At 39.3% G+C, this 71,772-nt stretch overlaps 5 protein-coding genes across 5 annotated transcripts; 4 read left to right on the plus strand and 1 right to left on the minus strand.

Moving 5' to 3' along the window:
• Window positions 1–1,663: 1,663 nt before the first annotated feature.
• zcchc10 (zinc finger, CCHC domain containing 10) lies at window positions 1,664–9,155 on the minus strand. Its single transcript, XM_083926391.1, has 4 exons — window positions 9,103–9,155; window positions 7,504–7,665; window positions 5,670–5,711; window positions 1,664–2,391 (listed from the first exon to the last, which is right to left on the minus strand). Exons 1-4 carry the CDS (start codon window positions 9,141–9,143, stop codon window positions 2,151–2,153), a joined length of 486 nt encoding a protein of 161 aa, XP_083782517.1. The 5' UTR covers window positions 9,144–9,155; the 3' UTR covers window positions 1,664–2,150.
• Window positions 9,156–11,899: 2,744 nt separating this feature from the next.
• hspa4a (heat shock protein 4a) lies at window positions 11,900–26,956 on the plus strand. The gene is made up of 19 exons (XM_083927406.1): window positions 11,900–12,145; window positions 14,068–14,125; window positions 14,258–14,398; window positions 15,178–15,300; window positions 16,226–16,325; window positions 16,666–16,799; window positions 17,247–17,491; window positions 17,827–17,903; window positions 18,149–18,300; window positions 18,584–18,690; window positions 19,303–19,436; window positions 20,115–20,296; window positions 21,153–21,236; window positions 22,263–22,415; window positions 23,170–23,295; window positions 23,445–23,552; window positions 24,005–24,124; window positions 24,280–24,441; window positions 26,006–26,956. The coding sequence occupies exons 1-19, from the start codon at window positions 12,039–12,041 to the stop codon at window positions 26,204–26,206; spliced, it is 2,514 nt and encodes an 837-aa protein (XP_083783532.1). The 5' UTR covers window positions 11,900–12,038; the 3' UTR covers window positions 26,207–26,956.
• Window positions 26,957–27,602: 646 nt separating this feature from the next.
• Window positions 27,603–35,053, plus strand: rnf14 (ring finger protein 14). Its single transcript, XM_083927100.1, has 9 exons — window positions 27,603–27,673; window positions 29,194–29,352; window positions 29,537–29,667; window positions 29,827–30,016; window positions 30,479–30,864; window positions 31,038–31,266; window positions 31,884–32,056; window positions 32,788–32,918; window positions 33,032–35,053. Exons 2-9 carry the CDS (start codon window positions 29,202–29,204, stop codon window positions 33,090–33,092), a joined length of 1,452 nt encoding a protein of 483 aa, XP_083783226.1. The 5' UTR covers window positions 27,603–27,673; window positions 29,194–29,201; the 3' UTR covers window positions 33,093–35,053.
• A 2,275-nt stretch (window positions 35,054–37,328) lies between these two features.
• Window positions 37,329–41,374, plus strand: endou2 (endonuclease, polyU-specific 2; the record flags this gene model as incomplete). The annotated part of the gene is made up of 6 exons (XM_083927228.1): window positions 37,329–37,430; window positions 38,094–38,199; window positions 38,874–38,995; window positions 39,802–39,914; window positions 40,183–40,336; window positions 41,117–41,374. 6 exons carry the CDS (start codon window positions 37,329–37,331, stop codon window positions 41,372–41,374), a joined length of 855 nt encoding a protein of 284 aa, XP_083783354.1.
• A 1,238-nt stretch (window positions 41,375–42,612) lies between these two features.
• LOC310957025 (NEDD4 family-interacting protein 1-like) lies at window positions 42,613–49,628 on the plus strand. Its single transcript, XM_083927435.1, has 7 exons — window positions 42,613–42,785; window positions 44,608–44,695; window positions 45,360–45,490; window positions 47,272–47,359; window positions 47,507–47,631; window positions 47,984–48,050; window positions 48,345–49,628. The coding sequence occupies exons 1-7, from the start codon at window positions 42,756–42,758 to the stop codon at window positions 48,446–48,448; spliced, it is 633 nt and encodes a 210-aa protein (XP_083783561.1). The 5' UTR covers window positions 42,613–42,755; the 3' UTR covers window positions 48,449–49,628.
• The last annotated feature ends 22,144 nt before the right edge of the window (window positions 49,629–71,772 follow it).

The raw sequence follows: 71,772 nt of genomic DNA on the forward strand, positions 1-71,772 counted from the left end.
TATATTATGTATGACCGTTTAGGGCTTCCGTAGTTAGTTAATGACCTTGTGGCAGTTTTCCAAGCCTTCAACATGGGACAGACAGGAAATGGGGTGAGAGAGGGGGGGAGACATGCCGCAAAGGGCCGCAGCTCGGAACCGAACCCGCAGTCGCTGCCCCGAGGACCCCCAGCCTTCCCACACGGGGTGACCTCTCTATAACCACTGTGCCACCGGCCATCCCTGAGACAAATCGTTTTTTGAGCCAGTTTTAATCATGCCATGAATTACGCCTAAAAGTCACACAGGCTAAATGACATCTGTGTGTTTTATACCAAGTTATAACGTTCACTGAATTAAACACATCAGGTAAGATAAAGTTACATGTTCGCATGCAAAACAGAGTAATACATAGTTAGTTACCTAGCTAGCTAGCTAGCAAGCAAGGTGATGTATATTGTGCGAGATGATATTTCACAGAGTAGTTTCACTCAAGCTAAATTATATTACGACAAACCTACAACAAACTGCAACTTTCTAGACTTGCAAAATTATCTTTTAAAGTGAAAGACATATGTGTAATTCATGGAACAATTCAAACAGTATTTCAAAAAATATTTCTCTCGCCATTGACCATTGTACATTTTTTCCTAAATGAGGTCACATTGGGGACACCGGAAAGGAAGAGACTATACTTGTTTATATGACATTAAATCTTATTTTTACAATTTAAGGGCCGTCCTCTTGGGTACTTCATCCCTTTTTCTCTACTGGAAGAGCATCTTAGAGGGCACTTTATCATATTTTATCTACTACAGTGGCATCCAAAGGGCAATTCTGTGCATTTTAACAGTAACATCCCCACTATTATTGATGTTGGTAATTCCCACATGCTGTGAATGCAACATTTGTGTGACGCACAGGTTGCACGGACTTGACGGTCAGGACGGAAATCATGGAGAGCGTTTCATTGTTCCCCATCTAATAGCTTACAACTCGACTACTAAATTCAGTTGTCAGGCCGCTCTTTTTGTTGATAAACAAATGCAGTAAACTCATTTACACACACGAAAGTTCATAATCTACCCCATCTATGTAATGGTAACTTTGTGGTGTTTCATTTTAGTCCTTTTTTGTGCTGTAATGTGCAACAACTCATAACTTGACTGATTAGATTGTGATTAATGTTGGATGCTAATTGCTTTAGAAGAATTCAATCAACTATTATCCCCAAAATTAAAAGTGTTTAATCAAGCATATTCAGAAATATATATTTATAATATTTTAGCCTGTTTCAAAAGCTTTCTCCACACACATGAATGACATTTTGATAGACTGTGGCACTATGGAGTTTTGTGGTCTGCCACACCCAAATAGTCTTAATCATCTTCATCCAGGGTGTGATATTTAAAGAGGCAACATATTAAACTAAAAGATTGAAGAAAACATTTGAAAATACGTTTCGTGTTATCCTATAATAACAACAATTTCTAAGAACATTGCCAGGCTCTGAGATGCTAGTTTTGAAAATATCTAATTTGTGAATTAGTTATTAAAAAAAGACACTTTACCATTTTATTCTCAATGCATCATAACATATTTCTCTTTAGCAAAAACAAACTTTACAATAGCAAATATGCAGGAGCCTTAAAAACAAAAAAAAGCAGTTTATTTTACACTGGAATTCGCAGCTGCATTTTCAAAGCAACATGACATTCACCTATTGTGTTGTTTAAAAAGGTTACACGTCAATGTGTTTGATGCTAGATATGGCGTTGCTTTATTGAGGTTGTGATCTGTACAGATTAAGTTTGACTAAAAATATACTTTAGTACAAAATCACAAATTCAACATGGATAAGCACATTTGTTTCCTCAGACATCTGAAATTCACATCCCTAGTAGACCTACAAACTTGAGAAAATACCAAATGAAATAAAACAGAGAAAATGTGTTTTAAAAACAGAACATGACAGTGGCCAACACAAAATGATCTCTTCTCTCTAATTTCCATTTTTGCTAAAACAGTACGAGCAGTATTACAGCCCTAAACATGTCCTAGTTGATCAGATCCGACAAACAAGGACAAATTAGAGGAGAGAAAAAAATGTGAACAGCTAAAATGTACTTAGAGAAAGAAAAAACAAAAAAAGCCCACTTATTCCCATGTATTTATTTCTTCTTTTTCTTCTTCTTTGGGGGTCCTTGATCTGAATCGCTGCTACTTCCTGAGTCTGAGCTGTCTGAGGACGAAGAGGAGGAGGAAGAGGAGGAGGAAGAAGAGCTGTCATCGTCGCTGTCACTGCTGCTGTCGCTGTCATCTGAAGAGGAGCTGGAGGAGTCACTGCTGTCTGACGATGAATCACTCGAGGAGCCGTCTGAATCACTACTGCTGTTGCTACCCTCTTTAGCCCTGAGAGCACAAAGGAAAGACATTAATACAGACAACAGAACGGTTATTGTAGTTTTAAAAAAAAAAGTCTCATGCTGTACCTGTTACAATCAGGCTGTTGTAGCATCACTTCATAAAGAAGATGAGAACTCAAAAATTCTCCGTTTATGTACTTGGAAAGTGAAACGACATGATGTCTTATGTTACCAGTGCCAATCTGCAAGGTTGTTGTTTTACATCAACTGAGAAAATAGGGACAAACTGAGAACATTACCTGCATGAACTCTTTGTTTTTTGCCTCTTTTCTCTCTAGCGATGCCTGAAAGATTATCCCAGTAACTTATAAGGAACTATGTACACTCACCGGCCACTTTATTAGGTGCACCTATCCAACTGCTACTTAACAAAATTTCTAATCAGCTAACCACATGGCAGCAACTCAATGCATTTAGCCATGTAGACATGGTCGAGACGATCTGCTTGCAGTTCAAACCGAGCATCAGAACGGGGAAGAAAGGTGGTTTTAGTGACTTTGAACTTGGCATGGTTGTTTGTGCCAGACGGGCTGGTCTGGGTATTTCAGAAAATGCTGATCTACAGGGATTTTCACTCGCAACCATCTCTAGGGTTTACAGAGAATGGTCAGAAAAAGAGAAAATATCCAGTGAGCGGCAGTTTTGTGGGCGCAAATACCTTGTTGATGCCAGAGGTCAGAGGAGAATGGCCAGACTGGTTCGATGGCTGATAGAAAAGCAACGGTAACTCAAATAACCACTGGTTACAACAGAGGAATGCAGGAGAGCATCTCTGAACGCACAACACCACCTACTTTCTAGCAGATAGGCAACAGCAGCAGAAGACCACACTGACACTTTATTAAGCACCAGGTGCGCCTAATAAAGTGGCCGGTGAGTGTATGTGTGAAAGAGGCTTTCACACTGTAGTCACGCAGAAGGAAAAGCAATCAGATTAGTCTTGCCCATCAGGTCTTCATCAGTGTCTTTTGTCTTTCATGAGGGTGGAGCAACACCTCTACTGCCAAACAGACATCTTCAGTCACCAGCTATCTCTTGACTGATGGCATATCCCCTCCCACCAGCAAAAAAGAATGGCCTGGCACTCAAACAACAACAAATAAAGCAACTTAACATGACACAACACCAGAATTTATGGTGGAGCCAAACTGTCTATAGAGATGCTGAAGTTAACACTGCTGACTTATACACTGTAGCACCGTAGTCAGTTAATTTTCAACCTGGTGTCCTGGAAAGGAGGGGGCACACATGTCCAGGGGGAAAATACAGACATCAAATCCAGCCCCTACACACTCTCTACCTACCCACTTCCACTCGGTTTGCACGTTCCCATGGAGGGCAGTGTCATTCCTAACCAGTTAGCGGGGAGTGGAAGTGGGTTATAAAAGCCCTCCAACAGCGAGGCTGCATCAATGCATATTTACAAACCACACTCCTCCCATGTGCAGCGCTTCTTGTGTCCGGAGGAAACGCCGCATACACAACAGTTACAAATGTGAGTTATGTGCGGTTATTTAACGTATTTAATACGTTGCTTTACTTCAAACAGATATTTGATAAGATTATTTTCATGCAGACATGACAGAATTAGAGAAGTTTACATTGCATTTAGGATCTAAGAAAGTATTGTTTAGTCTAGAAAATGGTTATTATATTGTGACTTTTGCAAGATTGTCCCGAAGCTTATCACTGTATTTACACCCTACACCATCACGGAGGCTGCTTTATTCTGCTGCAGTCGCACATGTCACGGAGTGGAAGGGGGGTAGGGGCCAGACCGGATTTAGGCCTTGGAGTGAAACTGAAGTTGGAACAGTCCCTTTGTCACAGCATAGTTTTGACTTGGCAAACACAGATGCAGCTAATAACATTACTAATTGCTGCATAAAATAACTGCTGGAATCAAGCCATCGTTAAGGTTATTTGTTCCACCTGTGCTTTTCTTGCTACTACAAGTCACAGTGTCTAATGTGAAAAGTGGTCTACAAAACTGATCAATATGAGAATGAAATAAGAGCACTCAGATGTGTAGCAGCAAGGCAATCAAAAGAGCTGTGGAGAGGGGGTTAAGTTCAGCACAGGCCTTTCTCCGGAAGACATTATACACTGCATTAAAGGTCGCAGTAGGAAATAAATAAAAAAAGCAGAGGTGTAAATAATTAAATCATGGTTGAATTCCATTGAGCTGCCTGGGCTGTTTTATTGGGACACTTGAATAGAACAAAGCTTTTGCTTATGTTGTTAATGTTATTAGTCACACCTGTGCTACAGGATTTGATGCAAGTCAAATGTGAAAAAGATCAATCAACAGTAAGACCATGCAAGTTTTAAACGTGTAATAAATTCAAATACACGTGACCTGTTTGAGTCTTTGTACAAACACAGTCATTGAAAGTACTGGATAAGGAATCGACACCATTGTAACGATTCAACAGTAGAATCGTGTTACTGCTGGTCTATAAGATCTAACACCAGTGGGTCATAGTTATCAACAGCCTCCACTAGAGGGAGCCGTTATGTCACACTTCTGTCAACAATGTTCAGATCGGTCTCTACAGTCTTGGGCTTTAAATCTCTTCACACAAATTCAATCGTAAATCACGACTCTAACGCTTACACTCCATAATAAAATTGATAACTCATTGCACAGCATTGTACAATGAAATTAGGTAGCAATCCTACATATCACACAGTAATTAAAAATAGATACAAATGAAATATATTAGAAATAAAAACAAAAAACATGCATTTGCTGTGACCTATAAAAACAGTAAAGAAGCTGAGCTATGTCACTTATGGATATTGTACATTGGCTCAGTTGTAGTGGCCCTATATACAAGTAATATGGATGGGAATAAATACGTACAAAGGATTGTACAAAGGGTTTTTTTCTGAAATAGCTACCTGGCCTTGGTAATAAGAAAATCAGTGTAAAAGCCTTAATGTATTTGTTTAGTTTTTCCCTTTTATACCACTCTGTATGACTGCAACAACTTACTTGCTAATACACACGTGTAAATAAATGTTTTACTTATATTAAAATGTCATGGTTTATTACAATGTAAAATTGTTCATACTTACAGAAACATTTTTATACAACCTTAAATACAAAGTCACCAAAAATGTAACTTGGTATACTTGGTATGTATGCTGTGTATAAAGTGTGCCCCTCTGGTGCTTGTTTTACATGAAAATATATATTGTCTGGAGCCAAAACATCCAACACTGTAACGATATGGTTTAATAAGTTATAATCTTACTTACTTCTTTTTAATTTTCTTCTCACTGGAGCCTTCATTTCCTGGTCTGTAAAAAGAAAATAACAGCAACAGACTTAGTGACATATAATTATTAGGAATATGTGTCGTAGTGTTTTTTGCTATTTTAACACAAATGGATAATTCTATTTCATGAATATAAAGCACTGTTTTTTTATTTTAAAAAAGATTAAGTTTTTCAAACCTTTATTATATAGGAAAGACAGGAAATGGGGTAAGAGAGAGAGGGGGAGACGGGGGGTGGGGTGAGGGTGCAGCAAAGGGCCGTATGTCGACTCCGACCTACACCACAGAAAGCACTGTTTACTATAAACTGTGTTGAGTGTCTAGTGATCAATTGTGACCAAGCTGCCATATTTGATAACTAAATGATGTTCAATATTCCCGAGGCTGTAGTTATAGTTATGTCCTCTAGATGGCGATAAAAGCAATAGTATTCTCCTCTGCTGATGGAGCTTTAGTACAGTGACAGTAGTTTACAATAAATCTGGGCAAATTATAGGGAAGATGGTTTCACTCCTGTGATGCGCAGTGTTTCAATACCGTGCGTCGGAGCTTGTGTGAAATGAGGAATACAACATGACTGATGGATGTCCAAAGCTTCAAACATCAATGGGGCTTCAGATAGTGCGTCATTCAGTTTTGAAAGTTTGGGCTAAACTTTCTGATACAACACACTAGTAGGATATGATGAGAAGAGAATAACTGAGAAATAAGGCGATGTATATTAGAAAGACACAAGTATGATAGCATTTCCACATGGTACCCAGTAATAATGTGATCAAATGAATATGCTTGTTTAATGAACATCACTCTGCAATCACAATTCATATAAAAATATATCAATCATGAAGCTGAAACACTAATAAAGCCAATATAGGAACATAAAGGTTTGGTGTCAGCGACAACATTTTGTATGTAGTACTTTTGGATAAGTCATTGAGCTTATTAATTATGTTTACTATAACATATTGTAGACCATCTAAATTTAATGAACAGTACAGATTTAATAAAAACACGCAGACTGGTTGAACTTTAACTGCACACATATGTACATTAATGTAATATTATTGATAACAGAGAGGTGTCGTAGTGCTTCTGCTATACACTTTGCAAGCCACTAGGTGTCACCGTATTTGAAGCCCCAAAGCTTTGTAAAGCTTAATTTTTCCATCACGACAGTATAGGCTGGTTTATTCTTGGTGTGTGCCTTTCTACAAGAGAGGCTCCTTTAGTCTGTAGAATAAATTGTTTGGTGTGGGTCAGAAACTGCTGAGTGTCGTTCTTGCTTCATGGTACAGTGTCTTATAACAATTCATCTCATATTGCGGACTTCATCAAGACCGTTTAGCAGAGCAGAGAACTGTAAAGCCATAAGGTGTGAAGACCAGCTTCTGACCCCATTCCTAAGCCAAAGGAGGTGGATTAAAAAAAACAGTTGGCCCTTGAAGTGAACAAGTGAGACTCTCAGCCTCCTAAAAGAACAACCTGTACAACCTAAAAGTAAACTCCATTCACTGTCTGTACACCACCATGCAAGTTATCCAAATCTGCTGCCAAATGGCCGTGCTGCGAGCTGAAAAACAACTCACTATATTCTACAGCTTTCACAGCTCTTTTTCATCTAAACACTGTTGGGTACACATGCAACCACAGCATTGCCAGTGAGAAAAAAAATGGTTGCCAGATTACTTTCATACGTCTGATATACTCGCAGTTCCTAAATGAGCTCCACTGGAACTGGATAGGGTTCTGAGAATCGTTCATGTGTTTTATAAGCGTAAAATGGAAACAGTGGCGCACTGATGGAGATGCCTTACCCAGTGATGCTGAGTGGTTTGTTTTCATTCTCCTTGAGTTTCTTTTTCATCTCAACGGTTCTTGACGGTCTGTGCACATACTTCCGCTTTCCTGAGCATTCATAGGTCCAGTGTCCCATCTCCAAACATTTCTGGCAACGCACATGTTGTTTGTTTGCCTCTCTGTATGTAATGAAAAAATACCAATGTAAATGAGGATAGACAATAAAAATCACTACAAACGCAAATAAAAAAACAAAGTGTGTTGATCAATACGTTTCTGTGAAGTACAGCTTTTTACCTGGTAAAACTGTTGGAAAGTTTAAGATTTTCAAAGATGCCTGTTAATGTTTTAAACAAAAGATATTCATTCTACGGTCTGTATTTCCATATCTCCTGGAATATGTGTATTTCTGCGACTAAACAATGGAGAATATAGTCAAAAAATCCCTAAAACATGTCTATGAATGCTGTCTAATCTCTTGGCCCTATGGGTAATATTTGGAAACTAAAATTACTCTGCAAAAGTTAGCATTAAATATGGTTATGGTTAAGGCTCTGTCCACATTATGGTAAAAACAAAAGCAGAATGCAAGGAATGCAAACTAAAATGTTTTGTACATACATCTTACCGCTCCAACACCCATAAACGTCATAATTATCCATCTGCTGGGAAGGATGAACTTAAACATAATTTAAGAGATGTCTGTGATTTTTCTGATGCTGTGTGTGACAGGCTCTGTTTTGTATTTCATACATATAATAACAAGTTAGGACAGCTCTGTAGTTCTAATAGTTTCCTAAGTTAAGAGAGTTGAATTCATTTTCCTCTTTGAATGTACACATGCATAATTGTGACTTAGAAAATAAACAAACAAATGAAGTTGTACTGTGAAAATGGCCAAATCAAATGACAAATCAGTTGTCATCAGCAAGATTCAGCAGGAAATCAATATGAAAATGAAGGCAATGTTAGGTTTATTTCTTCAAAAATCATATTCACATGTTTCCCCCAGGTGCACAGACTATTCCTCAATGACAGCAGAGCTATATCAAATACAAACATTATTTCATAGTAGTAATCATTTTTCGAAAACCCACCAGAATTATCCTGATCCTGCCCAACAACATTATACAAGTCCAGCTTGTGTGAATGTTATTAACATCGTACATGTGATTTATCCTACCTTAACTATTATCATGACAGGCTATATGTCAGACTATCGTGATGCTATTTTCCACATGACTCAATCTTAAAGCGATGCATTTCAGACGACTTAATGTCATTTTAACAGGACAAAACACGTCATTATTGTTACTTGGACAAATCAATTGTACACTATAATGTTAATCTGTTTATTTAAACATGTCAGTCACGAATTCGAAGACTTAATAAATGTGTAGGGACAGAAAACAGTCCGATAGTTCAATAATAATCCTGTGTTAGAGAGAAAGACCGCGGCGCATTTGAGCTCCATACAGACTTAGAGGCTTCGTCATTTACAGTCTGTATCTAACAAAGAGCTCGACCAACTCCAATTTAATTGTGTTTAAAAGACCACTATATTCGCAAAACGACGAAAAAAATGAGTTACATCTAATTGTTTGAATTATACTCACGCTTGTCTCCTGGCTATTATTCTGTGCATGGGAGTCGCCATGTTACAGTTTACTTTTTCTTCTTCTTTGGTGTCGTACCATTACGTATTTCCGGCGACCTTAATGCAAGCAGCGCTCCCTGTCGGCAACGACGGTCTACTGCTGCATTATTTAAGGGCCAAACAAAATGTTATAATATATATTTTTACATTTATTTAATATTGACAGTTTTATTGTACTGCGACAGGCGACCCATCAATGCGTCTTGGTCCAGTTTAACAGTCAAAAAAAAGATTATTAACGATTTTTCAAATGTACATTCACTTGTCAAATATATTCAATTTGTCAAAATATTGTCACAAGAAACAACATCATTCACAAACAACAAAACAACAGGACATCAGCACAATAATACAAAATCATAAAATGAGATAAATACACAAATGATCACAAAAATAGAAACACCAAATGTAACTGAATGGCCATACTTTCACATCTTCAGTTTTCGATGAGGCACACTTACTGTTTTTGTCCCTGTTTGATTGTTTTTCATTGTGTCATTACAATGCAGATACTACAAACTTAACAAGGAATTCAGAAGACTTCAGCTATGCAATTATAGCTGTAACGTCTGTAGCCTAAAATATATGTTTTTATAGTATTTTACATTGCATTACAAATAAAATGATCTACCTTCTACCCTTAAAAAAAACTTGTGTTTTCAAATAATCTCAGCAGCCTCATTTATGAGCATAAGGATTATACGGTACATAGCCTACTGGTCTTTGATTTTGTTCCCAGTTCTTCAACGACTTTGCATGCAGTTGCTGAGGTCGAGGATTTGGTTATCTCTGTCACCAACGCAATGCTCCCACCCACCATTCAACTGTCATTACACCCACCTATTTCGTTTTTGTCAGAGCAGTACATATCATTGTCTCTCATTTCTTTTAAGCAGGTTTTTAAAAAGTATTTTAATCCCACCAGCAAAACATTTTATACTTTATATATATCTTTTAAATAAATGCATAAATAAATACTGGAATAAATAGATACATGCATAAATAAATGGACGAATAAATAAATAAATGCATAGAATGTATAAATAAACAAATAAAATAATGCATGTACATTTATTTCTACATTTTTGTTTACTTACATTTCTTTATTTCTGTGTCCATATGTTAATGAGGTTCAGTGGAAGGCTGCTCCTTCCCAATGTAGGACCAACAGACTCAAAAACTCATTTGTCCTTCATGCCATCATACTCCTCACTGGGGGAGGAGGAAATAAAGCAGACAAAAGGGAAGGAGTGGCAGCCGTTCACTGTGTAATAATCTACTCATACATACCTGGACACTTTACTTCTTTTTTGTGCAATAACTTAACTTTTTGTGTCCACCAGTTAAGTGCAGTAATTTAATCCTACTGGTAATTTCTGCCATATACATTCATATATATTGTATTTTATTATTTTATTTTCCTTGTATTCTTATCTCAAATTTATATATATTTAACTAAGAGTTTATTGTTTACTGTCTGTTGTTAACCTTCTATATTTAACTAAGAGTTTATTGTTTACCTTCTATATTTAACTAAGGGTTTATTGTTTTACATTCTATATTTATTTACTAAGAGTGTATTGTTTATCTTCTATATTTAACTAAGGGTTTATTGTTTTACTTTCTATATTTATTTACTAAGAGTGTATTGTTTACCTTCTATATTTCACTAAGGGTTTATTGTTTTACTTTCTATATTTATTTACTAAGAGTTTATTGTTTACCTTCTATATTTAACTAAGAGTTTATTGTTTTACTTTCTATATTTATACACTAAGAGTTTATTGTTTTACTTTCTATATTTATATACTAAGAGTTTATTGTTTACCTTCTATATTTCACTAAGGGTTTATTGTTTTACTTTCTATATTTATATACTAAGAGTTTATTGTTTACCTTCTATATTTATATACTAAGAGTTTATTGTTTACCTTCTATATTTATTTACTAAGAGTTTATTGTTTACCTTCTATATTTATTTACTAAGAGTTTATTGTTTACCTTCTATATTTCACTAAGGGTTTATTGTTTTATTTTGTATATTTATTTATTAAGAGTTTATTGTTTACCTTCTATATTTAACTAAGGGTTTATTGTTTACCTTTTATATTTATTTACAAAGAGTTTGTTGTCTACCTTCTATATTTCACTAAGGGTTTATTGATTTACTTCCTATATTTATTTATCCAAGAGTTTATTGTTTATCTTATACTGTATTTATTATACCTCCTTATTTTCTGTGTTTTGTAAGCTGCTGGAAATTCATTTTCCTTGCGGGAGCTAACCCAAAGTGATCGATAAGTCTAAGGTAGACAATGTAATTTATTCATTCATTTATTTATTTTTGTGTTTACGTATACATTTATTATTTTTTTCTAGTGATTTTTTGCAGACCTTAACAGATAAACGGGTAAAACACATGTACAGTACTGTGCTTTAAGGTGGGAAAAAAAAGAAAACCACAGACAAAAACAGAAAAACCCCAACATGATTTATATACATTTATTAATGCATTTCTCTATTTATTGAGATACAGGTCCTGTTTTGTCACACATACTCAGGATGTTTCCTCCCTAAATCTCAATTGTTGGAGAATAGTCATCCAAGTTCTAGAAAGGTCCAGAAATAGCTCCAACTATACAAATCTCGCGATGACTACCGGCGAGAAGTGAGTTAGACCACCTTGCTGCTGCAGCGGCACAGATCAGATCAGAGACACCGGTATTAACTTAGCGGTCTGGATTATGACTAGAAGAAGCCCTACTTAACACGGTGCAACACATCTACTACACTTGGCTTTCTACATTATTTAAACCTGTTACTGTACATTTGTCTTTATTTTTGTGAGGCCGAACTGTAGCTAACTGTAGTTAGAAGAGGACAGTCGTATCGAAGATGTCAGTGGTGGGATTTGACTTGGGCTTTCAAAGCTGCTATGTAGCGGTAGCCCGAGCCGGAGGGATAGAGACAGTCGCTAACGAGTACAGCGACAGATGCACACCGTAAGTACCTTTTAAAAATACAAATATTATTTATTGGACTTCTGAGTGGGTAGTTGGATATCGTGGAACAATCTAGAATGACTCCATAGCGTTAACGTTACACAGCTCATTCTGCTACCATGGTGAATGGAGCCCCCGAGAGCTAGCTAGCTAGCTAGCGTAAGAACGTTACTTAGCTACGCGTACAGTTTTTTTAAATAGCCGTTACGGTGTAGTTTGAAAATGTGCTTTATTTGTCCGGTGAATACGAGCGGGCGGTGTCTCACCCCCACCACGTTTTTATCACGGTTATTCGAAGGGGAAAGCCCCGACCTACCGGTGCACCCGAGGGTGGTAAAACCGTGCGCCTTGCGTTGTGTTCTCTACGATGACGACAGCAGCAGCCAACCCCTTGTAAGAATATTCTAGAAAGTATTTTTTTTTTAAACTAAACCTATGGCTATTTATGTATTACTCTATCTTTAAAAACTATAACATAAAAAATGAATTAAGCGATTAGTTTTTATATCGTGTTAACTTACATGTTCGAAATCAAATATAGCTCAGCAGCTCATTCGGCTGACACACGGCACACTTTGTACCCACAGCTGCGGTCCTTTCACCACATCTAATGAAAAATAATAAATAAATAAACAAAGGGGCATCATTTGTAAGGCGTTGTATTGTCTGCATTAAAGAGACTTTGTCAATATGACTACTTAACAAATCACTACACTGGAGCCTGTATTTAAATATCCCTTAAGGGTGTTCTTGTATCTCACTACATATGATGTTGGTTTTTAAAGTCTTGGCGGTTTTGATGGGGAATATAAAAATCCACGTTCATTATGTCAGAAAGTATCTTTAGGCTTGATTATGAACATGCCATTTTTTGACTTGTTGACATTATTATTGGTGACTCTACAAACCAACATGCATGTAACAAACTAGTTACTGCTGAAACAATTAGTTGATTTTTTTTCAAGGCGTCAACGGTCAGACCAAGAATGGATTCTAACTTTGGAAATTAAATAATAAAACTGTAAGCGGCTGGTCTGTAATAGCATGCAGTTAATTCATTTTGTGGGTTAAAGAAAACAAACCAAACAGCTGCTTAATAGAAAAGAAAGATAGTGAAGTGGTTGACTTCTTACTGTTTCTTAATATTATATCTGAATACTTTGAGGTTTTGGCTGTTGGACGAACAAAATATGCAATTTCAAGACATTAGTTTGGCATTAATGTTTAGGCTAATCAAAAGAATAGTCTTTATCCAACCATGATGAAAACTGCCTTTTAGAAGTGTAGTTTCCTCATAGATGTGTTGCGTTGACCCTTCCTTGACATCACCAACTGCACTTGTGTGTTGACGGCAACCGTAGCTCTGACATCTGTGTTTGATAGGGATGACGATGACAGGCATGTTTAGACCAGAACCCATGGGGACATAACTGGACTGAACACACCACATCAGACTTGGTGAACCGTGAGACATAGACTGCAACAAGCCAACATGCAGCCACAATCCTTATTTAAATAAATCTTTATATGAAAATGTTTTGATCTATCTTAGGTTTTTAAAACATATACTTTTGTACACTGGAAATTTTCCCTTTCACGTTAGCTATTGTTTGTAAGCAAATATCTTAAGAAAGTTCATATTAGGCTACACATTGAATTTTACTTTAAAAAAGAAACCAACTGCTTGTGTTGCTACTGTGGACATTGGAAATGGTTTGTCCAGTTTTATGTGCAATGGGCTCTGAAATGTTGTGTCATGTGCAGGCATGAGATTATGTAATACCTTAACTGGCAAGTACCTCTGTCTTGATTATGGGGTGTATATTCACAAATAGGTGGATGACATAATGAAAATACTGTATGCTGCTGGTCGGTGATAGCATGCATGTTGTAGCTTAACATTTTTGTTTTATATCTTCCAGGTCCTTTGTATCATTTGGACCACGAAATCGTTCAATAGGAGCAGCTGCAAAGAGCCAGGTAAGAGCCGTTCGTTTGGTCTATTACCAATCCGTAAATTTCCTTGTAATTACACACAACAATAGTAAATTGGAAACTTGAAACTTTATTTTACATAATTTTCTCTGCTTTTACCTCCAACCTCATGTCCAGGTGGTGACCAACTGTCAGAACACAGTGCAGGGCTTCAAGCGATTCCATGGCAGGGCATTTTCAGACGCCAGTGTCCTATCAGCCAAGTCTAACTTGGTGTACAGCCTGGCCCAGATGCCTTCTGGGTCCACTGGTATAAAAGTAAGATCAAGAATACTACAGTGCCTCCATCTGCTTATTAGATATTAGATAGTTAACCAAAGAAACTATCTTTTATGACAAAATGTCAAAGTAAGGTTCGGATTTTCTCTTACCTGCTGTGCTCCAAGAAGTGCAGTGTAATGCTCTTTCCTCTGAATCATAGCTCCTCCATGTTATCGTCCCCTGTCTATCTAGTCCTCTGTGCTTTGTATCCTAAAAACAGTCCCACTTACCTGCCATAAGCCATTATATTTATTTTCTTGGCATTTTGTCACGTTATTCTGTGGTAAGAAATTATCATTGTGCTGTGTCTCTGAACCTTGCAACCAGGTCAGTGCCTGAATATGAATTAAAATACACACTTTTGGTGCCTGCAGATAGTGTAAGACTCAAAGCATACCCAAAGGTTTTGCAAGTGCCTGGCTTGAGCACTGCAAACACGCAGCCCGGCATGTTTTAGTGTCCCTGTGGAGATAATATATTTGAGTCCTCCGAATAAATGGCAAATCAGAGACGATTGCATGGTGTTGTTGCCAGCAAAATCACTCTTTGTATTAAAGGTTTTGAGATTTCATAATTACATATTATATACACGTAAGTTCTTAGGGTCTTGTGGAGCTTGTTTTTTCACCCTTCAATCTGTTAAAATGTTAAATCTTCCCTGAAACTTTGGTGGCCTTTTTTCATTATTATTTACTGTATAGCTATTAAGAGTTATTTATAAGCAATTGAAATGATTTGCCTCAACAGTAATCATGTTCCTGATTCTCTCTTACTAGGTGATGTACATGGAGGAAGAGAAAGTGTTCAGCATCGAGCAGGTCACTGGCATGCTGCTGACAAAACTGAAGGAGACTGCTGAAAGTGCACTGAAGAAACCAGTGGCAGACTGTGTCATCTCGGTAAGCGTCTCTCGAGACATCCGCAGTGGTTTCAAAGCTTCAGCAGGGAGTCTAAAAATCTATAAAGCAGCTTAATAGGAGAGAGTGCAGTGCGTTCATTTTCCTGTAAAAAATTGCATATCTAGGTCCATAATTGACTTTTTGTTGCAACATATCTTATCTAATTGACTTAATATCTAAAGGTGCGTTAATTTACTATTTGGATCACTGCACATAGGTTATTTAAAGATGTGGCATTGGACTGATAAGGCTTCAAGAGACATGCTTCTCACTTTTCTTATTGTACCCTGTCATTCTCTGTACTGTAAGTGGAATAGTGCGTTGCATTTACATCTCACTATTTGAGTGGCAGTTATTAATGCCAAACTCTTGCATTTTAAAGTAGTTTGAGTTATAAAATACCCAATGAAAGATGCTTCCAGGGTATATAAATGTATCACCACCTGCATTTTGAGCTTGAATCACTTCACCAGATGTCTTGTCTTAAAGTATTATTTCCTCTCTTGCACCTTGTTGGTGAAGAGTGGGATGTGAATGTTTCTTGATGTGCTCAGTATATGTATTCAATGGCAGCAGCATCTGTTATGTAATGTTACATACTTCACACAGAGAAGCTGTTACTTTCACTGGTCCTTAATCTTCACTTTCCAACAGCTCTAGAGATGGATAACATGTTATTATTATTGTGGCCAGTAGCTTAATTTAGCCCTTTTCCATAGGGACATGTATTGTTTACACACCCACAGTAACCTACACGGCAATGTTATCCAGACATCTTATGATGCAGATGATTCATGTGTCAAAAGGTGGTCATCAGTGTGGAATATTATCTATGCCATAAGATAATATCATGTGTACACAGTTTTTATTATTATTGGGGATTCCACTCAAATACCTCGCCTGCATTGTTTTTTCCCCCTCTCAGGTCCCGAGCTACTTCACTGACGCAGATAGAAGGTCTGTCATGGATGCAGCTCAGATCGCAGGCCTCAACTGTCTCCGACTAATGAATGAGACCACTGCAGGTACATTGAACAGAACACAGTGCACAGTACTCTCTATGCAGGACAAGCAACATCTGAATCATTGCAATAAGGCATTGGTATTTTAGATGATTATAAAGCGGTGCCGTGAAATTACATCTACTGTAGATCCTATTTTGAGTGAGATATGCTTTTTTTTCCCCTTCTGGAGCGGTTGTCCTTTATTAAGTAAGCTATGACAAAGTGTTGAGTTGTCATTAAGCCAAGGCTGCATTTTATATGTATGTATTTACAGTCTGGTAGTTACACTTTATATAGGTCAGATGTAGTTCAGCATAGTTGTTGGCACATACTAACACCAGATCATGCCTGTTTGTTGCAGTGACTCTGGCATATGGCATCTACAAGCAGGACCTGCCAGCTCCAGAAGAAAAACCCAGGACAGTGGTGTTTGTGGACGTGGGCCACTCGGGTTACCAGGTGTCAGTTTGTGCTTTCAACAAGGGAAAGCTCAAGGTGAGTAATGAATAATTTGTGGCCATTTTGTAAAGCAATACTCAGGGAGAAAAGGTTTTTTGGGCAGGTTATGATGACGCAGCACTATGTTCTTGGCGGGTTTTGGTCATTTCTTTTCTCATGCCGGCATAGATAAAACAGGATGGTAAGCAGTGCTACCTAACAATGTTTTTTAATTACTTGTTTATGGTAATTTTACTGAAGTGTAAAAAAAAAGATGAACTTTATCATTTAAAAACAAGGATATTAAAAGACAATATATACCCATATAACTAAAGTAAGTAATCAAAACATATATTGAATAGATGAGTAAAAATGTTGCGCACAAATCAACTTTTTCCCTTTGTTATCCTCACACGCATCCATTAGACTCATACTAGACATTTACTGCTATGCCGTGATAGGAAATATTAAACATGTTTACCCCTTATCTTCCTCCACTGGCAGATTCTGGCCACAGCTTTTGATTCAGCGCTTGGCGGGAAGGACTTTGACGACATTCTGGTCAACCACTTTTGTGAGGAGTTTGGCAAAAAGTACAAGCTGGACGTCAAAACCAAGCCCCGGGCACTGGTCCGACTGTACCAAGAGTGTGAGAAGCTCAAGAAACTGATGAGTGCTAACTCCTCCGACCTGCCTCTCAACATTGAGTGCTTCATGAATGACATAGACGTTTCTGGTAAACTTAACAGGTGAGCTGCAACATTTTTGAATTAAGAGGACAAACAATTTTGTAGTGGTCTAAGAAAAACCCTTAATGAGGGCTACAACTAACCTACTATAATCAATTGTTTTTTGTGCCATTGCTGCTGTAAATGAACCAGTGGAAATCAAGCAACCGCTCTGCTCTACTGATTATGTGAAGCCTATACCTTTTTGTGTTTTCTTTTCTATGGACTAGTGTCTGGATATTTAAGAGGGCCGCCTAAGATAAGCATTAAAAATTGCGTATCTATAATTAGAAATGACCGTCAGAGGTACTCAGTGTGTGAGAGTTTATTAATAATCTGTGTCCATGTGTCCCCAGAGGTCAGTTTGAGGAGATGTGTGCCGGGCTGTTGGCCAAAGTAGAGGGTCCCCTGCGCAGCGTCATGGAACAAGCCAGTGAGTACATCTGACTTTAATAGCAGCTGGAATATCCCTGTCAGCACGTGCACACTTCCGTCCTCTATATCTTGCTCCTGCTCATCTATTTTGCATAAATATGTATACATGCATACATACTTATTTTTTAAATTAAGCTTAAGACGTCTGTGCTGTTCACACTCACAATGTTTTTGATCAGAGTATTGGAAAGGGAAGTTGGGCTCTGTAAACTTCAACAAGCCTGTTTTCCATAATGTCTCCAGAGCTGAAAAAGGAAGATATCTACGCAGTGGAGATTGTGGGCGGTGCTTCTAGAATCCCCTCTATCAAAGAGCGAATCAGCAAATTCTTCGGCAAAGAGCTAAGCACCACCCTGAACCTAGACGAGGCCGTGGCCAGAGGCTGTGCTTTGCAGGTACAGCTCACCTATCGTGACCGACTCTTCGGTCCTGATAGTGACTCACACAACTAACTCACTCGCTGACAGCTGTGATAGTACTGTAGAGTACTGTATTTGTTGATAAAGGAGCTCTCACAGGCCGTTCCCCAAATCTGGAATCAAGTGAAGTAATCAATTAAAAAACGGATTTGCTCATAACGACTTCACAAATACAAATCACGTTTTCCCTTTTTTATTGAAAATCAAAAATTTAGCTTTGGTAACTTGTGCTTTTGTATTTTTATCCTCTTCTCCCCAGTGCGCTATCTTGTCGCCAGCATTCAAAGTCAGAGAGTTCTCCATTACAGATGTTGTCCCCTACTCCATCTCTCTAAAATGGAATTCAGCCGCAGAGGAGGGACTGAGGTATGATCTCTGTCAGTGTCACCTGAGAACAGTTGTTTTGCTTCATATTTGAATCTCACAGGGAGAAAAGGAGACTTCATCACACCTGTCAATCTGGACATTGTGCTTTACGAGATTCTGCATAGCTAATACCCTACTTTATTGTTGCTATGGATATAAACGCACTTCACTGATAAGATGGGGTTTGAGTTTTTAGGCAGGCTTATAATGTTAAGAATGGCCTTAAAGTATCAGTTTAATGTTTTCATCTCTTTATATTATGTCTGTTATACCATAGTTCTCTCTGATGAACTGCTACAACTCTCAATATTAAAATATGAGTTGAATTTAAAAATCTTCCCTAAACATGCAGTTAGTATTAGGTTATGGTTAGAAATCTGCATAGGAATGTTTTTTTAAGACCCACTGCCCCTGTTTTGTTCAGACACATCTATCTGCACCTGCAGGATGTTCTGCCACTCCTGCACACATAGTCCACTTGTATCACATCATCACACCCACTGCCTGAAATCTTTGCCAGTTTCATTCACAGTTTACTAAATTATTTCTAAATACTGACTAGTGTCCAAAAAAAAAAACGTTTTTTTTTTTTTGTCACTTTTGTTTTTACAGTGATTGTGAGGTTTTCCCAAAGAACCATGCAGCTCCCTTCTCCAAAGTTTTGACATTCTTCCGGAAAGAGGCCTTCACCCTTGAAGGTTACTACAGCAACCCCAAGGAGCTGCCCTACCCCAATGGCATTATAGGTACTGCTACAAGTATCTACTTGTATGAGATGAGTGGTCAATTATGAGTATCGAGTCCAAAAGTGTGTCGTATCAGTAAACCAGAGGCAGTTCATTTTTTAATTTGGTTCCAACTCCATGGAAGCTCCTAATTTTTAAATGGTTGCAGCTACCTTGCAGTTCAAATGATGCCAACCGTTAAGCATGTGTCTATTAAATCAACCAGCTCTGTTCAGGCTTTAATCAAAACATGTTTGATACCATGCTGGTAATTGCTAAAACATGTTCATTGTGACATGAACGTAGTTTAATTTTCTGGAAACTACATGTACGCAACATTTTCCCCAGAGATGCGACCTGATCGGATATCGGCTCCGATATTTTCTAATTAGCTGGATTGGATATCGGATGAATGAGGCCGATCCAGCATTCCATTCGAGTCATTTCTCTTTTATTAATATCACACACAGCAATACAGTTACATCTAGTCACTTCAATTCTATGTTTGCGACACCGCTTAGGGCTTTATATTACATTTTAAAATATCTGTTTGCAGTGCACTTTACATGGAAGTGTATATTTATTTTAGAAGATATTCTTACCTATTAATTACCTTTTAATATTTAATGCAAATCACTTTGAATTGCCTTGTTGCTGAAATGTGCTATATAAATTTACTTGCCTTCCCCTGCCTTGCAGGCCAGTTCCTGATCCAGAATGTGGTCCCTCAGGCGTCTGGGGAGAGTTCAAAGGTCAAGGTAAAAGTCCGGGTCAACGTTCACGGCATGTTCAGTGTATCGAGTGCTTCGCTCGTAGAGGTCATAAAAACAGCTGAGGGGGAAGAGCCAATGGAGACTGACCACACAGTGAAGGAGGAAGAGGTGGGTACTCTTAACTCTACACTTAACACTATTTGTGTATTGTCACTTGTATGTAAGAGAATAATGACTGTGTGTGAGAAAAAGCCAGAGAAACGCACGCATGTACACTCCTGTTCTTTTCTATGCTGTTTGCTTTGCATTTCAGCTCAGAGATCCCATTCACACAATCCCATCTGGCCACACCTTTTTTTAATATTCAGTAATGTCATCACTATGGAATTTGGATGTCTTGCCTTAACAAGCTGAACACAGCTTCAAGTGGTTGCGTTTATCCCTCTTTAACACCTCCTTTGTAAGTTGTTTGGCATTTTATTTTCGGGTCGGTCGTCACACACTCTGTTCTCCAGAGCCAACTGTTTGGCCTTTCCAAAGTAATGTGTCGTAAGTATTCCTCTGATTGAATATCACTCAAAAAGCTGTGAGTATAAACTCAGAGTTGACATCAAAAAATGGTGAGAGGGTAAAAGGAATGCATACAAAGGGTGGACACATGGACAACTATTGCTATCAAACACAATATCTCTACAACAAATACTACCTATAAGAAACTTAAAAAACATTAGTCAGGGACGTTTAAATTTGTTTGGAGTTTGTTGTGTGATAAACAGCAGCAAATATTAAACGTTGCATCTTGAACAAACAGAAATAGCCATCTAAAATTATTTGCACAAACCTATTGAATCTTGCCAAGTTCATTTTAGTGCTACAACGTATTACAAATATGTGTTTGGTTAGATGTTTCTCAGTGATTTTTGGTTTTGACACGTTGAAATTGTCTGAACCCAGAGTTTGGATAAAAATGAGTTATCTTTTAGATTTTTTATGTACTGTGTCTTTCCCTGTTACTGTGTGTCAGAACAAAATGCAGATGGACCAGGAGGACCAGAAACTCCAGGCCGGAGACAACGAAGACAAGAAATCAGAGGCCGAAGAGATGGAGGTATTGTGCTGGGCGATAAGGCAGACCACATAATGTCAATACGTTTTCGATACTACAGTATATATGGCAGAATTATGCTGCCTTCTTTCCATTCCTCCTTTCTTTTTTCTGTATTTTCGTGCTCGGAAGTTAGGAAAGAAATGAGAAATTAAAAAAGGAAGGAATAAAGTACGTTAATAGGGAAACATGAAAGTAAATAAGAATGTAAGGAGAAAAGAAAACAATGAAGGTAAAAAGATATCTATTGCTGTATATTGTAATCTGGGAAAGACATTGTCAGGGCAAGGCCTGGAAAAGAAAGGTAACCCCGACACTGAGTCCTAACTAACAAATGTATTTTTGGCAAATATCTTTAGTATTGAGAATTAAAGGTTGAGTCTGCGATTCTGGACAAATGTTCTTGATATTTGAACACAACAACCAAACAAATGCACCCCTCCTGTTAGTGCTCCGCCAGAACGATGGCATGTGCCAGATTTAAATTCTCCCTTACTGCCTTTCTCTTCAAATCCCTTTTTCCCCCCTGTCCTGTGCACAGAGGAATGTTGCATGGCTTAGTCCGAGCCACTTTGTTATCCATCTAAGAGCCAGGGCTGTGTATGAACACAGCTTACAGACTGTGAGGAGATATTGGCTGCATGTGATTTAAAAGACACAAGTGTATTGGATTAGAAATCGCAGACATCACCTTTTATGGCCAATAATAATAATAATAATGAATATTGCTCTAGCATGATATGGAAATTGTTTTGAGAACATGTTCAATGGAATTACTGGAGAAATATTTTTTTTTTCGAAATGACTTCCTTAAACTTAAAAGGGGAGCTTGAAAGATTCCACTAATCAGTGGAAACTACTGAAATTGACTGAAGTCGCAGGAGGCTGTATGTTGTATAGGCTTCTTTTTGGGATAAGATCATTCAGATTAGGGCCATCGAAACCTTGGAACACGTATCCTCAGATTTGCCACTGTTCCACTTACCCAAAGCACAAATATTTAATGTGATTTTCATCTCTCTTTTTCAGACAACAGAGGACGGCAAGCAGGTAAAGAAGAATGACCAGCCCCCTCAGGCGAAGAAGCCCAAAGTCAAAACGAAGATTGTGGAGCTGCCCATAGAGAGCAATCTGCACTGGCAGCTGTCCAATGACGTACTAAATATGTGTGTGGAGAATGAGGTAATGTTCTAAAAATCACTTGGAATGTCTATTATGTGTTTGTCCAGGCCATGTGCGAGTGAGACTCACTGGTCTTGATTTCATTTACTTTAAGAAAACAACAATGAATCACTTTATAATTTATGGTTATAATATAATAACTGTGCTTTATCTGATGACATAATAATGACATAATACTCTAAAACTACTTGAAGGTGCCGTCCCTTGGTGAATATTTGTTTTATTACATTAATTTTATTATAATATTCTGAGATGTACTATAGAGATTGAGAACATTCACAGGCCTACTATAGAGATGGATTGTCTTTTTCCAAACCATAATGCTGCTTTATTTCCCCACTTCCCAAGCCTTCATTTAGATACCGCAGCTTGATTGTAACATTAAACCAAGGTTTTGATTGTTAGCATGTTGCGTTCACACCAACCATGTTAATTTCTGACACATTACTTGAGTTTTTACGTGAGTTATATCACTCAAGTCCTTCAATTTCTCTTCTTTTTCTTTCGTAAAATTTGCATCATGCCATTCACACTGCTCACCGCGGGTTTATGCTTTGTCATGTTTTTACATTGACTTTGTATGTAATTGCACTTTGCAATGCACGCAAACCGTGGCCGATGTGAACACAACATTAAAGGTGTATTATGTAATATCAGGATTTGCATCATTTTCTGTCCATTTGGTCCAACCCTAAAGTGGTTTCTTTTCACTTTCGCTGACTAATCAGTAACACTTTCATTGTGTCTCTTCCAGGGTAAGATGATCATGCAGGATAAGCTAGAGAAGGAGAGGAATGATGCAAAGAACAATGTAGAAGAGTATGTGTATGACATGAGGGATAAACTGCACGGTGTCCTGGAGAAGTTTGTCAGTGAAGCTGTGAGTATAGATCACACATGAAGGAGTACTGCACATGTTAAGACACTAATCCTCACTTCAATTGAAATACACTGCATGCATTTCATGTTTTGTTCTGATGATGATTTTGTTCGTTGTGAATTTAATATCGCTTTTTATATAACCTGTAGGATCGTGACACATTCTCATTAAAACTTGAGGACACAGAGAACTGGCTGTATGAAGACGGAGAGGACCAACAGAAACAAGTTTACATTGACAAACTGGCTGAACTGAAGGTAACTAGGCATGCAGTGTGTAACTGGACAGATGTTTCTAAGGGAAAGAGTAATATTTCCATTCAAAAGTGAACTCAGGCTTTGAGAAGATGGTTGACTGTACAGTTTTGGAACTTGTCTTCATGTGAACGGTGACAGTGATACACATAGAACTAATATTGTAGGCACTTATTTAATAATTAGACATAAATGCTAAATTATAAAGGGTTTTGAACATGGACTTAATGTTTGTAAGAGCTTTTCTAAATATGACCAGGCATCCTGCTCAAGATGCCTGTAGTTTACAATATATGTTTTTGTATCTGCTGTATTCTGTGATTGTAATACAAAGCTGATGTTCTTAGTTCAATATTTAAATTAGGAGAATAACGCTGCAGTATCACTATCTTACAGAAGTTAATTGTTTTATTTTGCCATTAATTGGTGAATAAACTGGGTATTCCTTTCCACAGAAAATGGGCCAGCCAATTTTTGAGAGATACATGGAGGCTGAGGAGAGACCAAAGGCATTTGAGGAGCTTGGCAGACTGATCCAGATGTACATGAAGATCATTGAAGCTTACAAGGCGAAGGTAACCTGGCACAGAGAGGAACCAAATAATTGCTTAGTTAGATTAAGTTAGCTTGTGATATGTGAGAATTTTTTAGAAACAATTAATGTGGTTGTATATTGGATTATTTATGAACTATCACTAAACAAATCATTTACCTGTGCTTCTCCCGACAGGACGAGCTGTACGATCACCTGGATGAGCTGGAGGTGACTCGGGTGGACAAGCAGGTGAAGGATGCCATGGTCTGGATGAACAGCAAGATGAACCAGCAGAATAATCAGGACCTCACTCTGGAACCAGTGGTCAAAGTCACAGAGATCCAGGCCAAGATTAAGGTACTGAGAGGGCACTGAAGGCACACACTGTACCCACACATAACTATAAAAAATAGAATGTTATTAAAATTATATTATCTTGTCAACACATCGCCACAGCAAGTCATTTTTTTTTCAGAATTTCATGAGCAGTGCACTGTTGCATTCAATAGCGATCAAAAAATATTGAAGCTCCTCCGACTGGCAACACACACCTGTTACCTGTCTGAAGGTTACTATCTAAGTACATGTGACCAAGCACAACAGTGACATCTACTGGACGATTTGTCCACACACACCATACTTGACAATAGCTGCGTTTCCACTATGAGAGAGACGCCACAACAACACAGCGAAAGAGAGAGCAGACTGGAGCAACGCAGAAAATTATCTTTGCACGTGTTTGTATTGAGTGCTGCAGCGGCCGGGTTTGCTTCTGATCTGCGGCCCTTGGCTGTGTGCTCCCTCTCTCTCTCCCATTTACACACACACACACACACACACACACACACACACACACACACACACACACACACCGTGGGCTACTGCAAGCAGGGATACAGCCTGTCTGTCAACAAACACTCTTACAGCGCTCAGAATTTTTAAGGTGGAGTGTTTTCTTCTATGTTACTTGTACATAAGTTGACGTTGTGACTAATACAGGCCACCTTAAATCAAACTATTCTGTACTGTCTTCTCACTTTGAAGAAGAGTGGTGCGTCGCTGTATCACTGTTCAGCTGATCACTGTTCAGCTGATCACTGGCAATAAATCCCCCTTCAGAGTGATACGTCACCTCCGGAGTCTTGTAAATCCCTGTGGTGCCAGCACCTTGCATGGTAGCTTGCTGCCATCGGTGTGCATAGGTGTGTGAATAGGTGAATGAGAGGCTAAATTGTAACAAGCTTTGGATAAAAGTACCATATAAATGCAGTCAATTTGATACATGGTGGTCTACCAGGTGAGCTATTAGGGGCACCCTGTATGATTTTTTTTTTTAAAAAAGCTTTTATAAAGCAGTTCAATCAGGAGACTTAATTTGAGTGAATTATAAAGATGATAATGAGAAAAGCAGCGATTAGACCCCATTGTGACATCATATTTTAAAGTGGTGAGAGAAGCGGTGAGTAGTGCAAAATATCCCCCGATGGAGTCTAGACAATGGTGGTGGTGAATGAAGAGGGTGCTGAGATCTGGGTGGATGAGAAGAGGACTGGGCTTCTCGTGAGCTCAGACAAGGGTGCTGGAATTGATGAAATGGAGCTGAATGGAGTGGAGGAGGGTTTCAACGATTTGCACTGAAACAACAGATGACAGCAACAGGGAGGAGAACAGATTTACATGTTGACAGCAAAGATGTGATTTGCTGATAGATTGGCTAAATCAGGTAGAAAATGTTGTTAGCACTCATCCATCGGTACAACAGCTGCCAGCCAATTTTGTTGTATTCATTGTACAAATTGGTTGTAGAAATCAACATAATTTCATTTAAAAAACACTGATCAAGTGTACACAATTTGGTATCTGGAGAAAAAAATGCATTTGTACCCATCCTCTAACAAAGGCTTTCTTCTTCCCTGTTCAGGAGCTTTATTCAGCCTGTAACCCCGTGGTGTCCAAACCCAAGCCGAAGGTGGATCCTCCTAAGGAGGAGAAGACAGAAAATGGGCCAGTCAATGGACAGGAGGGAACAGAGAGCCAACCATGCAACCCAAAGCAAGCCACACCTGCAGGCACGGAAAAGGGAACAGCAGAAAACAAACTCCCTGAAATGGACATTGACTAACTGTTGCAGCTGCCACCTGAGTCTTTCCTCCATTTGTCCTGCTACTTGCCCCCTCTGTCGTTCTTCTGAGATCAGCAGTAACCCCTATCAATATTATTCATCAGCCAGCCACCTCGGCATGTCATTTCCCATTTTCTTTGATGAATACAAAAATATTGTAGTATATTAAGATTGAATGGACTACTCTGACCTAAAAGTTGTGAGCGTGGGGTGGGAACTGCTTTTCTCTGTGTTGCTTTGATGGCTTTGATTATGTTGAAGATTGTTTTGTTCAGCATCTCCTGAGCACATTTAAGCTAAGAATGTCAGAAACTGAAACTGATCAGAATTATAAATGGCTGTGCGGAAGAAAACTAGTAGTAAACACAAGATTCTTGAAAATATTGCGATATAGGTACAGTGGCATATGTAAACAAACATGGATTGTTCCAAGTTGTACATGACAAACAGTGAATTTTTTTTCACTACAAATAATTGTAACTTCTGGATTATGATGTATTTAGTTGAAAAGGAAAGTAAGGAGTTGTTGAATTTTTTTTTTGTAGTTGTACTGTATGTTTAAACTAGATACTACACGTTACTGTCATGCAGTTTTTCATTGTTTGGCTTTTCTCATTCAAAAGCAATGGTCTGTTGGTTGTTCTCTGGTAGCCTTGTACTGTTTCTTTTTCTACTTAACGGTGTGAATGGTGGTGCAACAAATCACCTTCACGGTGCTGCTGCTGTTGCCACATCACCAAAATTGCAAAATTAAATCTTGGACAAAAACCATGTTGTGATTAATGGCTTATTGACAAATAATATGCATTTATTATTAGTGAACCCTCTAACCTTTTACACTGTTACTTTTCTTACATGCATTATATTTTTTTGTCACAAGAAGATCTCTTAGTGAGAACCAAAATATAGCTATAAAATAGTATTTATTTATGTGTGTCAGTTCCTCTGTCTATCCTAGTTGGTAAAGTTGATCATTCCATTGCAATTTTGACAAACCAATACATATGAACAATGAGTCATATATGATTGTTACTGGTTTTCTTGGACTTGATTGAATCTAGAAAAGATTAATGACAGATTAAACAACATATCAATCAATTACCGACCTAGTCCATGAGCAAAATTAGTAAAAAAAAAAACATTTGGTGCTCCTGCAATCCTTGTATTGGAGGGTTGTATTGCTATATTATTGTCATTATCATTATTACTAGTTGGTAGGCGAAATAGGAATATAATTCAATTAAATGATTTCAGTTTAAACATGGCTCAGTCTACATTTGTGCAGCGATTCAACATCTACAATGTAAAGCATTAAAATAAATAGGCATTGACAAAACCCACTGTAAATTAATATGAATGAAACCTGTAGTACAGTAGGCATCCTGCAGACGGCGCTGTCATAGCAACACTACCGTCATGACATGAACCAACCGGAGAGCAGGAGTCACTAGTTTTTGGTCGGACAGGGTAAGAAAAACGCTTACTTTTCACTTTATTACTGTGTTGTCGCTCCATAATAGTGTGTCGCAGCTTCCCTTTAAAGTACAAAAGAGTGGTTGCCATGGTTTCACGTTGTCACGGAGGAGAAGTCACAGCAGGGCCGAGCTCTGACTGTTTACATCAGCTAACATTACTAGCTAGCTTCAATGCTTTAGGCTTTTTCCTACTCCTGGCTAGCTAAGTTAGTTTCCGAGTTTAACAGATGAATTGTGTCCTGTGGTGAAGTTTGCACAGTCTACAAAAACGCCCGTTGTTACTCGGGTGCGTGTTAAATCATCATTAAGTTAAATAATGGTCACGTGTAATGTGGATAAAGTTTACGTTTGCCAGCTAGCGTGCTAAGCTAAGGCAAGCTGACGTTATCTGACGACAAAGTTGCGTAAACTGTGTAAACGCATACCAAGCATGCCCACCATTGATGTAGCTCTTACATGCCCTGTATACAAGATTGCATTTATGTCAATAATCACTATATAATAGACATTAACAGGGCTTGATACTAACTTTTTTGATCACCAGCCACTGTGGCTAGTGGTTTTCAAAAGTTACTAGCCACTAAGCATTCTCACTAGCCACAAATTTGTATAGTATGTTCAGAAAAAAATAGCCTATATAGTTGTAGCTGTGTCTCTCAACTGTTTTTGTTGTCCGTAGGGCTGTACGGCATGGTCTAAAATTTATATAACTATATAATTTGAAGCATAGACGCTAGTGTTATTATATCAAGGTATACATACAGTGGGGCAACAAGGTATTTGTACTTTTTTTCCACAATGTCTCTTTATACTTTGAAACAACTCAGCAACCAGTGTATATCAGTGGGAAGCAAAAATCTAAATGAATCTAGTAACTGAGTAAAAAGTAGAATATTAAGTATAAAGCAACATGTAAAGAAAATACTCTTACTTTATTTTATACTCGTATTTTTTAAAAGGTAAGGTGGGGCAAAAAAGTAGTCAGGCACCGATTGTGCAAGTTCTCCTATTTAAAATGATGACGGAGTGATTTTCATCATAGATACACTTCAACTCCAATATATTTATTAGAACAAGAAACACGCATTCACCAAAATAACAATAAATAATAAAAACAATCAAATCAAGGGTCAGCCTGATAGTGTGTAATGATGATTTATCTGAGATGCCCGAAATAAACAAACAAATAAATAAATCTGATTTTGCATACAACAGTAAACATTGCCCTACCCTTTAGGCTGGAATAAAGAAAATAGTAAGTTGACAAAATGAGAGAGAGGGATAAAATTGGATCTTATTCAGGGTTAGTTGGGGAAAGTAATCTAGTCTTTGCATTTCTTGTAAAAAAAAAAAAATTGTAAGAGCCTTTGAGTGCACAACAGAGTTTCTCAAGTTGCAAATATTTTAAAATGTATTTTATTCACAAAGTAGGAGGTGGTGGTCCTGGTATCAAATGCTTTTTTTTTGGTAGACTTTCATAATGAATGACACATGTTATTGTTTTTATTGCAGGAATGTAAATGTCTGAGGACAAGGAAGCCCAGGAGGATGAGCTCCTTGCTTTAGCAAGTATCTATGACGAGGAGGAGTTCCACCAAGCAGAGTCGGCACAGGGGGGAGAGATCCAACTCTGTCTGGAGCTCCCTTCTGACTTCAAAGTTGTTGTCAAAGGTACAGCTTTCAGCAGCGAGCGGTGTAAAGAAATAAGAGCAAGGTTTACAAGTTATGCACAGCTCATTTGCAAATGAAGTAGGCACTTTTCATACATTGCTGTCTATTTTGTAGATGATTTTCAAAAAGGTTACTGGTCTCACTCCAGTTAGGACTGTAACTAAATCTCCTCTTTGTGTTACAGGAGAGAAGCAAACTGAATATAATGTCTGCTTCTTACCTCCTTTGGTGCTCAACTTTGAGCTTCCTGCGGACTATCCATCCACATCCTCACCAATCTTCACTCTCAGCTCTAAATGGATGACCAGAGCACAGGTAGGACTCATGTAGCTTAAATAATTCTTCACTGCACCACTGTGGAAAAGCTGGCCCGCACATGTCAGCAAGGTTTGGTAAAGTATTCTCGCTCAAAAGAAGGTTTCCTTATTATTCATCACTCTCAATGCCTTATCCTTTTCCATTTTACCTCCTTAGATGAGCTCTCTGTGCAGACGCCTGGATGAGCTGTGTGAGGAAAACCAAGGCTGTGTGATTCTTTTCACATGGATCCAGTTCCTCAAAGAGGAGGCTCTGGACTTTCTGGGCATCCACTCTCCTCTTGAAGTCACCAGGGGAGGAAATAAGACAGGTGGTGAGCGCAGGAAAACAGACCCAGCAGCCACAGGTACACTGTGTTTTGTTAAATGAATGTTGTTGGGTTTTCCTTTGTATGGATACATCTGCATTAGCTAAGGTACCTCTCTAATAGTCATACCAGCATATTATCTATAATCAGGAGATCGTATTTCCCTTTCATTTAGAGTTAAGCTAAAAGAAGAATTAGCCAGCATGAACAATAATATGCTCTTCTTCCATTCTGTAGATTAGCTGGGTATGGTACTGATTAACATTGTTTCACTGCACCTAGTTTGTTATAAAACAGTTGCTGAAAAGCACATTGTGTAATAGTCCTCAGTCAATTTACATGTTAAGTAAATTTACCACATGATGAGCTTAAGAAAACCATAATATATTGCTTAATTATCTGTAAGGAGCCCACTGTTTTTTGAGACTGATTAATATGTATTTTATATACATTATTTTTCATTATATTTTATTCCATAATACATTATATTGTTGTTGGCAGCTCTGGCACAATGCGGGAATCATTCTGAAAACCCTGAGGAGAAGAAAAGAGAAACAAAGAAGGAAAAGTCTGAACCACAGTTGTCTTTGTATTGTCAACTGGACCCGAGGGCCGTGTTGTCGATGGACCCACGTGCCGACCTCCTACCTCAGCTCCTGGACTTTGACGAGGAGCAGCGCCAGAGGGTGTTTGACAGCAAGGTGTTCGGCTGTGGGATCTGCTTTGTGGAGAAGCTGGGCTCCAGCTGCCTCTGCTTTAAGGAGTGCCAGCATGTTTACTGCAAGGCCTGCATGAAAGAATACTTTCAGATCCAAATACGGGACGGCAATGTTCAGTGCCTTAATTGCCCTGAGCCCAAATGTACCTCCTTAGCCACACCGTCACAGGTATGAAATCAGTAAAGTAGATGTGTGTGAGTGAGTGTGCTCGTGTTTGTTTGCATTTCTCAAGTCACTTTACAATTGAATAAATGCTTTTCAAACTAAATTCCCAATTTGTAAGTTTAAACACCCTGTTACTTGTAATGAGCCTTTATCCCCCTCATGTCTTCATCTCTTAGGTGAAGCACCTGGTGGATGAGGAGCTGTTTGCCCGTTATGACCGTTTGCTGCTCCAGTCTAGTCTGGACCTTATGGCCGATGTGGTCTACTGTCCCCGCCAGTCCTGCGCCACCGCTGTAATGGTGGAGCCAGACTCAACCATGGCGATTTGCTCGGCCTGCCAGTATGCCTTTTGCACACTGTGCAAGCTGGGCTATCATGGTCTCTCCCACTGTAAAATCCCTGCAGGTAAGGTCACTGAAAGTAAGCCTGCTGCACAACACGTGTTTATAACAGACTTGTTTGTAGCAACAGGATATCGCCCATCAACTGAGAAGTCTGGTTGCGCCAGAGAATAGAACTTTTCTGTTCTGGATCTGGTTTCAACAAATTGACCTCGTTGTTTCTTCATTTTTGTTTTTGTCTCTACACAACTCTTAATTCAGTAACAAGTTATTTCACAGGTCACCCTCCCATCTTGGTCTACTGCATTTCTATGTGAATGTGAGACATGTATCCTATGTATATGTTTTATTTGGCACTATCAACATCCATGAAAGTGCTCTACAAAAGGAGTTAATACGCATCAAATTAGCTTACTTTTTACATTTAATCCTAACTGGCATGCATATTTTAAATATCAGTCTTACTATTTTAAGGACTACTACTATTAAAACTGTTTACTAAAACTAACTGTACAGATGTGATGTTCGGTTTTGATAGCTAAACACACACCATAAAGTCCTTTATAATGTTTTTCTGGTGCTGTACTGGTGACATATTACGAAAAGATTTGTGTCCGTTGGTACCACATTTAATCAATCCCAGCCCTGAGTTCCTGTCTCTGTTTTCTCCAAAATCCACAGATGAATTGCGTAACCTCCGAGATGAGTACCTGTCAGCCACAACTGCTGGGAAAAAATTCATGGAGCAGCGCTTTGGGAAGAGGGTGATCCAGAAAGCAGTGGAAGAGTCCTTTAGCAGAGACTGGCTCAATGAGAACTGCAAATGCTGCCCACGTTGTGGAACCAATATACAGGTTGGGCTCCCCCCGCTGGTCACAGTACTGTTAGAACAGGCTTTGACTTTAAACCAGGGGTCACTGCTCACTACCACCAATTTTAAATATGAAACAAACGTAGCATTTATTTAAATTGCATTATACACAGATTTAGAGAAGGTAGTTGGGTTATTACAAAACTCAAACTGCAGCCTGTATTTGATTAACCTGCTGCAAGAAGACGTCAGTGGAAACTGTTTGGAAAAGGGGAGGCACTTTCAAAATCAAAATCATTGGATCAATTATCTGTCTGTCAAACTGTTGCTGCAGCCAGTTTGGGGAAGAAGGAAAAAAATCAAGAAAAGCCTTCATTGCTTCTCGTTCAAAGACGAAATACTTGCTAGTTCTGATATAACTGATGCTATTGTAAAAGTCACCTTTCGCACACACCTAGCTCCTCACAAGATGCTAATTAGTCCGAGATGGGCGGATCAGACACAAACGTTTTACTTGAAGCCTGACAAGATAGATTTGCGTGATCTTGTGATCCTACGACACTCCCGTGATATGGTTATATTGCAAGAATCATTCTGCTGTGCAAAGAATATGTTTGATGTAAAGTTCTGTTAAAGATTACTTTAAATGAACAGAAAAACTATTAAAAAATGTGTTCTATTCAATACTGTCCCTGAAGATCCCCATGTTCAGCCCCAGGTTGTGCCAGTTGCTACTTGTCCTTTACAGATAATGCAATGTCTCTGTCTTTTTAGAAAGTGGATGGCTGTAATAAGATGACCTGTACCTCGTGTAGACAATACTTCTGTTGGCTGTGCCTGGGCCTCCTCAGCAAAGTCAACCCATACAGTCACTTTAACAACCCAAATTCACCCTGTTACAACCAGTGAGTTCTCCTTTTTTTATCCTTCATTTTTTTTCAAGCCAGGTAGTCGCTGTCTGACACTTACTGTACATCTTTAAACACATGGTTGGGTGTGTCTTTATCTCCTGTTTCAGACTCTTCCAAGGTGTGGATATCGATGAAGAAGATGCCTTCTGGAGTGATGAGGAGGACTGACACGTGTGCAGTACCTCACTGCTGTATGCTCCATTTGAATGCACTTTATATCTCACATAACCATAACTCCACCTGTGACACTTACTATGCCTGCATTAGTACAACAGTGCCACTACAATGATGCACCATGGTACCATTGTTTATGTTTTAATTATCATAAGGCATCATGGGTGTAAAACGTTTAATGTCATCAGGGGAGGATCTCTGGGTGTTAATTTTTACTCTTTTGGTTATGAACATCAAGAATATGTGGTTAGTGATGGCAGTGTGATAGTACTGGACACATTTTGGATGAATTTTTTTTTAGTATACTAAAGATTACTCTCCTTTGTTGGGTTTTTTTATGATTAGTTTTGACATCTTACAGGCTTATAATGGTCAGTCTGGAATCACTGACTCAGTTTGGAAAATTGAAGGTGTTTGCCTCCAGTTAGCTAGCGAAATGAGTGTTGCAGGGAAAAGGACTGGATTTGCACGTCTTTGTCATATTAAGGTAAGCTATCTGTCACGCAAACATAATTACACAACTATGTGTTTCTCTTTTCCGAAAAATTTGTTTAGATTAGCTTTTTCTTGAGATGAGTTAATTTACCGAAACGTACGTGATTAAAAAATGAGGTGGGTTGAAAAGCAGAACTTTATGATATTGGCTGTGGGGAATGTTTTAATAACTTGAGTCGCATGTTGTTTTCCATAGAAAATGTAATAAAGGAGGCCACTGCAGTAAATATTTATGATAGTCTATCATGTAATGGGGTTAGCAGGATTCCTATGGCGTGTCAAGTCATTCAGGGACGAATGTGTGAGAAAGGAAATCCTCACTTTAGATGTAGGAATGACATTTGACTAGATTTACTCAAACCCTCCTTGTACAACTGTTTCCGGTATTTCAATATTGCCAAAGTTCAGTGTCAAAGAGAGGCCATATAATCTTGGTAATGTCTAGAGATACAAAGCATATTTTGTATAATAATTTATTTTCCTTTTTTCTTTTCACATTTAATTAGAAAGGGGGGGTATCTCATGGAGGCTATTCTGTTTCAAATTGAACCCTACATCAAATCTGTTCTTTATCAACGTTGAATGATTTGTGTAGATTGTATTCAGAATCAGTGCTGTCTTGGACTGGTAGAAAGACAATCGCTTGTTCAGTCTTGAAATGCACATGGATTCACCTTCCCTTCAGTGCAGACCGACACTGTCACTTCATGTAAGAAACATTCAAATACATGACCTGCAGAATCCTGTTCAAATGCATTTGACATAATGTTCCTCAAAATACATGTTATTGTACCACCCAACATTGTATTGATATTATTTATTTGAACCTGAGACTTCTCTTCTTCTCTTGCCCTCACTATGTTTAGTTGCGGAGCTATGCAGCGAGCTTAACACTTCCAGTAAAAGTTGAAGACAGCAGTTAGCCTGTGAGGTTTTAACTGAGAAATTGTGAAATCAGTACTTGTTCTCTCCCATAAACAAGAGTTAGGAATTGTGAAATACATCGATGCAAATGGATTCACAAAAGTATATAATCGCTGTTAAAGTGCTTCATGTCAGGAAAGAAACAAAATAACACAATTTAAAGATCAACATTAAAGCTTTTGGTAAAATAATAATAATTTCGTCATGTTTGCTGAAACTGTCATTACTGTATATCCGGAAAGTAGTACAGTACATGAAACAGATAATCTGTGAAAAAATCATGTTGCTTTGCCTCCACCTAGTGCTTATAATGGCATCTGCAAGATACTACGGCACCCAAAGAAGAGTAGAGTCGCCGCAGTGTCAATTACTACAGGTGAACTTTTATCAAGCTGTCAAACTAGACAGCGCTGATCAAATATGAAGCAAGATTCTGTTACTACATTGACTATTTCTCACCTGAAATGATTTCAGAAAGATATGTTAGTGTAGCCTTCTGTTAAGCTGTAAAACGAGAAAGTCCTCGGGCTGGTGGACAGTGCTTGGTTTTGCCTGTTTTCAACATTCTTATTTCACACCTAAACAGTACATTAAAGTATGTTTCTGAAAACATTGTCTTGTAAAGGTTCCTTTTTGCAGTGCATGAATGACATCAGCTGACAGGAAGTTAACAAGAACCCAGGCTGTTGCCTAGCAATTTGATTCCATTGACAAGTCTATAGAACCTTGCCAGAATTGGTTGCTACTAGCAGCGGAACACTCAACTCTAACCAACCGCTGATGGCAGAACAATAATACTGTTTATGTGAGGCCATGAGACATTTTATATTGCAGGTGTTCATCAGTATTTTAAGGTGTTACACTCACACTACACACTTGTTCAGAAATGGCACTACTCTTGTTAGAGGTTGTTCTGGATTTCATGAAAAAAGTCCTCAATTTTGACCAGACTTTTAAAGTCAAAATCAGAAATATTAGCAAAAGACAACTGAGTGTTTCCTGTTCCATTAAAATAAATTGTGGTTCTCTGTACTGTGCTAAGTAAGCCTTTACAGCACCTTATTACCTGAAAAATGACCCACATTTACCCTGTAATCCAGAGGTTACACTGTGACAGAGAGAAACAATGAAATACTAAAGAAACAAAGAACCCACGTTTCAGCCTGAGATTGAAAAGAGACGACAACATGGTGTAATCCCTTTGGCTAGAGTTGCTGACAGGGGATAACCTTTTTAAATGGCCCCTCTCTCCGGTCCTGCCCACCCCCTGCCTCATGCCCTCTGCCCCCCAGCCCCTGCCTGTCTTTCTCCATACACTGACTGACTGACTGACTGACGGAACTGTTACTATGCCCATAAAGGACACCTGCTCTCACAAACACAGGTAACCACAACCAGCAGCACCTGGCCAACACTGAAGAACTCCACTAACCCTCCAATCACTCACCGTTTTCTCCGCGTTGCAGCAGAAAAGCAGAAAGAGACTCAAAGGTCAGTGGATTTTTTTGATGTGGTGGCTGGTGGGATGCAACCTGGTCACGCAGATCTCAGAGCTCAGTTTCATGAATGTGATGTGTGGTTTTTTTGGCAGACATGTTGCTGTGGATTGCAGTGGTGGGGGTTGAGCCGGATGGTTAAAGTCTGTCTGGGGAAGCTGTTATGTTTTTAAAATGCTGTATAGCCTTTTTACTCACTGTTTTGTGATCAAACTTTTATACTTATTGATCACTTTCTCGACCTAAGAAGCATGTGCTGAACAAACACCAAAAGTATTGTTATCATCTTAAGGAAAGGATGGAATGAATGAAGTTTTATTGTTGCCTCATGCACACAACTACAATCGGCCCGCATGGTCTTAGAAAACATTTTAAAGGACCGGTGTGTAGGATTTAGTGGCATCTAGCTGTGAGGTTGTAGACTGCAACCAACTGAATACCCATCCCCTCACCCATCCTTTTCCAAGCGTTAGTAGAATCTATGGTGGCCTTCAGGTAATGCAACACCCCCCCCCCCCCCCCCCCAAAAAAAAACAAAAAACAAACCCTGAAAGGCCCTGTCTAGAGCCAGTGTTTGGTTTGTCTGTTCTGGGCTACTGTAGAATATGGTGATGCAACATGGGGAGCTCTGTGGAAGGGGGGAGGGATGTATCCATGCATGTATTAAGAGAAGTGGATACAGTGTTCATGGTGGTACTTCGTTCATTGCTATGGAAGTTGCTCAGTGGCGCATTAAGCCAGAAAAGTTCAACTTCAAAAAAACCTGGATGATTGGCACTACCTCTGCACCCTTGGGCCCATAGAGCAGGCGCACTGGAGACTTTCACCAGCCGAGCAGGTTAATTTAAATGGGTTTTGAATGATTTAATCATGCAGCTTTTCTAGACTTTTGAAATGTTGACAGACCGAATGGATCACATTCTAATATTAACATAGTCACTCTTTGTCAACTACTGATGTTTACAAGTAAAATATAAACACTTAATTCAAGAGATCCTAAATAAGAAAACAATACCATGATGTAAAATTAGTCCAAAGATTATTTAGCACTGCCTGTTTAACTAGATCAGATGTTTTGCATGTTAAAACTTAAAAAAAAGTGCAATATCTCCCTCTGAAACAGTGAAATATCTGAATTATAAAGTACCGTTACCTCAAAATTGTATTTTAGTTCATTACTAGAGTAAATGTGCTTTATGTTTCTGCCCACATTTAAAAGCAAACATTATTTACGCTTCTTCTCCTTAGATAGTGAGACCAGACCATCAACAGCTCATCTACTTCTGGACCGAGAACACAACAGAGCAGTCGCATCATGATTGAGAGTGACAGAGAGCTGTCGGCCATGGTTCAGGAGCTGTGGGACAACGATGTCAACAGACTTAAACCTGGAAAGGACTACAGGATCTCTCTGCAGGTGCACCACACACACACACACACACACACACACACACACACACACACACACACACACACACACACACACACACACACACACACACACACACACACACACACAACACACAAACACACAAACACACACACACACAGGGCTCCTCCCTGCCTGTTTGATCTTGACTGAGAGCCTAGCTGGCCATTAAACACATCTACAATTGCTCAAAACATATTGGTTTTGCGTATAATCTTGAAGCAACTTTTATCTCATGTACCATCAACAAATATCACTAACACACACGTTTAGGACAATATGATTCAAGCGAACACGCACGATGTATTAAGGATATATCACTTTATATATGCTTTACCACTTCAGTATGAAAACAGAAAACTCACACTTTCTCTTTCGACTATTGGAGAGGCAAAGGATATGTGACAGTGAGCAATGAGGATTGTGGGAGTTGTAGTTTTAACTGCAAACTCAGATGAGCCAACAGAACAGTCTTTTACTGTATATCTATTTTTGTGTCTGCTGTTTGGTTTAGTTATTCTGCATTAACTATACTTTACTTATAAGTGGATTGGTTGTAACACTGTGGCAGTGCATCCGTGTTGCAAAGGTAGCTCTGACTGAATGCAAAATGTATGCAACCATGCATTATTTGCCCTCTTTCTACTGCAGGGCAAAGCTGGAAACAGCATGGCCATGAATGACTATAATGACGGAGCGGGATCCCCTCTGTTTACATTTGTCGATGAGAACATTTTCAAAAAGGAGACTTTTTTAGGTAAGTGCACAAGGGTAGTGTGTGAATTATCCTCCACCATTCTTTAATGATCAGTGCCCTTGACTTGTTTCTGTGGGATGAGGAAGCTTCTTACACAACTGCTCCATCAAAACATTTTTAAATTGACATGATCTCACACATTCCACTGCACCGTTTGCCAGTTTGATACTATCGTCCTCGTTGCCTCCCCTCAGAGTAAAGCTTCTTCATCTACTGATAATCTCCTTATGACGAACAGTGGCTTGTTGCATAACCACAGAGCATGCAGAGTTTACCTCGCTGGGTGGAGAAATATGCTCCTCTACAACCACTGGCTTCTTCAAATCTTCCTCCGCATGATAACTGCTGAATCTCACTTCCTTCCGGCAATTCTTATCAAGTGATGTTTTCACAGATTCATGTTGTGTATCATGTTGCCCTCACACAGAGTTCACTCTGAGGCCCATGGGAAAAAAGGAGGATTTCTCCCTCCTTATTTTGTACATAGTCTCTAGCAAACTGCTTCATTGTCCCTCACCTGTCCTGGTTATTAGAAGTGTTGTTTTTGTAATGGCAACTTTATTTAAGTAGACACACAAATCTCAGTTTTGAGATTTTTTCCGCCCATACTGTACGGAACTAGACGTTTCTGTAAAAACAATTTTAACAAAAAGTGTCTGTGTTTGTTCCTACAGCCTTTATCTCACTGTTGGATAATTATGTGAGTGACACTGGCGAGCCAGAAATTGTAACCCCTGAGGAGGTGGCAGAGAACCACAAATTCCTGGACTCCATCATTCAGACTCCTACTATGAAGGTACCTACTGTATGGGAATATTTAGAAATAAACTCTGCCCTTTTGCTGTGTATATATATATATATATATGTGTGTGTGTGTGTGTATATATCTATTTATAAAATCACTGAAGTAGCATATTCTACCTATATGTATATATATGTATATAGATATATATTATAGTTGTGACATCACAACCATATGGAAATAGTGACGCTTGTTTAAAAGCACAGTTTCTGAATATATTCAGTATTTATATAGCACCTTAATATAGACATGGAAATCTCACTTTTTACAATATGAGACCTTGGAGTTCTTATTAATATTTTATTTTATACTCAAAGTCTGCAGTCATGCTAGTGAATCTGTGAAGTTGTAGGTTACTACAACTTTGCTTTAAGCTAAATGCTAATGTATCATGCTTACACGCTCTCAACAACAACGGCAACATGCTTATGTTTAGCTGGTATATTTTTTATATATTTTTAGCATGTTCACCCACAAGTTAGCATGCTAAGATTTTACTTATAGGCCACAAGCACAATGTACATCCAAGGGTGATGCGAATATCATTCGTTTTGAAAGTATTTAGTCAAAAAGTATTGGACAAATTAAAGTTTTGACCTGATGATGATGCTAGATGAAAAATTCAGCGGGTCATGAAAGTCAGAATAGATGTCTGTAAACCATTAATGTCTGCACAAATTATCCTGGCAATCCATCAAAAAGATGTTGAGATATTTCAGTCTGGACTGCCATCCCTACCACTAGTGAGGCTGAAATTGAGAAATGAGAACCTCTTATAGGAAATCCTTGTTTGTTTGCAGATCGCTCATAAATACCTGGTAGAGAAGCACCTCTCTCCAAAGGATGATACACAATTCAAGGAGCAGCTGTACAGGATCTGGTTTGAACTATATGCGAGGAGAGGATCCAGCAGGTGGGTGGAATCTGACACAGCGCCTAAATTTAACTTGCCAGCGGAATCTGGCACTATGATGGTAACCCTTTCACTCTGAGAAACTGGCTGTGTGTAGCCTCACTGTGCGTTGAACTACTGAAAATGTTTATATGTTGCATATTCAGGAAGGAAGCGACCACTAAACACCACCCTTTGTCCAAATGGCACATGAGTGAATACAATTTAGACAAAATAACAGACAATATGGACAAAAAATTAGCAAATGTGTCTGTCTGTCTCCCACCAGGCCAGACTCCTCTGGGTTTGAACACGTGTTTGTTGGAGAGACGAGAGGAGGGCGGACCGTCATCGGCTTTCACAACTGGATCCAGCTCTACCTGCAAGAGAAGCTGGGACACATCGATTACAAAGGCTACAGTGTCGATGCAAATTCACCTCAGGTACGATGTTTTTGTATGTCTCTTGTTTTAACTAACCACAATAGGACAGGAATATATTTCTAGCACTACTGTCACTGTGTTTTCCCCCGTCACATATTCACACTAATAATCTTTCATCTGTCTCTCGTCTATTCTCTTCTCCTCTACTCCCCCAAGTTGACTTGCACTGTTTGCAGTCTTGCTCTCATCTCTTGGTCTCACCATCGATCTTGCACACTGATGAGAAACCTCACATCCTGCTATGACCAAGTTTTCTCTCTCACCTTCTGCTCAGCTCTCTGTATTTTGTCTTCCTAACCTGAGCCTAATGCAAATGCACTCAGCACAGGTTTTTGGGATATTAAGCCCAGTTTCTATTGAAACATAAAAAGGAGTCTCTTGTAGTTTAAAGCAGTGCCTCATTTTTAGAACCCATTTATTTTGCATATTTTGTCATCAATCTCCTTCCTATGCAGTTTCCATGGTTCATGCCGTTATGTTTGATATTATCAGCTAATGGCTGAGCAATCTGTGTAGCTCTTCAAGTTAAGTCTATATGGAAACACATTTTCACCGGAAAAGAAAAGAGATGAAAGGTTGTGGATGATAAACATAAAAATACAAATGTTAAGCCAAAATTTGGACTCACCAAGTCCACATTATGAGATAGTGAATCTCTTTCTTTCTTGTCTGTTCTCCTCAGACTGGAGAAAATGAGCCTGTGGCTGCTTTTCTCATCCCTCACCATCCTCTTGTCCTCTTTCATAATCTGCCATTTCTTTTTTTTCTCTCTCACTGCAGCCCGACGAGAACAAACACATAATGGCGCTACAGTTCAGCTGGAAGGACGGTATAAAGCCCAAGGGCAGCATCTTCATCGGTGTCAGTCCTGAGTTTGAGTTTGCCCTCTACACTCTCTGTTTCCTCACCTCGCCCAACGAGCGCGTCAAAGTCCAGTTCAGTTTTTACGACGTGGAGATTGTTTGCCACCACTACAACCAGAAGCACATAGGCACCACGTACCCTGTGCTCCTTAAGTACAGGAAACCTACTCAGTAACTTGACTATAAATCAATCTGAGATCTAACTTTTCCAACACTTGAGCTTGCAAATAAAGTGTCACAGGTATTGTTGTTGTCTTTTTATTTTAGATAAAGATACAATAAAACCTTACAAGACCCAATTGCATGTATTTTTGTTTTTATTGCACAATGATTCAGAGAGTGTGTTAAACAGTATATAAATTAAGTGAGATATAGGCTAAGTCATTTTTATAGTTACTTAAAAATGTATGAATACATTTTCTCAAGTATTATAGTAGGCTACAATTCTTACTTAATTCAATTCAATTTTATTTATAGTGCCAAATCATAACAAAAGTTATCTCAGGACACTTTGCAAACTATGTAAAGACCACACTCCATGACTTAAGCACTTCAGTTTTCTGCTACTTTATACTTCTACTGCACTAGTATACTAATACTTTCCTACATTTATTTAAGTACATTTCTAAATGCAGGACTTTAACTTGAAATGGACTACTTCCACACAGTTGAATTACTATTTTTTTTTAACTTTAGATCTGAATATTCACCATGCTTTTACTGAGTATCTTATCTTTCTCTAATTCTGTCAGTAACGTCGTTTCAATGTGTCCCAAATGTTGGCGGCAGAGGGTTTGTTGTGATGACCCATGACGTCAATCCAAGACTTTACACGTCGCCATGGCAGCAACAATGAGGAAGCAACTGCCCGGTTTTGTTTTCAAAATTAAAGCAGCAGTAATGCCCCCCCCAAATGATATTTCTTTATAAGAAATATTGACTGAATAAACAAAATAAATACATTTGAACTTTTGTTATGATTTGGCACTATAAATAAAATTGAATTTAATTGAATTTTGTATTTTATTTCGAGCATGAAAAAATCAGCAACAAAAAGAATAAAAAAAACAACAACAGCAGCATATCAAACAAAATATAAGAATAAGCAAGAAAGGGAAAAAACAGTTCATTTCATTAGCAATTTTTGCTAAACTTATGCGCGAAACTTAATTTATTATAGTATAAACTTAATTTATAAATGTAATCCTACCCTTTAATAAATAAATAATTATTTACATAACTCAATTCAGTTATTGCAAATTAAATACAATTATTACGATGCTACCTAGTACTTTAAAAACAATAATCCACCCATTTTCTTGTCTTACTTTATTTAAAAAGTCAAACCGGAAGCCTTGTGTTTTATGCTAACCAGTCACGTTACTGTAGCTTGACAGTGAGAGCACACTGAGCAGTCGAGGGAGAAACAGGTTTTCATTGTGGCGAGGATTGAGTTTACAGTTTGTACTGTTACATAATTTCCCTTTCGTTGGGGTGTTTCGGGCGGCGTGTTTTCTTTCTCTGTTTGTTGATTAAAGCCAGCTGTTCAAACAGGAATGGCCGAACCGGGCGGCAGATATCAGCAGGTATGAGAACACTAACGTTATCGATTACTGATAGCTACCGTTAACAAGTTAAAGATTTAACACCACGCGTTACTGTGACGCTGACTGACTTGACTTAATAACCTCATAACGTTTCTCTCCCAGGTGTGTCGGTGTTGTCACCTTCCTGAAAGTGACGGTTTCCTACTCAATGAGTCGTTAATTAGGTCAATTGTGTCGCGATTAATTGCGCTATTTTTATCCGGTGAAGCTGGCTGTTATGACGCCAGTTTAACGTAAACGTAACTAACGTGACACTGACGCTAACGTTCTTTTTAGTTTGTCAGTTAAATGAATGGGAATGTCAGGTAACTGTATGCTAGCTAAGTTAGCATTGTGGTTTAAGGTGTAACCATAGGGGTATAACACAATTTAACCCTTCTCGACGACTCTATGTATGCTAATGTCCAATGTTTGGACAGAACACATCATGTGCTACATACAGCAAGTGGGTGTGTTCGGTGGTCACCTGACTTCACGGCTAAATGCGACGGCTAACCCGTGTAGCATGGTTGGTAGGGGCAGACAGCTGTGGTCGATGCCAGTGACACCACAGACCCATCAAACACTGCGCTGTAAAAGAAAACCAACGAGAATTATGCGTCAGTGAGGCCGTGATGAACTATTTAGTTTGGTACTAATTTAAGGGAAACATTGTGACACAGTTACTTGAGTTCGGTGTTGAGTTTAAAAACTACTGTTATTTTCTGGAGGGATTTCCTGGGAATTATTGATCCATTTAAATCCAAGTAAATATTAATCCGTCGTTCATTTTTTATTTGGGTGGATGATTTTAATCCTCCACATCTTCAGATTCTGATATATGTTGTAGCACGCCAGTTAATTTATTCATATTTTTGCATGTGCGGTTGATATAGTCACTCGGGTGCATATTGAAGTTAATTAGTTGTTTGGAAATGTTATAAGTTACCTCAGTCCCTATTGAACTATGTATTGCTATATATTGGTATGTGTATGTATTATTCACATAATCTTTTATTGCTGCTTTGGAGTGGAGTGAAACTAAGTATTGTTGTATTGCACTATACAATGACAAATCGACTATCTATCTATCTATCTATCTATCTATCTATCTATCTATCTATCTATCTATCTATCTATCTATCTATCTATCTATCTATCTATCTATCTATCTATCTATCTATCTATCTATCTATTTCGTAGCCTTGGCCTAATCCTGCAATATATGGTGGGATATCACTTCTCTCCTAGGAAATGATAGGAAAAGTACAAGCAAGTGTCACTCCACAAAAGGAAAACTAAGATGTTGTTAACCTGTAATTTATACCTCTGCTGAGTTGCAGACTTACTGCTTAATGCTCAGCAGCACCAGTTCAGTGGTCTTTTCTGGAAACTGACTCTAGTATTAATTGATCAAATGGGCTTTGTTTTAGCTGAATCAGGAGTAAGGAGAGGCTGCGTTTGGTCAGTCACGTGTCCTACTTTTAATGAGAAAAAGAGAAATAAGGAGAAATGAGAAACACATTGGGGTTTGTGTGTTGCTCATTTCCTCTTTATAATGTTCAGATGTACTTAAAAAAACTTTTTGATGTGGGTCTGCATGGCCCGGTTTCAATTCTTCACCACGGATCATTTTATTGATGTTTAGGTTGTGAGCTCTTTTAAGTAGACCACAGTGTTGAGATAATCCTTTATTTCACTACACAGGCAGTGTGAAACTTAATTGCCTAAAACAATCTTTTTAAAATGGAGAGCAGCAAGTGCTGACACATGTATTCTCAGCTCAAATAAGCCAGGATGTGTTTTTTTCCCTCTCCCACAGCTGCCCAATGAGGAGGAGCCAGAAGAGAGTCGACAGGTAGCAGCTGACGCTCCACCTCCATACAGCAGCATCACAGTGGACAATGCTGGTAAGACCCTGACTCATCCAGATGTTTCCCTGGTGTTGAGGTCATTTGCTACTGTGGCACATTGGAGAGTATTATTTGTGTTGATCTGCTCAGTGGGGAACTGGAGGGAACATGGCTCTGTAAGATTGCTTGAGCCAAATAAATAACTGGACTATTCAAGAAAAACAGTCATGGCATCGTATAGGGTATCAATATTAATATCTTTATATGGGAATAACAACTGTAGCCATCTAATTTTGGCACATTTTATTTTTCACAAGCTTCTTGATCCAAATACAGAAGGTCACGAATCAAAGTTATAAAGTTAATAAGATTAAGTTATCGACATGGTATGAATAAAAGTTTAACAAGGAGAATGTGACTCCTGGAACTTCCATGGTTGCTTTCAAAAGCCCTCTGAGTTAGTTGTAATAGATGACTCATACATGTATGTTAAATCATCTTACAGAACAGCACAGGGTGCTTTTTTTTGTTATATTTCCATTGAATGTTTTGCAGTCAAAACATTTTCTCAATGAGGAAAAAACAACAAACACACAATACAGATTTGTCTTGTCAATACAGATTTGTCCTGTCAGCTTGCTGCCAATACAATACGACTTTGTATTAGAAAGGGTTAATGTTTGTATGCCTTTTGTGTTTGAAACTGCTGTTTCTCCTTCAGCCTTCTTTGACTACAAGGAAGATGGGGCTTTCCCCAAGCCTCCATCATACAACGTAGCAACTACGCTGCCTTCCTATGATGAAGCAGAAAGAACCAAGGCTGAGACTACTGTTCCCCTGGTAACTGGAAGAGTGAGTGTCTCACTTTTTTCATTTTGCCTTTGGTGACATTCACTATGTACACACACAGACACACACACACATGCTGTAGCTCTTGCTCAGACACTTCCTGTGTTGTCTGCAGGGCAGGAAGTGTTTTGCACCCTGCAGTAGTTTTGTTTTGGCTTCAGAACTGCATACTTCACACACTCACACTGGAGATCTAAATTAGAGAACAAATGATTAATTCTTGATTTATTCGGAGATGTTGTTATTTTTTATTGTTCAGAATTAGAGGCTAGTAACCGTTGTGTCAGAAGCGAAGATTCAAACAATGTTTTCTTAGGGCTATAGGATTCAAAATTCAAATTAGAAAGTGTAGTTATTTGATGGTGTATGGACGTAACTTTGAAAATTACAACATGGCAGCGCCCGTGTCCGGGATATTTTGGCAAAGCACACCTCATCTTCTGGTTCTCACCAGAATGCCATTAACTTGCATTTGATGCCTGAGTAACTGTTTTAAAAGCACCAGTAGGAATAGGAATTGATACATTTTTATTGATACTATTGCCTGTATCAGTTCTGCTTATTGGTCTGATTCTTTATCGAATCCTGATCAATTTTGTGTGTAAAAAAAAAAAGTTGCCTGACACAAGTTTTCAGCGTCAATGCAACTGTACAGTTTTCTTTTTTATTTAGGTTTAAAGGTTTATCAAAGAAAAAATATGCTGAGCCTGCCTGCGTGGTGCTAATGTAATTATAATGATATGCTTTTGACCGTTTCTTTCTCTCAAACGTTTCCAGCAGTGTTTGAGTTTTACGCCATTGTTTTGTAATGCACAACTGTCAGAAAAACATGGCAGCATTGATAAAAGGTATTGATAAGCTTGGAGGCATATGATTTAGGTTCCAAATCCAATTTGTTACCGGTTCTCAGTTCCCATCTCTAATCTATCCTCCAGTGTGCAAGCTTCATACATGAATGTCATCTCTGAATCTCTCTGTCAGAACCTGTCCGATGTGTCTTTAAAAACACTGTTTCTGTCAAATGAAAATTGACAGCTCTGACCTCTAGTGGTCACTGTGATGCCTTGCACCTTACTGCATGTGGGGCCACCCTGTTTGATTTGCTGGTGTTGTGTTTTTCTGCCACACACTGCCTTGCGCTCAGCAGCAGCAGCAGCTTCAGCACAGGGAACGCCTGGAGACTTTTGACGATGTAATTCGCAGTTCACTGGAGGTAACTGGGAGGAGAGTGTATGATGAGAGGAAGAGTATTTGTATGTGAGAGAACGCACCTGTACCTACAGTGTTTATGTATTCAGTACCCCACCCTTCTTGTACGTCTGTGTATTTAGAGTGCTCGCTAGTCCTTAGTTGATAGTTACACAAGATCTACTGGTTCTTGATGACATTAACTGAATGTTATTGACTTTAAGTGACAATGATAGTAATTAAATGGGCTTGCTGTGTTGTGATGGTTCCATTGTTCTGTTGTTTGTTTGTGTTGTATTTACTCTTTGTTATGAGAAAAGCTTGGTTTCCACCAGCAGGTGCTTGCCCGTGCTAAATCACAATTCACTTTTATCATGGTCACTACACAGTACTTGTTGAATTTTAACTACATCATTGGGAACAGGTTAAATAAAACACTTTATCAAATTGATTGATTTGTAGACTAGAAATAGATTCAAATAATAAAGCCCTGGAAAGCTCTGCTACTGCCTGGCTGTGGTAAAATAGTTTAAGTGCTTTAATAACTAAGTCTTTTCTATTTTTGTTTTGCTCTTCTGTCACTTATTCTATCACAGGATGAAGACTTTGTGACCAGAGATGACTTTGAAGACGCTGATCAGCTGAGGATAGGAAATGATGGCATCTTTATGCTCACTTTTTTCAGTTAGTTATCCACCCATCATCTTTCATCTTCAGCTCTTCTCCTCTCTGATTAGATTTGTGCAAAACAAATGACATCTTTTATTTAAAAGACAAATTAGTAAATTTCTTTTTATTTTAACATCTGTTTTCCCTCCATCCTTTGTCCAGTGGCATTCCTGTTCAACTGGATCGGTTTCTTCCTGTCTTTCTGTCTGACCACCTCAGCTGCCGGCCGCCATGGAGCCATCTCAGGCTTTGGCTTATCCCTCATCAAATGGGTCCTCATAGTCAGGGTATGACCAGGAAAACACACACACACACACACACACACACACACACACACACACACACACACACACACACACACACACACACACACACACACACACACATATTACACAGCACACATACTAACACATTAAATGTGGTTGTTTGTAGGCACAAACAACTCAAAAGTACCACTCTGGTATTTTTATGTTGTTTCTGTCGTGGTTTGCTTATTGCCGCAGGACTATTTCCTCCAAGATCTCTTCAAAAATTCACTGCTTTCAACATTAACTTTTAAAATGCAGGGCTCATTTGAGTGAAACCAGTGCAGGCCATATTTATTGTAACCAGTCATTTCTGTCGTTCTGTTGGGTTTAGTTCTCCACATACTTCCCTGGTTACTTTGATGGACAGTACTGGCTGTGGTGGGTGTTCCTGGTGTTGGGTAAGTAGCCAACCTCTGAATTGAAATGATTCAAATAGGGAATCAATTGGTTTTGTTCTGCTTGTGACACATTTGGCTCTCTGGGGCTCCATTTAAGCAGTGTTGAGGAGTAACATGTGTTTCAGAATAGTTGCAGCAGGATGGCTGACCTTAATTACCCCCCCCCCCCCCCCCCAGTAGATTTTCAATATTTTAATATTTACAATTGATGAAATAACTAAGTTTATGATAATGGTCACCCCCCTCCATATTGCACATCTAATTGTGTCTCATTGTCCCTTTTTTGCTCTCAAGGGTTTTTGCTCTTCGTTCGAGGATTCATGAACTACGCCAGAATCCGCAAGCTGGCTGACACTTTCTCCACCCTGCCCCGCACCCGAGTCCTCTTCATCTACTGAGCTCACTGTCAATCAGTTTCCATATTTTTTTTCGCTCCTATTTCAGTGAAACATACTGCTTTGTCCAATCAAAAAGAGTGAAAAGAACATTCCCCCCCTCTGCTTGACATGATTTGGACAATACATCTATTGTCCCTTCTTGGTGTGAAATAGTAATTGCTGAGAAATCTGTAAAACCCTTCAGTTGTTAGTGGTGAACTGTCAAGTGCTATTTGCAATTATGAAGTGTGTGATGTATATATTACTGCCTTATTTACTGTGTTACTATCCTTTGGTAGCAGCAGCATGAATTGTTCTCCTGTTTATCCACCAGGGGGCAGTCTTGTTTGTGGTATTTTTCACCAGTCTTCTATCAGATGAAGTCATTTGTATAGGTTTTCAGATCTGGGGTGGGCTAGTGGGTAATTTTGGGGATACGGGTTGATTTATGCAGTGTGGAAGAATATATTTCAAGAAGCAGTTAAATGCGCTTTAAGTTCCTCTGACCAATGCTTTTTGTTCCTTGTGGGGTAGTGTATAATTCAGGGGATACAGGACAGGAAAGGGAAATTATTGGCTTTTTTTGATTCAGGGGCTAAAATTTCGAGGACCTCATGTATAGAAAAGCAGGGGACATGTTTTCCCCGGAGCATTTTTTCCTCATGTATTCAGCCAATACTGTACACGCACTGTCATCAGGAGTGTTCTTTCCTTATGTGTAATGTATGTCAGCAGAGATGTCCAGCACAGCTTATTGGGCAGGCTGGGGATCATCGCCCTCCTCAAGGACACAGTGATGGGGATGGAACAAGCTGATAGTCTGTCACTGTATTCAGATGTGCAATTAGAAAGTTCTGGTAAAATAAATGATTGTGGCACATGATCTTAGTCACCGGCACCCCAATGGTTTCCAGTGAAGAAAAAATGATCGTATTGCCAGTTGTGATTTGGATGCCCTGCCCCGTGAAGACTGAAGGAATATATATATTTTTTTCTTTTTTTTATGCAACAATGAAATATTAAAAAGAGCCATTCTTTTTATGTTTATCTATAGTGGAAGTGGACTGATTATTTTTTAGAAGAATTTTAAATATCTGTCTTGGAATATGTTTCAAATTAAATTGTAAAAAGTATGTTTTTGTGTTGAGCTTTTTATCAAATGATGAAGTAAAAACAAATAAAAATATCACATGCCATATCAGCCATTTTAGTTTTGCTAGTTATTCCGGTTGCAGGATGCCACTTCATCTCAGCTGCCTCGCCACAAGATTCAAGATTGTTTAATGACCACACAGCCAAGCAGATAGAATTCATATTCAATATAGGATTTTTATACTTCAAATTTAATTATCAGGGAATTGTTTGAAGTAAATTTACAATAACTAAAAGGATGAGCTATTTCTGTCACTGCTTGATATTGTTAAACATTTCAGCTGGTTGTTCCATGCTGTTGCTCTCAAGGCTGCTTAAGTGTGTGTGTGAGAGAGAATGATTTACTGTTGGTGGCTAATTATACATATCAGCAGTGTTTTTCCTTTCAGTTGGAACAGGAAGTGAAGGTCACCCCACCTGGAAGAAGTCACACCAACTGAAAACAGTCAGAGGTTTCACTTAAAACTTCAACCGTCACATAGTGTCACATTATCATGGTTGGATATTGGCCTCTAGTGGTGCTCAGTTGACATGACATTAGCTCGAATTAGGCCATTTTTTTTACAGGGCACAGAAGGGACAATGTTGAATACCTAAAAGTATTTTGCAACCCTGATAGTGTTGACAAACTAATGTCAAGAAACTTTACAGGTGTGTAGTTGAGATGAAAAATGATGGCAGGGTTCAAAGATGGGAATGGTTCGAGCAAGGGTGCTTGAAGTCGGAGAGGTAGAGGAAATAGGGAAGGGCCCCCTTCAACTGCGCCACTAGCCTCATGTGATGTCGCGGCCGGTGTGATCCCATTGTAAGATGGTGTCTAGTTTTGCAGCATGTGATTAAAGTATTCCCAAGAGCAGAAAATAGAAGTCAAGCAAACCATATTTTCCAGTCCAGTCCAAAGATATACTTAGCCTTTGGTAGATACTGGGCTCTGAATGGGATATTTATTGTAAAATGCCATGTGGTCCGTACTTTTTAGAGTAATATAAGTCGTGAGTGAAAGGCAACTGTTGAATGTTGGTTGACATTTTTAACAAATGTTTCTCTTCCCTTTAAACTATGAATTGTTTACCTCTAGCTTGCTGCACCACTGGCAAATTCTGAAAATCAGATTTCCTGAAGTAATTTCTTCTTTTGCACTGTGCACTTTGGAAAAACAGAAACAGCTGTCGGTCAGAAATGACAGATGTGCAGTAGCTCTGGGGCTGAAAAAGTGAACTTTAAACTGTCTCAGCTTTAGAAAACTTGTTACTTGAGTGTTTTAAGATCTCTTTTTTTAGTTTCTTAGATGTTACTCACACACAAATAGCCTATCAAGTTAGGAGAGGGAAAATGACAAATAGGGCAAAGGTCATGTTCCAGCCCATCAACACTGGTCTACTGATCCACCACGTCACCGGATGACCTTGAGTAAACAAACTTCATTTTGCCAGGTGCAGATGGGTTTAATTGCTGACAGTGTTTCAGCTGTAAATTCTGGCAAAGCACACAAACAATAAAATTCCTTATCATCCACATCTTCTACAGATTCAGCCTCAGTCTACTAATCCCTCTGTAACGTCATTCCTCCTCCGCTCCAGCAGGGTCAACCAGTCCAGGTGTTCTTGTTATCCAGATGTCATTCATAAAATAACTCCATTGTGCCAAAAGCTGTCTGTGTCTTGTCAGCTGCCCTCGATTTACAGAGACGGAAGTATTTCTTGGAGTAATTGATGGGAATTATGTGTGCTAGCCAAACGCCTGCACTGCTTGCATGTTTTAGCTATCAAAAGATAAGAGGAGACTTTTTGATTTACAGAGAGCCTGGGATTGAGCCATTATTTTCTGAAGAGACTCGCTTTACTTGTCGTCTGGCTTCTGTTATTCTGACTTTTTGTGCAGTTTGAATTTACAATAGTTGATAAAGTGTTACGATGTGTTTCGGACAAAAAGCCTCTTTTTCGAAACAATAGGGAGACTCCCATGTAAACACCACTCAAGTTTGTTTAGAGGTTGTGCTTTTTATGGCTATGTCAGTAGGTAAATGCTACATTGCAGAATATTTTCACCTCAATCTGCAGAAAAAATTGAGGTAAAAAATAATAATCTTTTTTTTTTACAGTAGACATTTTGTCTTTGGAAAAGTCCAGGTGTTATTAATAACAGTAACAACATCAGGAAATGCACTTAGTTGAGTGAGAAGATGCACCACTCTCATGTTAATATGTAGCTTAGGAGTGCAGGAGACACAATACAGCAACTATCAGTACACATACACAGCACCATCGTGTAGTGCTAATAAGAGTTACAGAGGGCACTGTTCAGTACAAATGGAGCTACAGCTGTCAGAGTTTTCTCAGAAAGGCAGATGGTAGAACGAGTGAAAAGCCCGTGGAAAAATCACTTGTAACATGTTTATCCGCCTCGGTAAGACAAAGATAGACAAAACATTTAGCTTTAACAGAAGGCGGGTTCTGGGAAATGTGGTCTGAGGGATACTATGGTGAAGATCATCTCCACAAGGCTCCTCATTCGCACAGAACTTATACCAAGGTATCAAAGTTAATTTCAACCCAAATAAATTGATATTAACAGGTGAATGCTTACAAGATAGAAACCATGAAACCGCTACAGACGTATCATTGCAAACTTTTCACATTTTGACTTTATTTTGAAGACAGAATATCCTCCAAGAGAATTCCCATCACCTTAGACAATCTGTAGTCAGTTGGAGCCTCCTGCTGTCAGTCTGAGTTTCAGATGGGAGGTTCCCCAGGATGTGGGGAGGATGTGGGTTGCATCCAAATGATATGTCCTTTTTCTTCTTCTGTGTGTGTTTATGAGTGTGTGTGTGTGTGTGTGTGCGCGTGTGCGTGTGATTCGAGCAGGGGGAGGGGTGTTATCATTGATGTGTGAGTCATCCTGACCCTCCCCTTCTCTCTCTTGCACTTCATGTGGCGTATGTATATAAGTGTGTGTGCGTGTCTATGTGCATGTGTGAGCATCCTGTAGGCGACGTGTGTTTATGTTCTATGGAAGTCTACATGCTCCTAATGCCACGAAACAGACTGTGATGTCATTTGACATGCATGTGTGTCACAGCGAATGGCGTGTAAGCATCCCGGCGTGTTGTATGTGTGTGAGGTTGGTAAAGCAGTGGTGAGTCATCCACAGGCCAGCATCGCCTGTTACCATGGGTCACACACAGCAGGTACTCCACCTCCCCATGTGCTCCTTTTTTTTTCTTACCTACCTCTCTTCCTTATCCTCTTCCTCCTCGTCTTACTCCTCCTCCTCCTCCTCTTCTTTTTCCTCTCTGACTCACAGTTGACTCCCCCACTACCACCAATGACATCACCACCCCCTCCCTAACACTTTGTTGTGGTGAATCATACTGTACATTGAGATTTTGTCTGCACCTTTCTCTACAGCCAACCAGCAGGGTAAACCTGAATGTCACCCATTCATTCATAAAATCACACTTAAGTCGCTGAAGTGTTTGTCTCTGACTACTGTGACCATACACTGATGTCATCCATTTTAACATAGTGATGAAATCGAAATGGATCAGACATTGGATTGCTCACAGGATTGCTCAGTTTCAGAGGAATTTAGCATTTTCATGCACACTCAGTCACAGAGGCTCATACTGTAGATGCAGTATGTGTACCTATAGGAAGATGTTTTTTTTTTTTTTTTTAACCTTTATTCATTCTGGGAAATTTCACACAGAGAAATTTCACAGAGAGAAATCAATTTAAGGAACGCCCAGATTACATTGGAGGCTGTTCAGTACAACCACAGTCTGATCTGTTGGCCACTGAGCAGCTCCACTGCAGCAGTTGGGAGCCTTGCTCAAGGGCACCTCAGTGGTGGTGATAGTGACCCCACCCAAATGAATAAGCAGAGCATGCCCCTCCCTCATAACCGCCACTGAGGTGCCATCAAGATTAGTCTCTTAGCTGAGTGATTGGAGAAAAAGAATAAAAAAAAGGAGCTGCTGAAACATGTGAAAGGGAAAAGTCTAGATATACTGTACAACAGAACATGCTTTCTATTGCCTTTTCTCTTACCATTTACTGTATCATATACAGAATCTGCACTTAAAGGACAAATGGTATACCGTGCCTTCAATATGCAGTCATGTCAATACATCCCTTCCTGTGTATTTCTTGCTGGGTGGCACAATTTAGTCTTATAACATGAAAAATGACCCCTGTTTCTCACTTTACTGCTTACCTCCACAGACTGCTGATGAGTTAAGTTCTGCAGACGTTTCTGAAAGTCATAAAATGCAGATCCATTGCGTTGTCTGTGCTATTAACTAGCAGGATGTCTGTGAATTCCAGTGGTTAATAAGATGGCGAGTCTGTCCATATCTTCATCCTGATGTCAGAGACCTATCTTTTTTGTCTTTGTGTTATTTAAAAACTCTGCCTGGAAGACTTTAGATTATTTCTTTAGAAGCTATAATCTAAATAATCATCTTCTCTCTGATTCTATTGCATGCCTATGTCTTGTAATCAACTGGTTCAAGGACTGTACGTTATTAACTTTTTTTTAATTCACCACATTTATTTGAAAACGATACAGAATCAGATTAATAATACAAATTATAAATCGATGAATACATTATGATATACCTTATTATTACAGTTTAAACTACCCAGCAATATATAAAGTGAAATCAGCCCCACCTTTACCAGCTGCAACATTCAAGTGATTCACATATTAATGCATCACTAATTATAATCCAGTAGTATAATATATATAATTCTGAATGGGCTCTTCTGCATAATGAGTACTTTTACAATATTTTCACGCTTATACACCTGTCCTTTTACTTAAATAAGATTGTGAATGCAGGACCTTAACGTGTAACAGAGTAGTTCTACAATGTGCTATTACTAATTTTACTGAAGTAAAAGACATGAGTACTTCTTCCACCACTCTTAATATACTTTATACTGTACATTATAATCTATTTATCACTGCACCTATTACAATTTATCATCAAATCATAGTTTATTTGCATTTCTATTCTATTCACAGTTTTAGATTGGAAGTTGTCTGCTGTTAAGTCTGAGTTGTCACATGCTCGGACACCTCAAATATACTTCCTCTTAACAGTTTAATTACTGTTACAAATCAGTGCTCTTGGTGATCGAGCTAACATTTGACTGCACATGTTGTAACCATAGCAACAATAAACCTTGCAGAACATTGATGGTTAAACTCAGAAGAAACGGTGAAACTAGCCAAAGACACTCTTCACATTTGCAGAGATTTTCAATGTTTCTGATCGGCCTCTTTGGCTGATAATGTATTTACTACTGCATTATTATATTACAATATATTGTTTTGCACTGTGTTGTCCTTCACTGAAATGTATTCTGCAGTGACACAGTTTGTGTTTATTCTGGTGGTGTGAATCCACCTGCCATCTATCTCTCTCTCGGCTTACAGCGCTTTTTGTGAATGGAGACTTGCTGTGCTATAAGGGGAGGATGGATGAATGGGAGGCCGCGACGGGCGGATGAATGGGAGGGATGTAGGGACGCGTGTGGCGACGGAGGGAGAGATATGGAGGCTACGTCACATTACGTTTCCGCAGTGCATCAAGGGAACTGTTCTGTCTGTGACTCATACTGTCAGGATGGGGCGGGGAGAGGGTGATGGAGAGGGAAGAGCGAGAGAGAGAGAGAGAGGGGGGGGGGCAGAGAGGAAGAGGATGAGGAAGAGAGAAAAGGAAAGGAGGGGTCTGGTCTTTTTTTGTCCTACCTTTCGTTTTCTCTCTTTTCCATCGCTCCATCCGCCATCAGTGATGTAATACAGGTGACCTATTCATCACAGTGAGGAAGCCTTCCTCCTCTTCGTCTTCCTCTCCTCTCACTTTATCTGTCTCCCCTCCTCCCTCCCTCTCTCCTCGCTCAGCTGACTGGCTGAATGCATGAATGAACAGGCCTCTCTCCTTTTAAAGTGGTGGGGGAGGGGAGGACACAGGAAGCAGACGCAGAGCAGGAGAGGAGGAAAGAGTGAGTGATAAAGAAGAAAGAGAGGGAGGAGAGAGAGAGTTCCCATTCAGGGCTTGACGGATACACATTGACTGCTGATCTCATCCTTTACGTGTGAAGCCGTTGCTATTATCTGTCTGTCTATGCGTGTGTGTGTGCAGGCATATGCGTCTATGTGCGTAATGAATTAATAAATGCAACCTCGTTCATTCATTGACAAATCCATGTGCACATTCTCAGTCTAATGCAGACAAATCCTCTTTGTGTTCTGGTTTACAGAAACTATGAAATAATGTAGGTAAAACAAGTCACAGTGTCTGCAAATATTTATGCTGATAATTAGGTCATTCCTGACATTTAACAGATTATTTTTTGACATTTTTAATTTTTTTCCCAAGCAACTCTGCAAATATTGTAGATGTGCTACTTATATCCTCTTCTGTAAACCTGTGTTTAGTGACTAACAGTAGTAGTAGAAGACGAGTATGCAGCACGTTCTTTATATCAGTGGACTTTTAAGTGTTTTTCCACGTGTATTTCCAGTAAGAAATACACTATAAGGTTCCCTGATACATACAAATGATGGACAAGGCAGAGGCAAAGAACACAAGGGTGCATAGCAGGTGTTTCCTCTGCTAAGACCATTATTGTTTTCTATATCAGCACATCTCAGCATGCAGAATCACACTCATGGCCACTTATTTGCCATTCGCAAATGCAAAGCACCTTTTTGAAGAAGAACCCTCAGTCAGACAGAGTGATGCCAGTTGCATTTTTTGTTATTAGTTATTTTTGTTGCTAAGTTAAATGACGTCAGGCGCATCTGAGTTTAGTGGCGTTCCTTGAAAAATGTAAAGGAAAAATGCGAATAAGTCAATATTATATACTCAAGTGAGCAAAACACTATGGAAACAATTACAGAAAACCACCCCTGACTGCTATAATGCACTCAGGGCCTTACAGCCAAACTACATGGGAAAGAGTTTTTTTAATTGCTACACAGTCTCTGTCAGTAGTACGTGGCTGCTGCCGCACATTTTAGTGAACTAACTGTAGTCCGTTTATGAAATTTAATTCTAGTAACAATGTGTGTGTGGTGTTATGGCCCACAACTTTACTTTTTTGCTTCACTCTTTTTCAACCTCCATTTCAGATGTAGCAGCCACAATCATTCTGATAAATCCATTGTAGTACGCAACCTGCCCGGTACTGAACTGGAAACTTAGTGGCGAGTTGGTAAAGTTGGTTTACTGCTTGCTACCTCTGGAACAAGCTCCCCACTGACATCAGGACAGCAGAAACCGTACACATCTTTTGTCACAGACTGAATACTAACCCGTTTAGACTGCACCTTTCACATGGAAATATGAAAAAAAAGAAGAAAAACACATTCTCTATTTCTTGTTTCTAAAATGTAGCACTTGAAGCAGTTTTGCTTATTTGAATAATTTTATATACTTGCCTGATTCTTGCAATTTTTGGGTGGTATCTTCATGGAATTATTCAAAGTCACATTTGATAGAAGAGCCATAATACATGTAATGTAATATGGTGTAATGTATTCTCATGGTTTGGTCTGTTTCACAAGTAAGAGTTGATGGTAATGGTAGCGCAACACAGAAGTGCTGTTCCTATGGTTACCTGCAATTTAATATACCTTGCGCACTGACTTAGAACAGTGTTTAAACTGTTAACCGGAAATATGCTTGAGGTGATTATTTTTTAAAACCTGTAAAGCGTTAGACAAGAGTATTCTCTGTGGCCATGAAATAAATCCATTTTAGGTTCTTCCAATAACTTTTTGAATGGACCTAGAAGATTAGAATTTTAGCAAAAAGTCTCTTAAATAGCTATAAATAGATATATGTAATACTGGTAACTGATTATATAACTTAGCCTCTGTTTATGTCTAGATAAAATATGAACACTATACAGTATATAGTATGCATATTTATATACAATAAATATATGTGCGCTACTGATTTGTATATCATGTCCATACCTCTGTGTGTGCGCGTGTGTGTGCCTGTGAATGTGTGTGTGTGTGCGTGTGTGTGTGTGCGTGTGTGTGTGTGTGTGTGTGTGTGCGCACGCTCATTGACAGTCATCAGACCCTGGTTGTCTCTGCCTCCACCTTGTATGAGTCAGAGCTGCAGTACAGTGTGGGAGGGGCTGGGATTGGATATCCTGCTGGTGGCTCGTCCACACACATGCACACTTGGGCATGCACACTCAGGCATGCACACGCGCACACTCTTTTGTATTGTTATACTTGTGAGGACCCTCAGTGATGGAATATATTCCCAAACAAAACTCAAACTGGTCCTAGATTTGATGTATAAGAACTCACATGAACATACAAACACAAACACAAACTGTATATGGATATAGATCACGGAGAAAGACATTTGAGGAAACAAACAGCAACAGCAGCATCTATGTCTGCACTTAACACACATAAGTACACACACACACACACACACACACACACACACACACACACACACACACACACACACAGACACACACACACACACATACACACACACACACACACACACACACACACACACACACACACACACACACACACACACACACACACACATACACACACACAGCATGCTGTCACATCCGGCCCTGCGCTCCACAGCGTGGCCTATAATTAGCTGCCTGCAAAGCTGACTGCCTAGAGATGAGATGAGCTAACCAGAGAGAGAAGGAAAGGAAGAAAAGGAGATGAGCTAACCACATGGAGGTAGATGCTGCTGAGAGGACGAAGAGAAAGGTAGAGGAGGAAAAATGTTGGGAGGGAAGGAGAAATAACCAAAACAAGGTGAATTTTCATAAGGAAAAGAGCCACATACGAAAAAAGAGAGATGGAGCACATTCACAGGAATTTGTCCAAAGTGTTACAGTACTAGGGTGCACACACTCAGTGTGGGTGGCCCCAGCAGGGATTAAACACCAAACCCAGTGACACACACTCGTCCACAACCCATTCAGCTATACAAGACGACCAAATAAGGAATTGAAGATCGTGTGTGTGTGTGTGTGTGTGTGTGTGTGTGTGTGTGTGTGTGTGTGTGTGTGTGTGTGTGTGTGCGTGCGCCTTGTTCTGCACATACTCAGAGACTGGAGCATTTTTATGAATGGGGCTCCGGCAGCCAGCGTGGTAAAGTATGTCAGAGCACTATAATGAGAGCTGCAATGGTCTCTAAGTAGCACGATTTCATCTGTATAACAAAAGTATAGGCTTGAGACTGGACTGTGAATGAATGAGTCAGGATCGACGTAACCCAGCTACATCGACGCTGTTTGTGTGTGTGTGTGTGTGTGTCTGTGTGTGTGTGTGTGTGTGTGGGGGGGGCGGGGGGGGGGGGGGGGGCTTAGAGGGGGCGAGGGAGGTATGGAGAGAGATAGAAAAGGAGAGAGGGGAGGGGTTTGTGTATGACTCATACTCTCTCCTCTCTCATTGTCACTCCACTGCAGTAGCATTGGAGGACTTCTGGCCTGCTGTGGGCTCTCCCTCCTTTATCTCCGTCTCCCTGTCGGCCTCTCCATTCGCTCCACAGCTTCTCCTCCGCCACTGCATTGTCGCTTTGTCTCATCCGTATGTCCGACCCTGATGGCAGTCATTAAAAAGTCATTGTCAAAAATCAACAGTACTTTCTTTTAAATTCACGTGAAGATATCAAATATGTCAGGCTTGATTTGGATGGAAAACTTAAGTATAAAACTAGTCACAAGACTTTAAGACAACATTTTTTTCCCCTGCCATTTCAATTGGCCCACTTCATTTCACTGAAAACAGAAAATCTCCCCTCTTGTTAGAGGATGGAGAGAGATCTGCTGAAGTGAGGGGGACATACATTTTACATGATGGAAATACCTCCTGGAAACTCACCGGTGTTGTTGGGGGTGGTGGGGGCTTTACTTGCTCATGCGTGTGAGGTGCGTTCATTATTATTCCATGTCTTCCTCGGCTTGACTAATGGGTGCTCTGGGCCCTGTGCTTTCACGCTGGGCTGGAGGAGGCATGGAAATAAGATACAGGTTGTGTGAGTCAGTCAGTGGTCATTACAAATTAACAAACAGCTTGTAACCTAAAGACTGTATGCAACAGAAACCACAGATCATTAATTAGGAGAACTTGGAAAGGCATCCTTGTTCCCATGTTCTGTCTGACGATTGCTTACTCAATTGGAAAAAATAAATGTGCAGCATTGCTAATTATAGGCAATGAGAAAATTCTAATTGAATATACAATACAGTGGCAGCGGTGTTAAACCCTTTATCACCATAATCAGATTCACCTTCTGTGAGTGACCTCTTTTGTCAGGACACTGGAAGTTATTTTTCACTTCTTGGCAGAAAAGCAGCTTTTAAGATACTAACTTTTAGTGTGCTCTTTAATGTTAAACACAGTATGTTAATAATTAACAGCTACGACAGTGACACTGGTACTGTTTTCATCTTGTGAGTCTGTGTGTGTCATTATGGCAAAATGTGGTCCTGTGGGGACTAACATAGAGCCGATTTTGCTAGGTGTTTATATGTCTGTAGACAGATTTTGTTGCAGTAATAGCGTTCCAACCGTGCAAGCTACAGTCACAAAACTGTACAGGTGTGTAGTTTAGATCAAAATGAAAGTTAAAAAAAGATCCCATACCTGCTAACATTAGCATGCTAACATGCTCCGAATGACAATGCTAACATGCAGAACCTTTAGCAGGTATGTAGCCCTATGTAATGTAACAGCGCTCCCCTTATTTTATTATTTCAGTTTAGAGTGTAAGCATGCAAACATTTGCCTCACTGTAACATTTGGCCACACTAGCTAAATAAGCAGTTCAGTGCCAACAGTGGATTTAAAGAGCCAAGATGAGCTAATCCGCAAAACATGTTCAGAAATTAACCCATTTTGTACCTGAGATGTTCATACTGATAGGTTATGAAGCAAGTTACTGTAGTGGAGCAATGATCACATTATGATCACTATTCTGTGGTCTTTATTCAAACTGCTCCTCTGTGTTTGGCGCACACGGCTCCCACACAGCCTTGTACAGGATTACGTTACACTGGGTTTGTCTGGAAATTCTTCAAAAATCATGCAGGGCTTTGGAACTTTAATTTGAGACACGTCATCGAACTCCATGAAATAACAAAAAACAGACTTCCCAGGCTGATGCTGTGTCATATATCAGACCCCAATGAATCATGATTAGGGCCCCATTTGTATAGTTCCCATGAGCATCTTTCTATCAGACTGTTTTAGAATTTTACCTCCCCACTTGTTTTGACACATTCACTTTCCAGTCCAGAGGGTAAAGATCTCTCTGGAAAAGGAGCCATCATAGTGGGCCAAAAAAAAGAGCTAAAAGCTGACTATTGTTCTCGTAAATCATCCTTCTATTTGTGTGATATCACTAAGATATGTTGCTTAAATGATTACCTAATATGACTTATTAATAACTGTGTTTTAGCTACGCAAAATTCTGCAAGAGTTGCCTTCCTTGAAACTACTACTACTACAATATATGATTTCGGTCTCCACTGTTCCCTGGCAGACCATAACACAAGTTCAACATATCCCTGTGGTCAATGCTGTGCAGTGCAAAAATCTAGGCATGAAAATGATCTCATGATAATTTATAGTTTAATCACTTGTCTCAGATGACTCCGTGTAATGTAAGCTCATAAAATGGTTTGTATATCTACGGAAAGTTATGCACAATTTCAAAGTGCAATGAAAATGTTGTGTGTTATTGTATGAATGTCCAGCAACATGAGTGATCAGTACAACAGTGCAGAAGCTTTTTAGGGAAAAAAAACCTACTTGTCTTGGGTTAAAATACGTATGTTTGAACTACTTGTTTGGGTTCAGGAAAGGATTGTGGTTTATGTTAAATCACTACGTTTGTTATGTGACTTACGTAAGTTAAAATAAGTCAACATTGCTTTTGCTTTCACCCAGGACATGAACAGCGGCGTCCTGCGTAAAAGTCCTGTGTGTTTGACCCATCCATCAACCCCGACCTCCCTATGCAGACACTGTTGAAGTTTATACTACGTCCCCTGACTTCCTCCTTGAGGTAGTCCTACTGCCTTGCTCACGATTATGTTGGTTATATACAAATTAAATAGTGCATTACTTAAGTACAAGCAGTGAAGGAGAACAGCCTGCCCTGCACAGTAACATAATAAGAAAAAAAGAATCATAAACATAGATAGCAAGAATGGATAATAAAGTTACATTTCAAGTTTTTACAGTGTATAAACAAGCCCTTATAATAATTGACTGCAATCTGCACCTTACATAATGCCTCCAGGGCTTAAGTATGTGGTCATGTCTTATACGTATCTGTTATATGTCACCTACAACAATTTAGTGAGTAACTGCCATAAAGCGAATTGTCCTTTTAGGATAACAAAGACGTGCACCATTAAAATCCTATAGCTGCACATAAATTTTAGCTTTGAATTTTAACTAAAAAACAGAAGATTAAAGCAGTATTGTAGTTTCATTATTCAAAACTTCCTAAATAAGTGCTATTTTTATGAGCAGACTGGTCAGCTGCTGACAGATGTGAGGTGTCACAGGAACAGCGACTCATTGTGAAGCAGTGGCCAGAGGAAGAGGAGAGGTAATGAAGGTGTAATTTGCTAACCATCTGCGAGGTGCCTGGCTGCCTCGGGGGTTTCCTCTTTCCCGGAACTCCCCCTCCGCAGGGGCACAGGTGCTGGAGAGAGGAGGAGGAGGCGGAGGAGGAGGAGGAGGTGAGGGCGATTTGGGAAAGAGAGAAGGGAGGGGTTAAGGTAGGAAATATAAAGGGGAAAAAACAGAGGAAAGACAGATGAGGAGGTCAAGAGGGAGAGATGGAATATGGTTCAAGGGGAAAATGGGCAGAAGTTTGAGGGAGGAAATAAGGAAGGGAAGGGGGGCAAAAAAAAAATAGAGGTTTAATACAACTGAATCAGAATCAGAATCAGAATCAGAATACTTTATTGATCCCCGGGGGGAAATTCTTTCGTTCCAATGCTCCGTGCACAGTAGAAACAAGCCATAAAGATGAATAAAGTAGAAATAAAATAAAGTAAAGATTCAAATAGAATACAATTAAAATAAATCTAAAGTAGCTAATAAATAGCCAATAAAATACAGTACAAATAAATAATAAACAATCAAGTAAACAATCTGAAGTGAGTGTGAAAATACAATCTGAGATATATACACTGTACAATTAGGTTGTTATGGCAAATGAAATGAAATGAGAACAGATATTTATATTTTGTTTTGTTTTGTTTTTAAGTTTTTAAGAAAGGGCAACATTTGATGTTTCAGTGGTTCAAGCTTGCATGTTAGTCTCTATTGCATCATCCCAAATTTCCCCAAAGGCGTCATTACATTTTTGTGTATTCTTTAATGAAGCTTTTCATATTTAAAAAAAAAGAATATTCAAGTGGTATTGGGGTGAAAACATCGAAACATTCTGGTACGGTCAGAATATTCAAAATTCTAATTTTATGTCTCTGTATATTTCTATATTTCTTAACAGAGTATCAACTCTTTCTTTCGACCACTTGTGGGCAGGGGAACAAGTTGTAAAAAAAAAAAACATACTAGCACCTCATAAAGTGTATATGGTTAATGTGTTACTGGGTCTTTAAAACAAAACAATGAGCTGAAAGATGGAAAAAGAAAAAAAGTGTTTTTTAAGCCAAAAATATAGCAACATTTAGTCTGTCAGTATATTTTCTTAAAATAACACTTACACAAAACAAAATTGCCAACAAACTAATCTACTCTAAACACATAACCAGAATCTCTTAACTAAAAATCCCGATCTCCCCAATGATTTCGCACTTGGTACATTCTGATTGGTACTTCCTGTATTTAACAGCTCTGCTTTACAGGACACAGCTTTTGCTCCAGTCTGACAAACTGCTGTGATAGCACCTTCAACACTTGTAAATCAAGGAGATGATTTAAGGCAATCTTATTTAAACACAAACTTACTGTAAGTGTGACTGTACAAAAGTGAACTACTGTAAATGTGTGCACTTCAAATTGGAACTAGTGTACTGCCAAACATTGATCTGTTTGCAGATGTACATGCAATGTGCATGAGGTCAAAAACAAAATCACTGAGAAGAAAATGTGCCATAACATGTAAATAGAAAACTAAAGCGTGTGTGTGCAGTATGATTACAGACATTTAAATCAGCTGTTTGACAGCAAATCGGCCATTACACATCCAAATACCCTGTCTCTTTTCATCCACCCTGCTCACCCTGCCCCCGCCTCACCCTGTAAACTGTAAACTTCCCCGTGAACATGCAGGCTGGTGGAGGTGGAGGTGGTGGCTGGGCGCCTTCCTGCTTTTGAAGCGATCCAGTCAGCTGTGTTGCCTCCGACTGCCTCTCTCTGAAGGGCATATAATGGCTTTAAGACGTCCTGGCTTCCTCCATAATAACTGCTTCCACTGCTCTTGTCCTGTGCTGGCTGGCTGGGTGTGTGGGTGGTTGGCTGGCTGGCTGACCAATGCTTTAGCTCACATCTGTATTACCAGAAAGACTACGCTATTGTCTCCCATAATCCGTCCCTTGTACATAAAGGTCTGTCTAATCAGGTTATTTCCTGAAGATTATACTTGTTTTAGTACTAATCATTTCAAGCTATTTCCAAACATTTTTTTCCCCACTATGCTTGCTGTTGCTCTACACTGATGTCTTTGGGCCGATCCACACGGAGACGCGCTTTCCTGTAACCAGAGAACTTTTGTATTGTTTTGGCAGACCATCCACATGCAGCCGGCGTTATCAGAGCCTGAAAATGGTATCTTTTGAAACCGGGGAACAGAGTGGGAAGATTTTAAAACGTCCCCCGTGGCGTTGTCGTCTGGACAGCGAAACTGCTTACTTCGTTAAACAATGCCGTCATTGCCCCACCTCGGACCTCTAACCCCCGCTGCGTCACGTAACAACAAAAGTGCAGCTGTGTTAGAGGAAAAAGCCGACCCATAGACTGTATATTGAACTGTACTCTGAGCAACATGCATGGGAATTAATTATGCCGACCATATATTTCTTGCTTTTCCCTGATGGTCTGAATAAGTCGCTAAATAGTAGCTTTTTATAAATAAAGTTGTTAAGAACGTGTGAAAAGTGGCTAAATCTAGTGGGAAGTGCCCACCTTTGGTACGGGAATGGGATCACAGCAGCACCCGCTGCTCATTGAGGACAGTAACTACAGAGTGATTTGTGCATCAGAGTCCAAAACACCACAAAAGTCTCAAATAACGCCAAACACAGTCGCTAGATCTATCTCTAGGATGGATGAGAATTTGGGAAGTCCCTAGATTTGGCAAGAAACTTGCATCTGTGTTTGTATCATACACAGCGGCTCTCTGTGTCTTCTTCTCCGTTGTTGGTGTATTTCTGTGGCAGTTACAGCACCACATCAGGCCTGGCATGTGTATAACAGCGTTTTTAGCCGGTTTCACTGGTTTTGTGTGGAGCCTTGAGTCAAGGCCGTGCGGAAGGAAAACTTTTTAAGAACGACAGAGAAAAAAAAGGTTGTTTTCAATTGTGTGGACATACTCTTTGTGTCACATGCTAATGTTTAAAATGGCTGCTTCCTTAAAGATTATTAAAGTAGTAAATCCCGCTTACGGACAGTGGTTTACAGGCTGGTTAGTTTTCTTGCTGATTGACAGACACACCGGATGGCTGCTTAACTGCCTGGCTCTTTGACTTTGACTGGCTGATTAAAAGCTGGCTCCTTAAGTAGCTGACTTATTGGCTGTGGAATGCAACAGGTGGTTCAGAACGTGAATGGGTTTTTGCGGTTGTGCGTGTGTTTGTGCAAGTTTCTGTTTGTGCGTATGTGCGTGTGTCTGAGTGCATGTTTTTTCCCATGGTTAAAGCAACTGAGTTTGTCTGCAGGCCCTCAGATTGCTTCTCTAATCTGGCATGTTTCACATTCCCAATTTCCTCCGCTGATGCATGACTCCTCCGCTCTGTGTTAGACTGGAGAATGTAGAGAGGAAAATACGTCAACTGCCTGTCTGTCAGACTGTCCCTCTCTCTCTCTGCTAGAGCTTTTCATTCTTGCTGATGAATCCCACCTACTGTATTCATCTGTATTGTGTTAACCTGGTTTCTCTAATCTCCTGTTTGTCTATCTAAATGCACTGTAGCCTAATTCCCCACACAGAGAAATCAGAGGAAGTATGTGCTGTAACTAAGAGAAAGCTGAAAAAGGAATTTACAAAAGCCGATGAAAGGCATTGTGTTTGCAGGTACAAATACTTTTGGAGCTTGACAAAGAAGCGTTATGTGATTTAAATCTGTTGTGAACCGTGTGGATCCACGGAGTGACTTTAACCTGGGGAATGAATCTGTGACCTTTTAAGTTTTGAGATGGCATCTTACCCCAAGGCTTCTACTTATACATGTTTGTAGTTGAAACTTTATAATAATACTTTTACACTTTGGGAGTGTCAATATGCAAGTATCCTTTTTGCATTGGCTTTTAGTTCAAACCCTAGACTGTATATAAAGATTGATGACGCAGTCCACTTCCTCCCACTCCCAGTGAAGCCAAAATATGTGGAAATTTTAGAGCCAGAGTCTGCACAGTAGGGATTCGGCGGTGGACTCACGTCCTCACCCCCTCCCTATTTGGGAGTCGATCACAGCTGTCAATCATGACATGTCACTCGGTCATTATAGCATCAAATAACTTATTTAAATTGAAAAACACTGTACAAACTTGAATCATCTTGTTAAAATCTACCATCAACAGACACCATCTTTGGGAAAAATTTACTTTATGACCTATACTGCAGCCAAAATGCTTTTTTTCTTCACTTTTGGGGAGTTGTCAAGCGTCCATCTTTATGTACTACAGTATCTGGTTTAAACTGGATGATACGGTAAAACTTGACTAGTCTGCAGCCCTGATAGTGGCTCAGCGAGGATAAGTATGGTGCTCTTAGTTTAGCATGTTGCCATGCCAGTAATAGGAAATAAACACAAAGTACATAAAGTAACAGCTGAGGTTTCTATCAAACCCAAAAATGTCAACTTCATGGTGGCCCTAGAAGAAAAGTCAGGGGATCACCAAAGTCACCTATTTTTGAACTCAGTCAGATTTACCACTGAAATAAAGAAAACCTAGACACATGCTGAAACATCCGTCTCCTAGAGATAATGTTTAAATACTAATAGTTTATACTAAATGTTTTTTATCTGCTGATACTCAGGTCACTTGTATCAAAGTCCTGCGCATTGTATGGTTACCTTTCAACCGCAACCACCTCCGTAACACTCATGTAGGGTGCAAAAACTGTTGCAAGTATTTGTCAAAACAATTTCGTAGTACGTAAATAGGATTCCTATGAGACAACGTTGCTCTTATTATACGTACATGTACACACAAAAGGATATATGGTGTGGCCTGGTTGTGGCCCAATAGGAGATGGGAAAACACCCATTTAATCATAAGTGTTCACGCACACAGACACACGTATTCACACACGCATACATACAGATCCACTTTATCATTAGGTAAATAAAGGGCAGCGGAAGCTTAGGAACACTCTATCAGCAGGCTATCTACAGTACTGTTGACTCTACCATCCCTTATCTGGTACATGAACTCTGCTCTGTCACATAAACATGCTCTGTGTGTGTTTGTGTGTGTGTGTGTGTGTGTGTGTGTGTGTGTGTGTGTGTATGTGTGTGTGTTGCATATTTGGCTACACACTCATAAATATACTGTATGAGTATGTATCCTAGTCTGTGTATATCACAGTGCATGCATGTGTGTGTGTGACAGTATATATTTGTGTGGATTTGTCTGTGTTCTGCTGAGGATGTTTAAAGCCACAGGGCATTTTCTTATGTAACAACGCTGCTCGATTAATTTTGTTTGTCATCATGGCCATTACTTCTTCCCATGAAGAATGGTGATGTCATGTTCTGGATGCATGTAGTGTGCTGAAGCCAAATTGACATCAATCCTGATAGTTAATGAATTGCATAAGTCATTTATCAAGACAAAAACATTATGTGGGTCCATCTTCTCCAATGTTAATCCGCTGACTCCTCTCTATATCATTGTAAATTGAATATCTGGATTTTGGTCAAACAGATCAAGCAGACGACTTCTTGGACCCTTTCACATTATTATATACTTTCAAAACTAATAATTACAATTACCAAAAACAGGCAAAATTAGTTTTAAGCCTCCAGTGTCCTGGATTTTACTCACCAATACCACAAACATATATCTTGTTTTGTTTTTTTAATCCTTATAAAAATAAAAAGAGTAAAAATGACTGGTGGTGGTTTGATGGGAGTAAAGTGACTGGGCACAGTGACTTCCTGAAGTCTCTACTGGTTGCTTGGCAACCTCATGGTGTCCACAAGACTCCAGAAAGAGAGTGCACCTGGCCAGAAAACTAGGTCAGCACATAATACTAAATAAAATCACAACCTGTTGTTTTAACATGTTGGTTTGTGTACAGATTAAACTGAGGTATGTTTTGTAAGGTGCTGGTGGGAGGAGTTTTCTACCTTTGTACAGAGTCAGGCTATCAGTTTCCCCCTGTTTCCAGTCTTTATGCTAAGCTAACATCTTCTCCCAGTAGCTTCATATGGATGATTTATCTGCACAGTGGTCTGGTGGTTGGCACTGTCGCCTCACAGCAAGAGGGTTTCTAGTTCGAATCCCAGCTGGGGCTCTTCTGTGTGAAGTCTTTCTCCGGTTACTCCGACTTCCTCCCACAGTCCAAAGACATGCATGTGTTAGGTTAATTGATGACTCTAAATTGCCCGTAGGTGTGAGTGTGAATGGTTGTTTGTCTCTATGTGCCCTGCAATAGACTGGCGTCCTTTCCTGTCACGCCCGATGTCAGCTGAGATTGGCTCCAGTCCACTCCAATCGGTTTTTAGAAAACCACATTCAAGTATCGTGCAGCAAAAAAATGCAGTTTAATAGTTGATTAGGCAGGCAATGTCCTTAGTTTAACATGTCAGAAGTAGAAAAACATTTTCATAAGCAAGCATAACATCTGACATATAATGTAGCTGTACAGGAGAGGTTGATTGAGATTTGGAAACTTTTCGCAAGTTGCTCATTTGCTTGTTTGCCCAGTGATTTATCAGGAAAGGGTGACATACAGTTCTTCCAAGGATATCCCAAAGGGAATCCAAATACACCAGAGTTTATCAGATGTTTGCTACTAAGTACTAAGTCAACTTTTCCCAGGACTGAAGGTTATCAGCATGAGTGTGCCACAATATAGCAGGGGGTAACTGGGGTAGACTTTGATGCCAGGTATATAAGAAAAATCAATACACATTCTGTATTATAGTGTTGCCCCAAATCAGTTCTTTAAGGCAGGGAAACTCCAAAGCACTAGTTGCAACAAAGGCTGACTATTGCCTCACCTGTGTCTTGTCGCCTCTGTCTCATGGCCTGTGTGTCACCCAAAACGTTGCACTTGAACACACAGAAAAGACTACAGCTGATGACCAACTAGCACATATGTTCTTAACCTGGGTGAGAGGAAATAACTCTCCCTGCCAACAGGAGTCTGTATTTGTAATTAAAAACGGGAAACCACAAGAGTGACATGACAGTATCCTGGCGCTAGTTAGCCAGTTAGCACATAGGTTAAATGGAAAAAAATAGGGACACTGACTTTTTCATTATCATTTAAAAACCTAAACTTGCCAGATGTCAACTTCATCCAAATTTCCCCTCCCTTTCTAAGCTACTTCCTTGTTTCCTACCTTCCTTCCTTCCTCTGTGTCCCCATCCTCCATGCTAAATGAGAACCAGACGTTAAGCAGGCCTAATCAAGATGTCCCCAGCTGAATGAGCCTTATTATGGGATGGGTAAACAGTGAGTTCCGATGTGGCCAGAGGATAAAGTCTTTGGACAAACCGGGGGGTGATTGAGTGGAACGATAGTGACATTGCACCCTGAACACTTAGTTACAACTACCATTTGTTGATGTTGGAGGAGGAAGAACAGATCTTATCAGGATTACAAATAAATGGTAAAAGGCTGTGGATTACTAATCAATGGTTATCACAACAGTTGGCATAGTAACTAGCAGTGTACAGTTTCTTTATTGAAATTATCAGCATAATGGGGTCAAAGTTAAGCCTACCATTGTAAAAATAGTTGCCAATGTGTCTATAATACTCTCTTGAACCCTCTTCGGGAGTTCACAAGAAGTTTTGTGCAGTTTCCTGTGGATTGCTGACTCGAGAAGTCCTGCCATAAACTCTGAACTGTGCTTGTTCTGTCCTTAATGATGAGAGGCCATTCAGACTAACAACCTGTACATAAAGCATGGCCGTAAAAAAGCTGCGTGGTGAGGCTGCCCTTGAGTGTTAACTATGGATCAAATCCCTTGTCGCAGATGTCTAACCCCAAACATTTACTGGGGGAATTCATTTCCAAAATGTCTGTGACTCAAGATCCATTTTTCACATCAGTAAAACAATTGAGGTTCAGTGCGAGAGCCAACAGTCCTTTAAACTACATGATATACGTCATATAGAGTAAATGCCTGCTAAGCTGTAAGCTGTCTCTTATACTACAATTTACATTTGCTGCTTTAAACTCTCAGATGTCCAGTAGGTCTTAGTTAGAAAAAGCCCTGCAATGCCAGAAGTGATGCGCTTTATATTTGTGACAAACAGAAGAGTTACTAGGTTTTGAACTTGAGATACCATAATCCAATTAACATGCTGGTGTGATAAAATGCTAAAATTTTCTATATGACACGAGAACTGTCAGCATTTAAGCACTGAATAGATGTTAACATGTATGTGAACATGCTAACTATATGCATTAGCAGTTTGCCAATAGCTATTATAAGGTCGGTTTTCTGTTTAAGCAGCACCTTGTATGCACGTGTGCTTGATGAACACAAAAGGACACTCGGCTGTCATCTGTTATGCATTTATGGTCTCAGTATACATTTATCCTTTTAATTTGAATTGTGACATAATCAATTAGTAGTGTGTGATTTAAAATGCATAGACTACAGACAGGTGAAGTTAAAGGTTTATGTTAAAGTCTCTTAAGGTCTGTATAAACTTTCTGTAATTTGTTGTGCAATTCTGCACAGAAAACTCCACTCCCATCTTGCACCAAAGAAGGTCTACGATAAGACAAACAGAAATTATTCTCCCTTCCAGTTTGACCCGTCTGAGGTGCACTTTGCCAGCCCGACTCTCTAAAAAAAAAGCGTTCCAAACTGGCCTCTCTGTTGACTGCAACTTAACTGGTAGTCAAACAGAAAGCCCTTATCATAGGTAAACACTAAGTGGCCACTCAGCCATCCGGCTACAGAGATAGGCAGGGAGGGATAAACATCTCTGTATCGCCACGCAGAGCTGCGTTCAAATTGAATTTCCGCTCTCCAATTTGGAGGCTTGTTTATATCCAAAAGCATCTGGAATATTAACATGCCCTTGAAAGAATTTCCTGGCATGCCTCATGCAGTGACCACATGCGTCTTTGAGTGCCATAGTAATGCAACTGTGTGCATGTGTAGCCGTATCTTGGTTTGTGTGCACGTTTCTCTTCATGAGAGTGTGCATATTTGTCGAACATGTTCCTGCATTGTGTGTGTGTGTGTGTACCTGTATGTGTTCCATTTGTGCAGAGCCAAAGTCCACGTTACGGCAACCCCCTAAAATGTGAGGGCATTTGACAACCATGTTCACTTTCCAATTGTTTTCAGTTGTTTTCCCTTCATGGATAAGTCTGTCACATAAAAGGCCAGTCATTCCTAATACCCTCTTAATGTAATATTACAAGAATAAAGTTGTAATTTAATGAGTATAAAGTCACATTATTTCAAGAGAAATCCACCTGCCCTTTCTGATGTGCATTACTGTACATTATTGCTCCTTTGCTATCTCCCACTCAGAGTGTCTGACAGACACAGAAATTCTGTTTTGGAATCTCTGCATGAGACAAAAGTTTAGGGAAGCGGCTGTAACCCATCTCTATTTTTACAGAGACAGTAGAAACTGAGCTACCGATTAGAGGAAAGACACCGCACAGCAGTCCAACCTTTTTACAAGTCAAAATAACCGGAGCACGCTGAGTAGCTCTCACCTCCTCCATGTCTGGCAGCAAGACAATGCGAACGAGTTTAATC

The sequence above is a fragment of the Echiichthys vipera genome, assembly GCF_963691815.1.
Source record: "Echiichthys vipera genome assembly, chromosome: 14".
Lineage (NCBI taxonomy): Eukaryota > Metazoa > Chordata > Actinopteri > Perciformes > Trachinidae > Echiichthys > Echiichthys vipera.

What these genes read in the sequence shown, in the direction of transcription:
- zcchc10 (XM_083926391.1), bottom strand. Translation starts at nt 9,143, where the DNA reads ATGGCGACTCCCATGCACAGAATAATAGCCAGGAGACAAGC. An exon ending in ATAATAGCCAGGAGACAAGC is followed by an intron (nt 7,666 to 9,102) that starts GTGAGTATAATT and finishes CATTACATACAG; the next exon opens with AGAGGCAAACAAACAACATG. An exon ending in AAACCACTCAGCATCACTGG is followed by an intron (nt 5,712 to 7,503) that starts GTAAGGCATCTC and finishes TTCTTTTTACAG; the next exon opens with ACCAGGAAATGAAGGCTCCA.
- hspa4a (XM_083927406.1), top strand. Translation starts at nt 12,039, where the DNA reads ATGTCAGTGGTGGGATTTGACTTGGGCTTTCAAAGCTGCTATGTAGCG. An exon ending in GAGCAGCTGCAAAGAGCCAG is followed by an intron (nt 14,126 to 14,257) that starts GTAAGAGCCGTT and finishes CCTCATGTCCAG; the next exon opens with GTGGTGACCAACTGTCAGAA. An exon ending in TTGAAGCTTACAAGGCGAAG is followed by an intron (nt 24,125 to 24,279) that starts GTAACCTGGCAC and finishes TTCTCCCGACAG; the next exon opens with GACGAGCTGTACGATCACCT.
- LOC310957025 (XM_083927435.1), top strand. Translation starts at nt 42,756, where the DNA reads ATGGCCGAACCGGGCGGCAGATATCAGCAG. An exon ending in TTCCCCTGGTAACTGGAAGA is followed by an intron (nt 45,491 to 47,271) that starts GTGAGTGTCTCA and finishes ATTCTATCACAG; the next exon opens with GATGAAGACTTTGTGACCAG. An exon ending in GTGGGTGTTCCTGGTGTTGG is followed by an intron (nt 48,051 to 48,344) that starts GTAAGTAGCCAA and finishes TTTGCTCTCAAG; the next exon opens with GGTTTTTGCTCTTCGTTCGA.
- rnf14 (XM_083927100.1), top strand. Translation starts at nt 29,202, where the DNA reads ATGTCTGAGGACAAGGAAGCCCAGGAGGATGAGCTCCTTGCTTTAGCA. An exon ending in CCTTAGCCACACCGTCACAG is followed by an intron (nt 30,865 to 31,037) that starts GTATGAAATCAG and finishes TTCATCTCTTAG; the next exon opens with GTGAAGCACCTGGTGGATGA. An exon ending in AATTCACCCTGTTACAACCA is followed by an intron (nt 32,919 to 33,031) that starts GTGAGTTCTCCT and finishes CTCCTGTTTCAG; the next exon opens with ACTCTTCCAAGGTGTGGATA.